The sequence below is a fragment of the Malaclemys terrapin genome, chromosome 9 (genome assembly GCF_027887155.1).
Source record: "Malaclemys terrapin pileata isolate rMalTer1 chromosome 9, rMalTer1.hap1, whole genome shotgun sequence".
Taxonomy (NCBI): domain Eukaryota; kingdom Metazoa; phylum Chordata; order Testudines; family Emydidae; genus Malaclemys; species Malaclemys terrapin.
Window position 1 is genome coordinate 47,424,590 of NC_071513.1, and position 72,089 is coordinate 47,496,678.

The 72,089-nt window shown below is 48.9% G+C and overlaps 1 protein-coding gene across 1 annotated transcript; it reads left to right on the forward strand.

The window, feature by feature from the left end:
* Positions 1-20,106: 20,106 nt before the first annotated feature.
* Positions 20,107-34,959, forward strand: SPRY3 (sprouty RTK signaling antagonist 3). Its single transcript, XM_054040514.1, has 2 exons — positions 20,107-20,191; positions 27,471-34,959. The coding sequence occupies exon 2, from the start codon at positions 27,548-27,550 to the stop codon at positions 28,418-28,420; it is 873 nt and encodes a 290-aa protein (XP_053896489.1). The 5' UTR covers positions 20,107-20,191; positions 27,471-27,547; the 3' UTR covers positions 28,421-34,959.
* Positions 34,960-72,089: the final 37,130 nt, after the last annotated feature.

The following is a 72,089-nucleotide window of genomic DNA, read 5'->3' on the forward strand; positions in this document are numbered from 1 at the left end:
TAAAAATAGCGTCCGGGGGGAATTTGTAAAGCACTCACAATGTCCGGGATTTCCCCCTCCCCCGGCAGAGCGAGCGGCTGGGAGGGCTGCAGGAAAGTCCCGGGCTGGACTCCGGAGCAGCTTCCTCCTCCCACCCCCCCCTCCCTGCATTCTGAGCCGGCCGGCAGCTCCTCCTCCTGCAGCCCGCTCCGGCAACCCTGTGCAGGACCAGGGACCGGGTTTTGTGTTGTGCTGGGGAGCTCAGCCATGTGTCCGGCTGGCACAGAGCCCAACACCCTGTTCTGAGCAGCAGGGTAAGGGGGGGCAGGAGAAGGGACAGGGAGGTTCTGGAGGGGGCAGTCAAGAAACGGGGGGGGGCTTTTGGAGGGGAGTGGAGAAAGTTTTGGGCAGTCAGGGTACAGGTAGGGGGTAGGGTCCTGGGGGGCAGTTGGGGGGGGGGTCTTAGGAGGGGGCAGTTAGGGGACAAGGAACAGGGAGTCTTAGGTAGGGGGTGGGGTTCTGGAGGGCAGTTAGGAGCAGGGGTCCCAGGAGGGGGCAGTCAGGGGACAAGGAGCGGGGGGTAGGGGGCTGGGAGTTCTGGGGGGGAGCTGTCAGGGGGCAGGAGTGGGGAGAGGGATCGGAGCAGTCAGGGGACAGGGAGCAGAGGGGTTTAGATGGGTTGGGAGTTCTGGGGGGGCTGTCAGGGGGCAGGAGTGTGGAGAGGGATCGGAGCAGTCAGGGGACAGGGAGCAGAGGGGTTTAGATGGGTTGGGAGTTCTGGGGGGGGCTGTCAGGGGGTGGGGAGTGGTTGGATGGGGCGTGGGAGTCCCAGGGGTCTGTCTGGGGGTGGGGGTGTGGATAAGGGTTGGGGCAGTCAGGGGACAAGAGGCAAGGAGGCTTAGATAGGGAGTGGAGTCCCGGGGGGCAGTTAGGGGCAGGGGTCCCAGGAGGGGGCAGTCAGGGGACAAGGAACGGGGGGAGGGTTGGGGGTTCTGGGGGGGCGGGAAGTGGGAGGGGCAGGGCTAGGGCGGGGCTCCTCCCGTCCTCTTTTTTGCTTGTTGAAATATGGTAACCCTAGTGTTGGTCCTGCTTTGAGCAGGCAGTTGGACTTTGGCCTGGTCTACACTGGGGGGGGGGGTGAATAACGTAGCTGAAGTCGACATACTTAGATTGACTTACTGTGGTGTCTTTACTGTGACTGCTGCCTCTCCCCCGTTGACTCTACCTGCGACTCTTGCTGAGCTGGAGTGCAGGAGTCGACGGGAGAGTACTTGGGGATCGATTTATTGTGTCTAGACTAGCTGGATCGATCGCTGCCCACCAATCTGGCCGGTAGTGAAGACATACCCTAGATGACCTCCTGAGGTCTCTTCCAACCCTAATATTCTATGATTCTATGATTTAAGATTATGTCATGTGATGAAATCTCCAGGAATACATCTGACTAAAATTGGCAACCCTAGCATGGGGTGAGAGCTGAGCCCTCCCTGGCTTCCACTCTGAGCTAAGGCCTAAAAATGGCAGTGGCACTAGAGGGCTGATGGGCTTTCCCCTGGGGAATGATGGGAATTTGACCTCTTCTCCCACAATTCCTGAAAGGTCTTTCAAAATTTTCCAGGGGGCACTGCTTCAGAAAGCTATACCACAGGAATTTTCAAACTGGGGGTCATGAGGTTATTACATGGAGGGGGTCACAAGCAGTCAGCCTCCACCCCAAACCCTGCTTTTCTTCCAGCATTTATAATGTGGTTAAATATATAAAAAATTTATAAGGGGGGGTTGCACTCAGAGGCTTGCTATGTGAAAGGGGTCACGAGTACAAAAGTTTGAGAACCACTGCTATACCAGGTACCCAGAAGGTGCAATACACTGGTAGTGTGAATGCAGGACAAAAGTAAAACCATGGCCTTGCATGGCTAGCATGGACTCACTGCACGGAACCGCTGGTAACTGCATTTCTCCAGCACAGACTAAGGCACCAAGTTCCCAGAAGGAATCCTAGTGGGTGAGGGATGCAGTGGGGGTGTGGCATTTTGTCCAGGCTCTGTGTTTCAGCTGAGAGAAGAGGGAGATGGGAGGGTTAGCAAAGTTCTTTCCTGGCATAAAATTGCTTAGACAGAAGGTCCAAGACTATGGATAAACCAATAGTATTTAATTTATTTTTTCAAAATAAAAAACGGAAGGAAGTTAATAAATAATGTAAGATGGAGAATGCATTAATGAAAGAGAGCGAGAGGGAGGAAAAGAAAGGAAGGGCCAGAACAGAGAACGAGAAAGAGAGAGAGCACAAGAGGGGAGAGATTCCTGCCTTTATTGATTGTACATGATTACATTAGGCCTATCAAATATTAATACTACATCCCACAAGAGGTCCTGGTGTTTGCTTTTCCAAGTGAGCCTTGCCTTGGCGATGGGAGCAGACTCCAAATGGGCAAAGGCTATGACATCTTGAGCTTCCTGTCCCAGTGTCTCCAGCTGGCAGGAAGCATAGGAAGCACATGACCCTCAAGCAATGTGGCTGAGCAGTCTGCACAGGAAGGAGTATCTGGGATGCAGATCCAGAACAGGGCTGAGTGGCAAAACAACCCTTATGTCTACCAGCACTGCTGCAATGTTAGACCCATCTTCCCACGGAGAAGTCCCAGCCACAACATTTGGAACCAGAACTGGTTCCATACTTTGGATTGAACCGTTTTAGGTACCAGACTTTGGATTGAACCGTTTTAGGTACCAGACTTTGGATTGAACCGTTTTAGATAGACCGTAATGGATCAATGTACTCCACATAACATACAATTATTGTACACACCACACACAGCAGGGGAAGTGGCACTAAAACCATTGCCATCCAGCTCCAAGCACACAAGCTTCCGCTGCTTAGACTAAAGGAATATAATATCAGGAATATACCCCTTATTTTGCCAGTGGGCCAAGTCTCTAAAAGGCAGTATCACTCACTCAAAGCTAGTAAGTTATAATAAAAGTCAGCCACAGTTTGGATTTGGACAGAGACCTGAACACGAACTCTGCTCAGAAAGAACTGAGGACGGTCAGATTTGGGCTTTTAGTCCAGGCTCATGTCTGCCCACAACATCTATTGCCACAAAAGGAGGGAGAGAGGATGGCCTGACACCTTGGGCTGCCCTAAGATAGCTGCATGTTCTAGGATATGTTTAGCGCTAGGCAAGCAGTGGTGGTGGCGAAGCATTGACCATGACGGGGACATGCTGAGATGGGCCAGGAAAACCAACATCAGAATCTTGCCTTAAGTATCATAGTTTCGCGATCACATTATAGTCCATTAAACATCATGGGCCAGATCCTCAGGTAATGCAGCTCTATTAACTTCAGTGAAGCTCCATCACTGAGGATCTGTCTCTATTTCCCGTTTTAGCCCACTGAACTTAAGGTTCCTCCTCCTCATCCACCACTGCTGTTTCACAGATCTTTGAACAGCCCTTCTCCCAAGGAACAGGGATCAGCTGTGTCAATCACTTATGGTGTTACAATGAGCTCTGCAAACTGGGCTTATCCTTGTACATCAATTAAATTCTAAATAATGACAAAAATTCATGTGTCTAGGCATTACAATAGGGAGAGCACTGATCCCTTGAGGTCTGGGGACAAATACTGTGTTGGGAGAGAGTTGCGCTAGCGGACTTAGCACAGACTCAGTCCAAATTCCAGCTCACTGTGGGACAAGTCCCTCCTCTGCTCTGGGGCTCAGTTTCCCCATCTGTAGACAGGGGCCAAGGACACTGGTAGGTCTGTCAAGAGAAATTTGGGGTCCCACTACCTCATGTTTGCCTCCCCTTTCATTTTATTTACACAGATATTTGGGGGTAGGGGCTGAGCTTGGGTCCCCAGTACAATTGTCCCCCCTCTTGTCAGCCTGGATACTGGCCAGTCTCACAGAGCAGTGGTGCTGATGGTGGTAAAGCTCTTTGGGGATGGAAGGAGCTGTGCAGTTTCCATATTCACAATTAAATTGCAGGCCTGATTGCAAATGGAAGGGATGCCACCTCTCAAGTGACTGACTAGATACCTACGTGCCCTTCACCCCTGAGTATCTGAGCACCTCACACTCGCAAATGGATTTGAATGCCACAGCCCTGGGAGGCAAGGAAGCAAAAATGATTAGGGGGCTGGAGCACATGACTTATGAGGAGAGGCTGAGGGAACTGTGATTATTTAGTTTGCAGAAGAGAAGAATGAGGGGGGATTTGATAGCTGCTTTCAACTACCTGAAACGGGGTTCCAAAGAGAATGGATCTAGACTGTTCTCAGTGGTACCAGATGACAGAACAAGGAATAATGGCCTCAAGTCTCACAAGGAGTAACAGTCTCACAAAACTAACTGATTGGGCAACAAAATGGCAAATAAAATTTAATGTGGATAAATGTAAAGTAATGCACATTGGAAAAAATAACCCCAACTATACATACAATATGATGGGGGCTAATTTAGCTACAACAAGTCAGGAAAAAGATCTTGGAGTCATCATAGATGGTTCTCTGAAGACGTCCACGCAGTGTGCAGAGGCGGTCATAAAAGCAAACAGGATGTTAGGAATCATTAAAAAGGGGATAGAGAATAAGACGGAGAATATATTATTGCCCTTATATAAATCGATGGTACGCCCACATCTTGAATACTGCGTACAGATGTGGTCTCCTCATCTCAAAAAAGATATACTGGCACTAGAAAAGGTTCAGAGAAGGGCAACTAAAATGATTAGGGGTTTGGAACGGGTCCCCTATGAGGAGAGATTAAAGAGACTAGGACTTTTCAGCTTGGAAAAGAGGAAACTAAGGGGGGATATGATAGAGGTATATAAAATCATGAGTGATGTGGAGAAAGTAGGTAAGGAAAAGTTATTTACTTATTCCCATAATACAAGAACTAGGGGTCACCAAATGAAATTAATGGACAGCAGGTTTAAAACAAATAAAAGGAAATTCTTCTTCACACAGCGCACAGTCAACTTGTGGAACTCCTTGCCTGAGGAGAAAGCTCGGACTATAACAGCGTTTTAAAGAGAACTGGATAAATTCATGGAGGTTAAGTCCAATAATGGCTATTAGCCAGGATGGGTAAGGAATGGTGTCCCTAGCCTCTGTTTGTCAGAGGGTGCAGATGGATGGCAGGAGAGAGATCACTTGATCATTACCTGTTAGGTTCACTCCCTCTGGGGGACCTGGCATTGGCCACTGTCAGTAGACAGGATACTGGGCTAGATGGACGTTTGGTCTGACCCAGTACGGCTGTTCTTATGTTCAAGTTGCAGTTGGGAAGGTTTAGGTTGGATATTAGGAAAAACTTTTTCACTAGGAGGGTGGTGAAGCACTGGAATTGGTTACCTAGGGAGGTGGTGGAATCTCCTTCCTTAGAGGTTTTTAAGTCAGGCTTGACAAATCCCTGGCTGGGATGATTTAGTTGGGGATTGGTCCTGCTTTGAGCAGGGGGTTGGACTAGATGACCTCCTGAGGTCCCTTCCAACCCTGATATTCTATGATTCTATAATTATCCCCCCATTCCAGATGGGGAACCAAGGCCCAGGGTAGATTGCGTGGCCTGCCCAAGGCCAGCGTGGCTATGGTTGAGCCAGGAATTAAATCCAAATCCCTTATGGCCTAAACCAGTGCCCAGCCTGCCTGTCCCAGAGCAGCACCTCCAACGCCAATAGTCTCAGGGGAGCTTTCCCCCAATCAGCGAGTTATGTGGCAGCACTCAAAGTTTCTCTTGTCTCACTCAGGAAAGCTCCACAAGAGGGGCTCTCTGGATGACTTTGGCAGGTAGTAGCTGAGCTTATTCAGCAAGGGCAGCCATCACCAAGGTGGGCGCTTGAGTTGTGAGTGGCACTGGTCATATTTGAGTTCTGGGACTCCCACCCTTTCATGGTCTTGATGCAGAAGCCTGTGAGAATCAAAGGCTGCTGCGATCAAGCAAATCCAGTCCAGGCCCCTCCTCATCTCCTAGGAGAGGCTGTGTCCATGCAGGAGTGCGCTGTGATGCCACCAGGGATCATACATGAGCCAGATCCACCCATCTGTCTGCCCAAGTCACAAGCGTCTCTAACTTACCCTGCTTTTCCTGCCCTTCCCAGCATTCCCCTCTGCTCTGGACTGGCCTCACTCAGGGGCAGGCGGAATGGTGTCCCTATTACTTCAAAGCTCAATGCAGTCAACAAGGGTCTTTCCAGTGCCTCCTTGGGCCTTGGATGAGGCCCCTGAGACATCCCCCTTGTCTGCCCTACACCCTTAGACCTGGTTGAAATACATCTGGTTTGTTCCTTTAAGTGTTTCTCTTTCACCTTCTCAATGCCTCCAGAGTATGGAGACCTAGGCCTGAGTCTTGCCTCATAGGATACCTCAGTGGGAGTCACTTGTCTCCTACAGGAGAGATTCAGGAGCTTTGTTTCTATTCCCAGCTCTGCCACTGGACAAGTCCCATCCCCTCTCTGTGCCTCAGTTTCCCCCACCTGTTAAATGGGGATGCTGCTGCTGACCTGGCTTTGCAAAGCATGAGGCTGCAAAGGGCTCAGTGTGGTTATTTTCACTCTGTCTCTCTCTTGCTTAAACTGGAATTTTTGAATCAGCTTCTGCATGCCGCAGACTGGAAAACTTTCCTGCCCTGCTAGCAGCCAGTACTAAATTATTCATGACTGACAATGAGGAGCTTCAGCCCAATCTATCTTCCCCCCATAGAATGGGCCATGATAAGTGAAGCAACCAGATTAATAACATTTAAATAAAGAAAATCGCTCCCTCTGCCTCCTTGCTGTGGAGTAACCGAGACGGCCACAGGAGATTCACCTTCTGCCTGGCAGGGCTACTGCTGAATTTGTTAACACACTAAACCTGTGCTTAAGTCAAGCTAAGGGAGGGAGAAAGGTAGTAGATGAGCGAGAGAGGGAGAACATGTGTTCTAGCTCAGCTGCTCTGTCCCACCCCAGAGGAGGCTGCACTTCAGTGGTGTGCGGGTTAGCCTACAGAATGGAGGGTGCTATAGATAAGTCAAGGACACTGTGATGTAAGTATTTGAGGCACATCAGAGGCACCCTTTCTTCTCTTCTGTCCCATTACACCCCCACAGCCTTCCGTCTCCTCATCCTCACAACACCTTCTAAAGGGACCATGCCTCCCATACATTCATGAGTGTGTTCTCCCATCTCTGCTCTTTGGTGGTGGGGATGGGGTGTTATGTGGCCTTCATGTCTAGCAGTGGCAGTAGAGGCCTCTTCTGGGGGAAGCTGTGCGTAATGTCTCCATGGGGCTTTGAACCTGGCTAGCACTAGCAAAAGGCTGAATATTAAAAAGAAATAAAATAACCCCTCATTTGTGCTATTCTGGTCAGGCTGTTCCACATGCCCATTGCCATGGTATCTCAGTGCCTGGGGGAAGTCACACTCCAGATCCATATCTGCACCCCAGCGTTAACTTTGTTCTTGTGTAAATTATGCAACAAATTTAACCAATCCCCAACAGAACCATATCCCTTCTGCACACTCACAACAGCATTCCAGCCAGCCCTCTAACCCCACCTCCTTGGAGCCCCCAGACCTGAGACCTCACTGCATCCTCTCTGCCGAATCACTGCACACGGCACCCAGGAACTGCCAGCACCAAGACCCCACTGCATCCCCTCTGCCAGATCCCTGCACACGGCACCCAGGAACTGCCAGCACTGAGACCCCACTGCATCCCCTCTGCCGGATCACTGCACACTGCACCTAGGAACCGCCAGCACCCAGACCCCTCTGCCGAATCACAGTACAGAAGTACCAGTATATCACCCCTACAGTGTCACAGCACTGGAAGCCCTGGCTCTGGGACATGACTGCATTGTCTATGCTTCTAGAATGACACCACATGGGGGAATCTCCAGCAGTGCATTGTATGTGCTCTGTGTTATCTAGAACTTTGCTGGACCCAAGACCCATGCTATTGCACCATTGCTAATCCATATCCTAATGCACCTTCCACCCCTCTGCCTCCCAGCCCCGCAAACATCAGTGCAGCTAGAGACAGAAATGCATTCTCCTGTTACATTAATAAAAATTTTACAGCACGGTGGCAGGAAATGCATTTTCAGTTCATCTGCTGCAGCTATTAGCTTACCAGGAAATGGCTGTCTGGCAGGCAGCCACGGCCTCTTACTTAAAGGGCAGCACACACCCAGAGGAAGACAGGGAGAACGAGAGCAGGAGAGCTGCACTGGTCTAATGGACACATTGCTGAGACACTGTAAGTACCTGCAGCTGCCACTCAGAAGGGGGGTGGGGACTGGGGAGAGAGAGAGAACATCTGGACACTTGAATGCAGATGTAAACTCACATGTAGCAGAGACACCAGGAAGCCGAGTCAATCTCTGGCTGGAAATGCTCCCGCACTGGTAGTGGATAGCGGGGAAAGGATGGGTTTGGCTTGTTCCATTTACTTATTTTTGGATGAAGCTGGGCTTTGTGAAAGCAACTCACTGAGAGCACTGGTAGAACCAGGGGAAGGAGTTGAATGGGAGGAGATCAGTAAACTTCCTCCACGCAGCTCTATGGATGCTCCTCAGTCCTCACCTGCAGCCCACGTGACTAATCCAGCTGTGGGTGCCCAGTACAGCTCTGTCAATGCATCTCAATCCTCCACCACAGCCCCTGCTATTCCAGTTCTGGCCTCGTATACAACTCTGCCAATGGACCTCCATCTTGACCTAAACCCTCTGGCTCAGATCCAGAGGTATGCCCTACATGCTGGCGCCCAGATACCATGGTGATGGGCAGAGTACAAGAACCTGAATAGAACAGAAGTGATGCTATTGAGAGAATCACAGCAGGCTCTGTTATTAATTCGTGGCCTTAATAAAGTACATTGGGGCCAAAATCTTCTTAACATCACCTTGGCCAGATGTAGAGCTCACCGGAGGTGTGCAGAACTGGCTGGGCTATTCCAGGCCAGTGGCTGGTTAACAAGAAGGGACTGCACTGCTGGAGATTCTCACCTAGCTGTCAGTATCTTTACAAAACTGGCTGAGGCTGGGAAGTCTGTCCGAGCTCACCTGTGACAGAGCTGAGGCCTGAATCCTGGATCCCCATCTAGCACCTTAGCACCAAGTGCATTTTTCCTCCCCTGCTAAGGGGCAGTCAGTAATGAGCCTACAGCACTTCTATAAGAGAGGGGTAACAAAGGTTAGAACCCAGCCCCCAGCTGTTTCATCTCTCCAGGACTAGCAAGAGTTAGGTCTTTTTCTGGGTCAGTAAAATCAGAAGATGCACAAAGACCAGATAGGTTGGTGTGATGGGGTGCACTCACTGCTAGTGGCGCTGCCTCCTGGTGGCTCTGGGGATTAGCACTGGCCAGGCATTGCCCCCTCCTCTGGCAGTGTCTCTCCCAGCGTCCTCTAGCCATCTGCCACTTGGGGGCATCTCTTTGTGACTCAGCCCTGCAGCCAGGTCACCACATATTTCCCCTTCTGGAAGATGGAGTTAACATATAACATTTATCTGAGTCTAGCTCATCTTTGGTGCTTGTCATCAGTTGATCTCAGAGTACTTTACAAAGCTGGCCAGTAGCATCATCCCCATTTCACAGATGGAGAAACTGAGGCACAGCAAGGTGAAGTGACTTGCCCAGGGTCACCCCATAGCAGAGCTAGGAATAGAACCCAGGTTATTTAATCACAGCCCAGAGCACTGTCCCCTACACCGCAGCCTCCCTGCTAACAGCCAGACACCTCTTTGCTTTCCACCCTGTACCTCTCCAGTCTGGATGGGGACAGACAGGCCCAGTGACACGGGGGTAAAAGCAATGGAATGAGTTAAATTTCTGTCCTTTAGAAAAATGAACTCCGCAGGTGGGGACAGGCTCACAGTCTATAAATACCTTCAAGGTAACAGTATTAATGAAGGAAGGGAATTGCACACAGCCCCTGGAGATGGCTAGGCAAAGGGGCAAAGGCTCGTAGGCAGGGAAGGACAAGTTTGTAGGCTAGCTGTAGTCGTAGAAGAAAGTCCTTAGAGGTGACCGGAGCCATGTGCAGAATGCCCCACACTGAGGTGGGCAAAGGTGTTATTCCAAACTTTGTGCTGGCTTCCCCTATAGTCAGGCCAGCCAACCTCGGCTTAGCTCAGATGGGATGCTCCCAGAATGCATCACTCTCCAATGCCAAGGGCTGAACACAGGATGTTTGCTGCCATCCCATTGGTCACTAGGCTGGTGTGTTCCACCCCTTCCCCCACCTTGCGTCTGTCTGGTCTTTGGGGCAGGGACCACCCGCTACCCTGTGTTTGTACAGTGCCAGATCCTCAAAGGGATTTAGGTACCTAACACCAACTGAACTCAATGCTTAAGTTCCTGAGGATCTGGGCCACATGGCTGAGCACATGGGGTCCTGGTCTCAGTTGGCCCTCAGGCACTGCTGTAATAGACATCATTCATAATATTCACGGATTTTTATTCAAGGAATTTTCTAAATGATTATCTGATATCAGCATGCCCTGCTGGGCTTCCCCAGTTCCTCCTGGGGCTGACCCTTGTTTTCCCTGGAGCACAGCATTCATATCCTCCCATTCCTCCAGGGGTGCTGGGTCTCCCTCATCCTCGGCCGCAGCTGGCAGCTTCCTCATTTGCTCCTGGGGTGAGGCACAGGGCCTCCCTTTTAGCAAGATGTGCCATTGCACTCCCACCGTTTTCTGCTGGGTGTCATCTTTCTTGTGGGGCTGTAGTGAGCTCCTGGGAGGTGGGGCCATGTCTCTCTGCTGGGGTGCAGCATTAGGGCTTCCCCAGTTCCCCCATGGGGATCCCCTTTCCTGGGCACAGTGGTGAGCCCCCAAGTCGAGTAGAACAGCTGAGGACAATAGGAAACAGCTATGTTTGGAATGCAAATACAATTCTAAAGCAGGTGTCTCAGCCCAGCCTCCTGAGCCCATATTCCTGGCTCTTTTCACCCTTGTCTTTTGGGCAGGAGGCTAGACTGGCAGTGGCCTTCGGTGTTTGCTTGGCTGGTTGCCACAAGAAGGTGCTGAATCCCTGTGCTGGAAGATTTGGGTACCCACTCCTGTACTTGGCAGGCGACTAGGCAACCTCAGTCGTGCCACATTTCAACCTGTCATCAGGTATGCAGGGCCCAGAGTGCATCCTGGGTGTCCCCTGCACAACCAGCCCAGGTAACAACCCTTCACTTTCCCCCCAGCCAGGCAGCTTCATTGGCTGTGATTGTCCTTCCTGTGGCTCATGATGTCCTGCAAAGGTGGCCATGAGAGGGGGCTGTGGGGAGGGGAAGGAGAAGGAGAAGGAAAGAAAGGATGGTAGAAAAGAGGGCGAAAAGAAGAAAGAAAGACGTGACAAGGGAAAGAAAGGCATGAAAGTAAAAGCTAGGCAGGAGGGAGAAGAACAAGGACGGAAGGTCTGTGATACATAAGGGAGAGGTTTATTAAAGTTTAACAGAAAAGAAACCCCAGTTTGAGAGGAGGGGCCCAGCTATATTTAGTGTTGGGTAGGATGTCAGCTCTGAAAATAGCCTGTTAATGAAATCCTCTCTCCCTCTGTCACATAGAGCGGGCAGGGGAGGGCTGGATCACTCTCACACCTGCAGCTGAGGAGCTCCTGACATTCACAATGACTCGTCCTTTTTCATTTTCCGGTTTCTCCTATTCTTAACTTCTTCTGCCTTACGTTAAGCAGAGGAGTTGCACTGGCCAAAAAAATGAATGTGGGGGCGGTGATGCTAAGCGACTGCCAAATCTCCAGCAACATGTGACCAGATTGGCAATTTAATACCAACTCTCTCTCACACACACTGAAGTTAAAGTCACATTGAGGCTTGAACTTAGAGTGCTGAAAGCAAGGAAATTCAGAAATGCCCCCACGCCAGTCTGAGTGATATTATCAGCCACCCCTGGCTTTAGGGGACTGGCAGAACGTCGGGGAGGTGGATTGCATGTGCATAAGGACTGGAGCTGGAGGCAGAGGAGCAAGTTCCATGTTTCTTAGGGCTGGAGACAGAACAAGGAGCAGGGAGGCAGATTGCATGGGGAGGATATGCCGTGGGAACTGAAGAGGGATCCAGCACTGGGTAGCTAGCTCATGCAGAGAGTTCATGTCCATAGGAGTTAGGGATGGAAGCAGCAGCAGGGAGGCAGGTCATGTAGGAGAACAAAGCTATAGGAGTGGGGGATTAGAGCAGGCAATGGAGAGGCCGTTTGCATGGGAAGTGCATGTCTCCTGGATTCACTGGTGGAATTGGCAGCTGGAGAGAGGGATGCTTGGGAAGTTCAGGCACAATGATTCACAGGGACAGCTAGCTGTGAGCAGCGCACATCCCTGGCAGTCGGGGGGGAACAGTAGTCAGGAGTTAGGCCATGTGTGGGTCAGGGAGGGAGTCAAACAGCAGAGAGGCAGGCCACCTGGGAAGCACGTGTGCACAGAAATCAGCAAGCATGCCTGGAAGGTACAGAGGCGAATTGGGTCATGTGAAAGGGATGCATGCTGGGCACTGGAGACTGTGGCTAGAAAAAGCTCTCCAGTAACACTCCCAGTGGCCCATACCGTGAAACTTTCAGGCCTGCTAGAGCCCATCCACCTAAGACACAGCCTGTTATCTAAGGTTAAAGCACCTGTTGGGAAACCTTGCCATGTCCTCTACACAGAACACATTATCTTCCTTTTGCCTGCATCTTCTGTCCCTCTCCCTCCACCCTTGACTTCTTATCAAGGATAGTTGTGGTCCACTTCCTAGTGGAAACAATCTTCTCTATCAGAAAAGCACTACAAGTGATGTTATTTGGCGCCAGCATTGGCAGTCTGAGTGGAGAGGCCAAGAGCTGACTGGGATATGTAAATGCTATTCCCTTCTCCATGGTAGAGGTGGCCTCGCCAGATCAGGGTTGGGCATATGGGCAGGACAATGTGGGGGAAGCTTGCCTTGTTGCAGCCTACCTGCCCTGTGGATAACCAGAGGCCTTCTGTCTGCAGGGGCGGCCAGTCTGGGACCCTTCCCCAGCACTACATGGGCAAAATAAAAAGAGGGCACCAAGAGAAGGTCATGGCATTGTGGTGGTAATGAGTTTTGTCACAGATGACTAATGGGTAGAGCTGGCTGCTGCAAGCATTGTGGAAGAACTGCCACCCTATGGTGTGCCCACCCTGGAAACGTGGGCTGGAAGATATGGTTCAGAAATCTCCCAGCAGTGACACATTTCTACAGAAGAACCCCTTACGGGCACCATCCATTTTGGCAACATACTATATGCCTAATCCCTTGGTTGCCACAGTCCATTGCATTAGTGCATAGTTAGTTTTGTAAAGGGACCACTCAGTGCAACAGAAATAAGTCTATTCACAGGACTGCAGACTGGGAACTTGATGCTTTATTTAATTGCATCACAACAGTGTAGGTATGAGGGAGAAAACACCACCTGATTAAACAGTACGTAAGAGAGGGGTGGAGCCTGGCTCCATCCCATAATACTCTGGTAACCCAGTTAACCCTCTCATGACCACCTTACTACAGTTAGAGAGAATCAGTGAGAGCCAGTACCAGCAGGTATTCAGGCAGAAAGCATGTTTGGGTCTTGGGTGGTTAAAGTAGGTGACTCAGAGTGTGAAGCTCTGGGTTCCTTATCAAGGTCTCTACAGACTCGCTATGGGACCTTGTGCAGGTCACATCCTCTCTCTGTGTCTCAGCTACTCCATCTGTAAGATGGGGATGCTAATGTTAACTTACTGCATGCTAGCACTGTGAGGCTAAATTTGTTCATGTCTGTAACGTGCCATGAGATCCTCAGAGGAGGGGCTACACAAGTGAAAAGTGTCATAGCACCAACAACATCACAAACAGGAAAAGGAGGCAGGTTAGCAGAGGGACGGTTTGTGTTTGATTCTTCATGTTCTTGCAAAGCCTTGAGCAAGCTGTCAGACACCCACAACAAGGCACGGGGAAAGCACAGCAACTACAGCTACCTACACATCATCATCATTATACACTTAGCTGCTGCTTCTGTGTTTGTGTATTAGTACAGAGGAACTGAAATGCTGTGACAGATGTAGAAGTCTGTTAAAAATCACTGCAAGCAGGGCCTTTCCCCACCTGCCTTACAACCATAGCCCACGTGCTGTGTAGAATAACCCCCCGCCCCCGGGTTTGGCTTTATCAACAAAGCAACAATAAGAAAAATTTCAGCTCAAACCTACTCCCCAGGATTGGGTGCTGCTATGCCTCCTCTCTCTCAGCCCACACCCTGGATCCTCTTTTCCCAAATAGCCCCTCCCACCTCCCTTCTATAAGTAGCAAATTGAGCCACCTGCCTTAATGGGTCAGCAAAACCCACTTAACCAGACATCATCTGCTTCAGTGTGGGATATTCTCTCTCCCCCTACACTGCCTGCTACTCTTCAGTGCTTCCGGGCTGATTCATGGTGGTTAATTATTAGACTGTCTGCACTACAAAGATGGTTAGCCTGGGAGGTGGATGGACAGCATGTCTAGAAAATAATGCTAGACTCTGCCTTAGCCTTCTTATGTTAAAATGGAAACTCATAACTAAGTAGTTTAAGCTCCAAATTTAGCTATTTTGTTTTCTTTAACATTTTCGTGGATTAAAAAAGGGGAAAAAGAGCAATGAAAGTATTTTTGTGGGGAAGGGGAATTAATCCACTCCCTGAAGGATTGGAAATCCAAACACAGGAAGTAGATAAGAATCTGAAAGTGAAACTGATTAGAAACTGAAAGTGAAACTGACTGGTCTAGTTTCATTGTCCCATTGGAGTGCTCAGCAACAGGTGAAGGAAAGTAACTGAGATTTCAGGGTTGATCATGGGGCACTTCCACCTTCCTCTGAAGCAATGGGTACTGGCCACTGTTGGTGACAGGACACTGGACTAGATGGGTCTGACTGGGTCTGGAAGTGCCTATGCTCCTTTCAGTGTTGCTAATCTCAGGAGTTATTAACACACAAACACACACATACATTAGGGGCCAGATCCTCAGATGGTATAAATTGGCATGATGGGGAAAATGATAAAGGATATAAAACATGAATGGCCTAAAGAAGGTAGACAGAAGGGAAATAAGTGCCCTTTCTCATAGCACAAGAAGGAGACATTTAAGGAAATTAAAAGGTGGCAAATTCAAAACCGAATAAAGGAAATCCTTTTTCACATAATGCAAAATTAGGCTGTGGAACTCACTGCCACAGGCAGTCATTGAGGCCAAGAATTCATCAAGATTAAAAAAGGGATTGGACATTTCTAAAGATAACAAGATTATCCCGCTATAATAGTTAAGGCTAACAAGTTGTGGAAGGGATATTAAACCTCATGCTTCAGGGTTTAAACAAACCTCTAACTAGTAGGGAACAGGATGAGACCTAATGTAGGGAGCAGATAATCCCACATGTGCCATCATGGGGCACTTCCACCTTCCTCTGAAGCAATGGGTACTGGCCGCTGTTGGTGACAGGACACTGGACTAGATGGGTCTGACTGGGTCTGGAAGTGCCTATGTTCCTTTGGCACTGAAGCTCTGTGGGTTTGTGGTAGCTCAGGATCTGGCTCTAGATTTCTGTTTTGACAGTGTCTCTGAACTTTCTTGCTTTGTAAATTCATCTCCGACTCCCAGCCTTGCTTCTCAGACAGAGAAGTTCAATAACTCACCAGGAGGCTGCTATTCTCCCTCCTATTCCCACCCCTCCCGCTGGTGTTAATATTTCTGCATTCATCTCCTCACCCTCCCGCATTAGAGCATGAGGAATCATGGATCTCTAGCTGAGCACAAAGTATGCTGTAATAGGGACATTGTGAGCCGAGAGGAAAGCTTGAATGGCCAGAATCCCACAGTGGGAGTGTTGGATTTAGGCTGTGGCTTTCAAAGTCATCTTGGGAAGCTAGATGCCCAAGTCCCATTGAAAGTCAACAGGATTTAGACACTTAGCCCTCTTTGAAAATCCCATTTTAGCTTGATGCACATATGAGGGGGAGGGGGAAGAGTTTTGAAGGATGCCAGTGCAGTGGGGGTAAGTTCCAGAGGAAAAGGGCCCTCACTGGTGCAAGACCCCTGGGCCCGGAGGGATCTAATGTAGCCCCAGGAATGTTGGAGCCAGGCTGGGCAGAACTGACCCTGGTTCAGTGCTTATGCTGGACAGCCTCCACCTGCTGAGCTCCTGGGGAGCCCTGGCCAGAATCTGAAGCTGCTCCCCTCAGAGGTTCTGCCAAGGGAGAACATAGTAGTAGTCCCAGGGGTGAATTTGCTTAGAGGTGCAACCTGGGCCTCCTTGCTCCCATGGAGGTGAATCTGGACATACAGACTAGACCCTGGGTTGAAATAAATTGGTAGAGCTCCACTGGAGTCAGTGGGGTTACACCAGTTTACAGCAGCCAGCTGAGGACCTGGTTTACAAGTTAAACTCCACACCCTTATACAGGCTCCTTGGATTCTCTAACCAGCAGCTCACTTTCACAATCCCTGCTTTCATTATTAATCCTGTGTCCAGCCCTCAAAGTCCATGCAACTTGTGTTCTGCACTCTCCTGGCTCACTCTCTCTCTCAAGACACTAGTGGCAAACGACAAGTACGTGATTATCCACATGTGGTCCAGATGCTGCTCAGGCATCAGCAGTGATAGTGATCAGCCTCAGGGGAGGGTTCAGGAGATGGGGACCATCAAAAGGGGAGCTAGGTAACAGTGACTGGATGGTTCAGGGATTGACAAGGACCTACAGAGCTTTGTGTATCAGTGGTTCAAACCCAACTCAGGTCAAGAGTGGCTGCATGTGGTTACCCTCGGATGGCTACTTGAGGGATGGCCGTGAGCGCTATGGCCTCAGTCCAGTTCCTAAGAGACATGAATCCAGCTCCCAAAAGCCACTAGCATGACTGATGTCCTTAGCAGCCTCTGCAGAGGTACCAGGAGGGGATGTGCAACCAGCCATTAGAGGCACTCCTGTTAAAACAGGGGTGAAGTGGGTTGACAGTGTGCTGTGAAAATAGCAAGCACTGGTCATACTGCACCTCTTGTGTAGGTCAAGATAGGGCTCTTGTCTCCAGAGCTATCAATCCAGGACACATTTCATACAAAATTGGGTTGAGATACCGTCACAGTTGTCCCTGTTTACAGCCTGTCATTGCACAGCTGACATGCTAATGGTAGAGGCCAAGGTGATGAGTGGGAGCATAGAAGACTCCGTCCAGATTTGAAGGGGGGAGGAAACTTTCTCAGCTAGGATGAAATGTGATGGACGGGATGGTCTAGATCCCATTCAGACTTTGATTTAAGTGTTTCTTCTCCTTTCTGAAGGGGTGGGAGTGGCTAGATTGTTGTACATTGCTGGCTTGGCCTATGTGAGAGTGTTGTAGGGTTGCCAACAGTCTAATCAAACAAATCCAAACACTTTTGCCCTGCCCCCTTCCCCAAAGCCCCGCCCCTGCCAGCCCCTTCTCCAAGGCCTCACCCCACTCACTCCATCCCCCCTCCCTCTGTGGCTTGCTCTCCCCCTCCCTCACTCGCTTTCACCAGGCTGAGGCAGGGGGTTGGGATGCGGGAGAGGGTCTGGGCTGGGGCCAAGGAGTTCGGAGTGTGAGAGGGGGCTCTGGGCTGAGCCTAGGGCAGGGGGTTGGAGTGCAAGAGGGGGTTTGGGGTGCTGGCTCCAGGAGGGGGCTCAGGCCTGGGGCAGAGGGTGAAGGAGGTGATGAGAGATGTGGGCTCCAGCCGGGTGGTGCTTACCTCAGGCAGCTCCCAGTTGGCGGTGCAGCGGGGCTAAGGCAGGCTCCCTACCTGCCCTGGCCCCATGCCGCTCCCAGCTGGCACGTCTCTGCGGTCCCTGGAGGGGGCAAGGGGCTCCATGCGCTGCCCCTGCCTGCAGGCATCGCCCCTGTAGCTTCCATTGGCCACAGTTCCCAGCCCCCCAGGGGCCGCAGGGACATGCTGGCTGTTTCCGGGAGCAGCATGGAGCCAGGGCAGGTAGGGAGCCTGCCTTAGCCATGCTGCGCCACTGGACTTTTAGCGGCCTAAAATCTCCCAGTTTGGCTTCAGTGGCCTGTGGGAGATACAGCCCGTTTCTGGGAGACTTCTGGAGAAATCGGGAGGGTTGGCAACCCTAGAGTGGTGGAACAGCAGAAGGAGCTCATTTCCAGGCTGGCCTTAGATGAGCATCTGTGCTTGCGGCTGCAGGTTTTCAGGTTTAATTTAGTACTTATTTGTATTACAGAAGCAGCCCTCCACGATCAGGCCCTCGTTTTGTTGGGCACTGAACGTGCACACAGCATGAGCCCTGAAGAGCCTATACTCTGAATAGACACGGGTGGAAGAAAGGAGAGATCATCCTCCCCATTTGACAGTCAGGGAACTGGCACTGAGAAGGATTAAGTGATTTACCTAAGGTCACACAACAGGTCCGTAGCAGGGATCTGCTCAGGCCTAATTTTTAGGCTCAACCCAGACAGGGTTTCCCAACACAGCTCCCCTCCCCAACCCCGCCCCCGGGGCGGCTCTATGTTTTTTGCTGCCCCAAGCACAGCAGTCAGGTGGCCTTTGGCGGCATGCCTGCGGGCAGTCTGCTGTTCACACAGATTCGGTGGCGTTTCTGTGGGTGATCTGCCGGTCCCGCGGCTTCAGCGTATCTGCTGCCAAATTGTCGCCGAAGCCGCGGGACCGGCGGACCTCCCGCAGGCATGCCGCCAAAGGCTGCCTGACTGCCGCCCTCACGACGATTGGCATGTGTCCCAAAATTAGATGAAGGTTTCTAACCATCAGAGGACTGACATTCTGGAACAGAATCCCAAGGGGAGCAGTGGAACAAAAAATCTAACGGGCTTCAAGACTGAACTTGGTAAGTTTATGGAGGGGATGGTGTGATGGGACTGCCTACAATGGCATGTGGCCCATCAGCCACTGCTAGTAGTAAAAATCCCCAATGGCTAGAGACAGGACAGTAGATGGGGAGGGCTCTGAGTTACTGCAGAGAATTCTTTCCCAGGTGTCTGGCTGGTGGGTCTTGCTCAGGGTCTAACTGATCACCATATTTGGGTCATGAAGGAATTTTTTCCTGGGTCAGATTGGCCCAGACCCTGTGTTTTTTCGCCTTCCTCTGCAGCCTGGGACATGGGTCACCTGCAGGTTTAAAATAGTGTAAACAGTGGATTCTCTGTAATGTGAAGTCTTTAAACCATGATATGAGGAGGGCAGTTACTGAGACAGAGGTTCTGGGTCTATTTTAGGAGTGGGTGGGTTTGGTTCTATGGCCTGCAATGTGCAGGAGGTCAGACTAGATGATCAGGATGGTCCCTTCTGAGCTTAGAGTCTATGAGTTCTAGGTATCAGACTCCCCGTTTCTGGCAGGCTGGGAAGATGGTTGGAGAAAGAGAAGAGCTGAAGGGGGAAAATGGAGAAAAGAGGGTGGTCAGACCATCAGGGTAGCCAGCAGAGCTCAGCCACTCAGGGGTTAAGTGGTGGGGGTAAGCCTGGGCCAGAACCGCTGCCGGGGCAGTTTTGGGGAGGGAGGAGGGGAGGAAGGCAGCGCTCTCCAGACGGAAATATTGAAATGGAGCCTCCTTAATACGGTTAGTTTTTTTCCTCTCTGTCTTTTTTAATTCTGTTGCAGTCATTATCCAGCGAGCGGATACACGGAGCCCTATGGGGAGTTCTAATGGGCCGATTCAATTTCAGCTGGATGACGCCACTTAGCCAAGGCATTAAGAGCTCCAGCTCCGGGAAGGCGAACAACAGAGGGAGCGAACAGGGGGTCGGAGTGAGCGAGCTTGTACCAAGGAGCAGCAAACCCCTCCCCTCTCACCCATTCACAAGACGAGAGCGGCGGAGAGCTGCATTCACAAATCGCCAGCCGGCAGACCCAGCTCCCTCCTGGCCCAGAGCCACCCCCACCACCTACCTGACTAGCCCCCGCAGCACCTCGCCTTGCCCAGCTCATGCTGGCTCCCTGCACCGCCCAGCAGGCTACAGCGAGAGGACGGGCCGGATCTGGGCACGGAACCTGGGCGTCCGGGCTGCTCGCTGTAGAGCGGGATCTCGCTAGCCCTTAGCCGCGCACACATAGACCCCGAACTCGGGGAGAGGCAGCAGGAGCGGGTCTTGCCCTGGCTCTGAGGAGGACCGAGAAGGAGTTTTCATTCAGACTTTCTCCAGCGAGAGGCGGTCCGGGAGCGTGCGGGGCTCTGGCCTCAGCTGGGAAGGTGCCGTTAGCAGCATGTACCTGCACTGGCCTCGAGGTAAGCGCGCCTTGTCAACTGCCATGCGGGATGCCCGCGGAGACCCCTGGCTGTCTCCCTGAGCGGAGCAGGCTGTTGTGCGCCGGGCTGGGGGGCACAGAACCCCAACGCTCGCGAGCGATCTCGGGGCGCTACCTCTCCGGCTCCTCGCCGCCCTGCGGGGATGCGCCGCTGGCGCAGGGGCGCGCACTGGAGAGCTGAGCAGCGCAGAGCCTGCGGAGCCAGTGCGTGCCGGGACGCGGCGTGCACGGGTAGCACCGCCCTGCAGGGGCTGTGGCGACTCGGCGAGAAGCAGAGGGAGAAACCTAGTGTATTCTCGCGGGCTGCGAGCTCCCGGGCTCGCCTCGTACACCCAGCACAGCAGCTCCCGGGCACCACGGCTGGAGGCGTGTGTTAGGCCGGCCGCTACAGTGTCCGAGATGCCGGGAGCAGGTCACCCAGTGCCCGACAGGTCCTGGAACCTCGCCCGGTTCCCAAGCAAGCCCCGCTCTGGGAGCCAGGCTGGGCGGAGGCGCTGGCTGGAGAAGGTGAACTGCCACCAGGGTCCCCGCTCTGGGGGTGGGTGCGGGAGCTGAACCGCAGGGCACCGGCCCACGGAGAAGGCTCGCGGTCCCTCCCCAGGAACATAGGTAGGGAGCCTTTGCAGGAGGCACGGGATAGTGAAGGAGAGAAAGGAGCCCGGCACCGCCAGTCTCACAATCCGGGGTAGAGGCGATCTCCCCGCCCGGCCCCTGGGAAACTTGTTCCTGGCTGCTTGGCATGTTTCCTGCGGCTGAAAGCGTCTGTGAATCATTTGCCTTTACAATCTCGCCCTATGGCCCATTATCGCACAGACTTCACAGGGTTTTGGGTAGCCCGGGGCCATAAAACTGCCAGGCTTCCGGGGCTTGTCAGGCAGCGATCATCAGCGTGGGAGATAGCGGCGTCGGGCTTGGGGGAAGGAAACCTGGGGCAAAGGGTCTCATTAGAGTACCAGCGCGGCAGAATAGCAACTGGCCCCTGCCTGTTAGCCAGGTGGTTGGTGTGAGCTCTTCACTAAGGAGCTAATGATATGAAATACACACAATACTGTAGTCAGGAGGGAAAGCAGACTCAGAACAGAGGCATGAATGGCTGTGCGCACTCAGGTTTTCAATGGGGTTATGGGGGTGTGTGGAAATAGGACTAGACCTGCTTAAGTCAATAGTGAAACTCCCAGGCTGCCATGGGAACTGCACTGGGCACCAGGTTTGGGGAAAGTGGGTATTTCAAGGCCCAGAGGCGATACCAAGCTCCTTTGGTACAGGAAAAATCAGATGTAAGGTGAAAGTGACAGCAGCAGGCAGACTTCAGTGGGCTGTGGGCCTCCTGGACAAAGGAGTGGGAGTGCTGTCCTTCAAAGCCATGGCTTTAACCCCCCCCCTTCTGCCTCCCCTTTTCCTCTGCCAGGGAAAGGCTGAACTAGAAGGCAGGCAATGGGTATCACCTCAGCTGGAGTTGGGGTGGGGGACAGGGTAGTGCCAGACAAGACTCAGGTGTTCTGGACTGCAAAAGGGGTTGGAGAAGAAAACTGGCAATTTAAATTATGACACCAATGAACAAATATTTTTGATGGAAAAAGTGTGATTTTTTTTTTCATGCTCTCAAAAGCTTAAATGCTCTCGTGAAGAATACTATACAAACTCCTGAGAGACCGAGAGAGAGAGGTATGAGGCTAGATAGACAGATCTATCTATCTATCATATATGGGGTGGACAGACTGGGCTAGACATACATGCACACACATATAAAAGAATGGGTATGCGGATAGACAGACAGACAAAGGAGCTTGTACATGGATGGATAGACAGACATACAGAGAGATGGAAGGGTGTGTTTGGGGTAGATAGATACACAGACAAAGATAGCTAGCTAGAGCTCATAAATAGGTGCATGGATTTTGCTCACATTTTCCCATATAATTCACCTTTGGGTTGAGACCCAGACTGGAAAAGTTCAGCTGACAATAACCCCTCCCCACAGCTATGAGGAATTTGTTATGGCAGTGGGTTTGCAACTTCAACCATGGGCCAAATCCCCAGCTGGGCTGAACTCCTGCAGCTGCCTCTGAACCTGCTGGGAGTCGCAAGTCCCCAGCCCTTTGCAGGACATGGCCCCGTAACACTAGCACAGATAGTCTTATAGGACGCAACAGATGCTGGAACTAGGAGGCCTGATGTGGTTTCCATCATATATAGGGTTTAGAGTTTGGTTCAATGGCTCTCAGCACCCCCACTATACAAATTGTTCCAGTACCCTTGGATCCAGAGTAAAGCAAACCCCAGTAGGGTGACCAGACAGCAAACGTGAAAAATTGGGACAGGGGATGGGGGGTAATAGGAGCCTATATAAGAAAAAGACCCAAAAATCAAGACTATCCCTATAAAATTGGGACATCTGGTCACCCTAAGCCCCAGTGGCATCTAAATACACAGTATTGGGGCCACCTCCTTAGCTGGTGTGAATCAGTGCAGCTCCACTGAATTCAGCTGAGCTCTGAAGAGGATCTGGCCTGTGAATCTCTCACCACACTGATCTGTGGTGGCATGGGTATGGCTAGGTAGATACATTAATAGACAGAAGTGCGTGTGTGTGCGTCTAGAGCCCACCCTACCCCACCCCTGGTAAATTTCCCAGCTCCTGTTGCTGCTGCTACTCCCTGCTGAATGGGCTGTTCTCTTGATCTGAAACAGGCTGTAGTAGTTTTTTCTCTCTGCGGCTGCCAGTTCCCTGCCTATTCATCCCTGACTTTTTTCCTTTACCTGCGCCTGCAGTATCTATTTCGGTCCATCCTGATGGCTGGATTGGATTCATCACATCCGGAATGGCAAACAATTTATTGTCATTCAATCCATTTTTATCCTGTTGGGCATCAGGAGCCCTGCTGGGTCCTAGTGCCCATTCTGTCCAGAATCATATCTTCTGAGCCCAGCCTCCACCAAGCCTAGAATCACATCCTCTTGGCCCTGGCACCCACCGGGTTTGGCATTGTAGCTACTGAATGCTAGATTCTAACAGGTCCAGAATCAACTCCACTGAGTCCCAGTGACCAAGCAGGTCTGGAAGTGTACTGTAGTTACTGGGTCCTAGCCCACATTGGGTCTGAAATCCTCTCTGCTGTGGCTCCTGCCCAGGGATCTGGAATCCTCTCCAATGTGTTTGAGTATCCTGAATCCTATCTGCCAGATCCCAGTCCCCAGCAGGTCCTGAAACCTGCTGGATCCTTGATCTCACCGGTTCCTGAATTCTATCATCTGAGTACAAAGTCCTGTCCACAAGATCCTAGTGCCCACCAGGTCCCAGAATCTAGCCATCAGGCCCCAGTGTCCAAGCCCTGCAGGTCCCATTGCCTTCCGAGTCCTTTATCTTAATTCTGCTGGTCCCAGTGCTCTTCAGTTTCCATGTCCTTTCCTTTGGGTTATAGTAACTTCCAAGTTCTGTATCCTAGCACCCAGTCATACTGCCCTCAAAAATGCTGGGTTTTACTGTCATCTCAACCCTCACATCCTACCTTTTGGGTCTTGGTTCCAAACCCTATGCTCTCTGGGTCCTGTTTCTCTCCAGCTAGCTCATGCTACCTGCATGGGATCTAGTGTCCAATGGGACCCAGATCCTACCCTCTGGTGCCTTTCTAGATCCTGAGTGTGATCCACTGGGCCAGGCCCTATACTGACACACAGCCATGGAATTAGCAGCAGTACTGCTAACATGCCCTGGACAAAGTCATAGAATCATAGAAGATTAAGATTGGAAGAGACATCAGAAGGCCATCTAGTCCAACCCCCTGGTCAAAGCAGGACCAGCCCCCCAAGTAAATCATCCCAGCCAGGGCTATGTCAAGCCGGATCTTAAAAACCTCTAAGGATGGAGATTCCACCACCTCCCTAGGTAACCCATTCCAGTGCTTCACCATCCTCTTAGTGAAATAGTTTTTCCTAATATCCAACCTAGACCTCCCCCAGTGCAACTTGAGACCATTGCCCCTTGTCCTGTCATCTGCCACCACTGAGAACAGCCTAACTCCATCCTCTTTGGAACCCTCCTTCAGGTGGTTGAAGGCTGCTATCAAACCCCCCACCCCACTCTTATCTTCTGCAGACTAAATAACCCCAGTTCCCTCAGCATCTCCTCATAAGTCAAGTGCCCCATCTCCTAGAACTGGAAGGGACCTTGAAAGGTCATTGAGTCCAGCCTCCTGCCTTCACTAGCAGGACCAAATACTGATTTTACCCCAGATCCCTAAATGGCCCCCTCAAGGATTGAACTCACAACCCTGGGTTTAGCAGGCCAATGCTCAAACCACTCAGCTACCCACCCCCCAATAATTTTTGTTGTCCTCTGCTGGACTCTCTCCAATTTGTCCACATCCTTTCTGTAGTGGGGGGCCCCAAACTGGACCCAGTACTTTAGACGTGGCCGCACCAGTGCCGAATAGAGGGGAATAATCACTTCCCTCGATCTGTTGGCAATGCTCCTACTAATGCAGCCCAATATGCCGTTAGCCTTCTTGGCAACAAGGGCACACTGTTGACTCATATGCAGCAGAACTACCACTTAGCCAGTCAGTCAGCCTGTAGCAGTGCATGGGATTCTTCCATCCTAAGTTCAGTCCCCTCTCATTCAGCCTGTCCTCCAGGCACTTGTGCTCCCCAAATTCATTCTCCAAGTTCCCTCTGTGTGATCCTACATACTGTATTACCAGTTCAACTGGTTGTTCATAATCTGTGGTCTCAAGGACTGTAGCTGTCCAGCCTACACATTAGTGGTGCAGCATAGAAGTTCTATGAGCCCATGTGCCTTCCCTACCCAGCTTTCTCTAGACATCCAAGCCTACCTTGGGTTCCTTAGGGCCAGCTGTTTGCTCCCATATACTGGGTTGGGTGTCACACAGAAACCCCCTTGAATTAGCCATCCCAATGGTCAGCATCCTTGTGCCTCACTAGCTCAGACTACTATTTACACCTAATGACTCTGTACCCTTCTGAACCCATGCAGTCAATAACGTACACTTCTGGGGAGAAGCTCATTCAGATTGTCCATTACGCAGTGGACATGGTGAGCACATCTCGTTAGAGTCTGGTGCATTTCATGGCCATTCTGTATTCATCCTGACATTTGCTGGATCTTATTGCCCTTCCCCCCACTTCACCCCTCCCTCTTAAACTAGTTTCTTCTGGTCTTATTCCTGGCTGCTCATCTGACTAGGGACCACCTGTCTGAGAAAACCCCACATTTATTGTCAGTGATACCTGGTCTGGCTCATTAGCCAGAACAGCACCCCCTTTCTCCCCTGTGTGCCCCCCCCCACCGCGGTGGGATGGTGGCTAGAGAGAAGGCATTATAAAGATACTGAAACCACTTGTCCAACGCTTATTAAGAAATGTTGAAAATCCACTGTTGGGCAAAGGCAGTCCTGACACATCTTTGAAGTCCCTTTAAGCAGCTGATCCTAATCCCTTCCTCCCATAAAGCAGACTGGAGATTTTAGCAGCACAATACAATACAGTGAAATCAGATTGGTTGCCTTTTCTTTCCTTCCGGAGACTAGGGACAGGACAGATCTCACTTTAACAATCAAAGTAAGTTGCCTTTGCTCTTGTCTGTTCTTTCAAGGGCAGCCTAGCTAATGAAAATCAATTTTCTCTCCACTTTGTGTACTGCATGGGTAGTATTTTACCCATAGTTCCTGGCCTACAGGCAAGTCTCCTCTGCCATCATTAGACTGGTTTGCTGAATATGTCTAAAGCCAGTGAAGAGGGTCAGTATTTAAATAGCTTCCTTCTGCAGAACTGTGGGCTGTGAAAACATCCATGCAGCTTATGGTTGCCTGTAGAACTTGCAAGATGAGGACAGATTGTCCTAAGAAAGCCAGAAAATACTACACAGCAACCCATCTGTCAATGGAAAATACATACTGTTGATAGGTACCACCAATAGGTACAGTAAAAGATCATGACTTTAAATGATTTGCAACCGAGGCTGGGGTTGTTTTCAGTGTACGACACAAAACAATTAACTTTCCCTCCTTAGGTGTTGTTGGGTCACTTCCTGTACCCTAATTTACACACAGCAGCACTATAAGAACTATATAGCTTTGGTTCTCCCCGCCATGAGGCTGTAACTAGAATCCATAGGCACACAAATCCTGTTCATGTTTTTCTTCCTCCTCCCCAAGGACTGCCCATATTCTATGGTCACAGGTGTCTCGCTACAGGCCATACCCAGGTCCAGAAATGCTGTCATCATGAGAGAGCATTAATCCCTGAAGCTGAGTCAGATGGCAAATACCTTCCACCCATGGATCTTCCCCTGAATATTGGTCTCACCTTGAGGCTCCCTTAAACAGCATGGTTGGAGGCCATTCCCATCCCTGCGACCACTTGGCATAAAGCCAGAATGTGTTTCCAGTGCTGCAGTGAGAATCAGGAAAACAAAATCCTGGCAGCCTCTATGCAGGTAGCATATCCTCTGACAAACCCTGATGGCCTGGAGCAGATCTGGTTAGCACGAACATTTTCACTATTGAGGAAACAAAAAATGCTTTTCTCTGAGTGTTCATGAAGGAGGTAAGCATGATCTTTGTGTCATGGGGTATGAATGGAAATGCTCTGGAGACCCCAGCAAAAACCAATGTGAAACTAAGTCTGAATCAAAGATATCAGAGATTGAGATGTTGGCTCATTTTGTTCATCCCCTGGCTAGTGCAGGGATTGATCCATAAAGTATATGTTCAGCATTTTGTGCAAGTGAGGGAAGGGTGGGGTGGGGTGGAAGCCACAGGACAGATCATGATTCTCTTCCCAGCTCTGTCCCAGGCTCTCTGTGTAGCTTGGAGAAGTCACTTCACATCTCTGGGCCTCAGTTGCCACCGCTCTAAAACAAGGACAATACTTCCCTACATTGGAGGTGTGGGACTTAACTCCTCAGTATTTGCGAAGTGCTTTGAGATCTGCAGCTGGGAGGCACTAGCAAAGATCAAAATATTACTCTTTGCTTGAGTGACCCTGTGACAGGGCAATAGACCTCACCATTGAGAAATGTTTCTTATTGCTGACTAAGTCTTCCTGTCCTCATATTCAGTCCAGTCCTCCCAGTTATGCCCAGTGGAATAATTCCTCTCCCTCCCTGGTGTTTATGTTCCTGTGGTAGCTTGTCCGTGGCTCTCCCATCATCCTTTGCTTCCCAGTTTGTTTCAGTGCTGAGGTTACGGTTGTAATTCAGGTGTCTTTTCTCTCTCTCCTGCTCTGTCCCTCTTCCCTAGGATTTTCCGATGTGCCCTGATGCCGCAAGCCCTTGTTGCTCTCATCCAGCGTGGCTGAACTCAACAGTGACGAGACAATGGATCTGCCTGCTGAGGACTTCCAACAAGTCCTCTCCATTGACCAGATCTGCTCCATCCGTGCCAGTAATGACTATGTGGAGAGGCCCGCCATCTCCTTCAAGCAAGCTCGGTCCAACCCATCCCTCTCACAGCAGGCCCACAAGCAAGAGTGGTCTCAGGACTGCCTGGTGTCTTCCACCTTCCAGGACCTGCGCCACAGCCACAGCCACCACCACCAGATGTCGGCCTTGCAGCAGCACCTGAGTCATTCCAGCACTGCCAGCTCTGTGTCTCACAGCACCACCACCTCGGACCAGCGGCTGCTGAGCGGGGTCACGCCCTCAGATTCTGGTCACTCCCTCATCCGGACGCAGCCCAGAGCGGGCGACCTGAAGCCCGAGGAACCACTGAAAGGTTTGGTGGAGAAGGCCACTCTCCACTCTGGACACCTCTTCATCTGTGAGGAGTGTGGGCGTTGTAAGTGCGCCCGCTGCACAGCCACTCGCAGCTTGCCCTCCTGCTGGGTCTGCAACCAGCGCTGCCTCTGCTCCCCAGAGAGTCTCATCGACTATGGGACTTGCCTGTGCTGTGTCAAGGGTCTCTTCTACCACTGCTCCACTGACGATGAGGACACCTGTGCCGATGACCCCTGCTCCTGCGGCTCGGGGTCCTGCTGCGCCCGCTGGGCTGCAATGAGCTTCCTCTCTCTCCTCATGCCCTGCCTCTGCTGCTACTTCCCTACGCTGGGGTGCCTCAAACTTTGCCAGCAGGGCTACAACAGTCTGAAACGTCCTGGCTGCCGCTGCCAGAACCACACCAACACAGTCTGCAGGAAGATCTCCTCCTCCAGTGGCACGCCTTTCCCTAAGACTCTGGATAAGCCAGTATGACCTTCCCAGGGAGCGGAATTGGCTATTCTTCTCCTTCACTCCCTCCGCTGCATACCCCCTTTGGGCACAAAGCAAACAGATGAACAATCCGCCAGCCACCAAGCCCCACAAAGGGAGTGTGAAGCATGTTCTTGAGACAAAGGAATTGTGCTTCTGTGGCCAAGCCAAACGTGACGGGGTTTGCACATTTTGGCAAAGGACTAGGACAGAGGGAATCAGATGCTGACAATGCACTAGTGATCAACGGGGGGCTTTCAACATGGGAACTGGCTCAGGACTCTGTGACCTCAGAATGCCTTAGGAGCTGTTTTTCTGTAATGGGTTTCAAAAGGGTGACGTGTCCAAGCACTAGAATCCTCCGGGGACCAGACCACAGAACCCACATCTCTTTCATCCATTTTCTCTCTGCAGCTTTCCTAAGTGGCACCTCCTACAGGCTTTTCCTCAGTTTTCTTTGCTGTTGTGCTATAGGCCAGTCCCTGCAAAGGGAGATGAGCCACTGCACTGTACCAACCAATGGCAACACCTTACTCCCCTCCCCTTAGCAGATCAAGAGATAAAGCTCTCGATAATTTCAAGGTAAAAAGGAAAATAAGTGAGCCCAAATATCCAGTTTTTAGGGGCTCACTGGTCAGTGGAAATAGGACATGGATAGATTAAGGATCATGCTGGCATGGAAAGGGTGATGTGGACAGAAAGGAGTCCCACTCCCACTTTCGTACATCAGTGGGTCTTCAGCAAGGGGAATTCACTGTAGTAATTGGTATTTCAAAGTAGATTTGGCTAAGAGTATGAAGCAGGTTAAATCCCAGGCTGCGGGGTGGGGGACTGGATACCCTGAGGGAGTGGTAAAGGTCTGCTTGCAGAGACTTACAACTTGTAAGGTGTCACTGTGACTCTAGCCCAGGTTGGTCGTGACTGACTGGTGACACCATCTGTTTAGTGGTGAGTTGGTGGTTTCAGTCCATCCATTGGTGGTAAGCCTCTACCACAAGTGATACTCCTGTTGGCAGGCTCAGTATAGAGGCCAAGAACTGGGTGGGCCATGGAACCTGGCCTTCCTTCTTACCTCTGGATGTCAGAGAGAGGTATATGAGTAGGGCAATGTGTAGGAAGCTTGCCCTTCTGCCCTGACCAGTAGATCAACAGCGTCCTTCAGTCTCTGGGGCTGCCAATCTGGTACCTTTCACCAGCACTGAATTCACTTTAATAAAAGAAAAGGAAAGATGAACCTTAAAAACAATTAAGAACCCCAAATTCTCTCCTTGTGCTGATGCTATAAAAATGATCACTTCCTTGCCTGGGCCTGAAAATGGTGCTTAGCTGAGGCTCCAGCTTTGGGCTGGTGGGGAAAGGGAGATCTGTGTGTTAGAAAGCAGAACGGGATGGGTAATGCATGAAGCCAGCCTTCCCTCCCCAACTAAAGCGCCTCAGCATCCTCACTCATCTCCACATGTTAGACAGAAAGCTACACAAAAGTGGATTGGCTGCACAGCTATGCATCCTATAGGCAAGTCTGATGTTGACACAGGTGTTCTGAGACAGGAGACACCTTCTGCAAACTAGAGATGGGTCTGAACCAAATCTTCAGACTATGGGGAGGTTTGGATCTGGGTGATGGTTCATGGTCAATACCTATAATAAACCAAACCAAACCCCTGTATCTGAACGTTCCTGGTCCTTGAGGAAGTTCAGATCCAGATTGTAATCTGAAATTTCTGGCTCACCCATCTCTGCTGTAAAAACATGGTGCCAAACTCTCAGTTACAACCCCAATGACTTCAGAAACTTGGCCTGTGGAATGAAAGCCAGGTTGACCCTTCAGTGCTGTATCCCACCATCACATCCGTCCTCGGAGGCACGTGTGTGTGGGTGTCTGAAGAGAAGAAGGCATAATAACCTTCCTGTTCCATTGGAGTAAAGGTTCAGGAGGGCTACAGGAGGTGCGAGAGCTGGAGAAATACATGCAACGAATCCCTCAACAGTCCCAAAACTTCCTCCAAGGCACTCCAACGTTTAGGGCACAGACGTTGCACACACCTATCCACTGACGACTCCTCTTCATTTAGAATTACTTTGATATATTTTTGTTTATATAAGTATAATGTTACGATGGCTAGGACTATTATAATAATATTCGTGATATTGCTGTGAATGGTGCCATATGCAAGGTTTGGCTTCCTGGTACATTTACAAACTCCAAAGGAATATCTCCACTCTGTTATGCTAATCCTAGATCTTGGTTTATAGGTAATCTGGGGTATTTTATAGGCTCTCCTAACAGGACTCTGTACTGAGTGGGCTGGTGAATGGGAAGGGTAGGTATAGAAGACAGGAGAAGTCAGGAGTTCTATCCCTAGATGAAAATTTGCTCATTGGTGAGGGTCTTCCCTTTCAGCCAAGTCCAGAACCATATTGTGGGAGTTTGCTTGTCCCATTGGAAGCTGGGAAATGAATTTATACAAGCTGTGGCATTCATATGACACACACACACACACACACACTGTAACTCACTTATAGTGAAATTCAACTTACAGCGAAGTAAGATGTGCAATTCCAAGGATAGCAGAGTGATCTGTGAAAAACACCAGGTCTTCCCTGTGAGAGTTCCACTAGAGGTGTGTGGATCTGTGTGTGTATAGATGATCAGTCCACATCTCTGTTCCATAAATTATATAATGGATTGCAAACATATTTATATATATATATGGTAATAATTGGTCAGATTTATAATTCCAATTTCTGCTGTCAGATAAAGAGTAAGGTACACAGAGACATGTATATTGGAGGGACTTCCATAACGAGACACACCTTACATCTTTACTAGCACCATTCACTTGTCACCAGAGTTAGTCAAACATTTTCTGTCATAAGAATTTTTTTTAATGGAAAATGACTTCTTCCACAAAATGAAAATTTTAATGTAAAAAGCCCCTTTTCATGGAAAAATATTATTTTTTGTTATTTTAATAAGAACACAAAATATTTAGAAAAGGTTTATTTGATGAAAAATCAGTGTAACTTTTCATTGGGGTTAAAAAACAAATATCCCTCCCTCACCTCCCTGATCAGCTTTGCTTTTCATGGTTTCCTTTAAAGGGATGGGCATGTCCATTCAGTCAATGCCTTTCTTCCTTCACGATCCATATTTTCCTCTCACTTGCTCATGGAATTACTTGATAATGGGTGTGACTTCTTGAATGTTTCCACGGAGAGGAATCATGATGTCATGAAAACACAATGGTGAACTCGTCAGAGTGCTGGAGAAGTTGCCTGGTGAGAGGAAGGGCCTGATCTTCCAGTCCCTGTGCAGGCAACATGCCTATGGAGTATGAGTCTATGGGCATTATGCTTCTGTTATTCCACCACAGATACCTCCAATAATTGTCAGAAGATTAGTGGCAGGTCATGGTGATTTCTGTTTACATGTTCTTTCTTCTGTGCCAGTGTGAAAGTTCCCGCTCTAAAGAGCACATTGTGCCATATCATGGGTGTTATGGATCAGGAAATCTGGCTTATTTTGTAATATTTTAGAAATATTTTGTAATTTGTCAATTTTTTAGCAATACATTCTGTAAAATATGGAACACTTGAGTGGAAACCAGAGATTGGACTGAGTCACAAAACATCAGATCCAAGGCTGTTCGGTACCAGGGCCTTGGTTGGGCCATTCTTGGTGTCAGTTGTGAAATTCAGAACCAGGTTCAGGATCTGAGTTGTACCCCTTCAAAGTTCAGATTTGTTTGGATCCAGGGGCTTAGTTGGGACTCACCTCATCTCTATTGAAAACTATCAATTTCCTCTTCCAGGGGAGGGGCAGCAGGAGAATCTACTTATTAGACAAGGACAGAAAACACAAGGCCAGGATTTACCAAAATCTGTCTGAAGGTGAACAACATGGGCTAATTGGTTAATTAATAACAAGTAGCCCATCTTCAAACTGGGTCTCCCTGTGAGTTTCTCAAGATCTCCAGCTTGGTAGAGCTTTTTTCATTTCTGTCAAAACATGCAGTTTACCATCAGATATGGATCTAGTGCCTGCTGGGACCACCACAAAGTGGGAGGGATGGGATCGGCTCTAAATGTGTGCAGCAGGTTGCTCTAGTGTTTTATGTTTGATTTACCTCGGTGTCCAAATGTAAGTTACAGTTGTCCTGTGACAGAGAGTAAGAGCTTTGATTGGGATTCCCAGAGTTTGATTATTAGACAGCTCCATATGTGGAAAGCTATGCTCAGTGCATGTGGTGTTCTGCATCTGATCTCATTCAGAAAATAAAAGCTGGTTGGGGTAGGTTTTCCAGCTGAAATTAGAATAGGCAAAGTGCATTACAGCGTACTTAGATGCGGGAAAAGGGACTTATGTCAAAGGACCCTGTAGGGCTCCAAGCTGCTGAAAGAGGGAGATGCAGGGGTCTGAGCTGCCTCCCTGTCTGGTCCCACTGTTGGAGCAGAGAAAGGAAAGGAATCTGCTATGGCTTCTTGCCGCCCCATCTCGTTCCACTGCTAGAAAGAGACAGAGCTGGTCTGTGAGTTGCAGAACTTGCATGAGACAAAAGGGCCTCAAAAGAGCCAGGCCTTTAATAGCCTCTTGCTTTGCTTTTGCCCCTCTTTATATGAGCTCCAAACACCACTTGGAAGTTTGCATCTTGCAGCTCTCCTCTCTTTTTCACAGGAAGGCGAGGTGCTGCTCACCTCCCACACTCCTGCACTGGCCAGAAGGGGGCACTGCAGAGTGATGTGAAGTGCCCCCTCCTGCCACAGCACTATGAGGGCAGGCTAAGAGACAAAGAACCACATCCTTGTCCGCACCAAGCCCAGCACCTGAAACACCTTTAGTCTCATTCCAGAAGCATGACCCCTTTGAACAGAGTATCTCCAAGGGGCTTCTAGCTGATGGCTAGTCTCAGATTCACTCACTCCCCACCCTTTGCCTTAAGCCCACTGGCCTGACCTCTTTCTATCCCCACTTGTGGCCAAAAGCACAAAAGAGCAGTTTCAGAACAACTGCATTAGTGCAATAAACCCCACTGAATTTGCATGGCTAGACTGGCCTGAAGATAAGCAGATGGTACATTTATAATTTTCCCTACTCTTCAGCACACACTTTGTTACTGATCTCTCTAGCTGCCTCTTGCAACTGTTGCATTTCCAGTCTGATGGAGCCTGCAGAAGCCAGGGGAGCTCCACACCTGGGAAAAGGGAGAGTGGACTTGCTCAATACCCTATTCCAGGTGGTCAAGCAAATCTAGTTCAGGATCTTCTGCATGAAGTATCCACAGTCTATTTCTGCTGGGTGCTCACATGCAGTTGAAATACAGTACTCAGCCTCCATTCCAGGTGGGCAAAGCAATACTATTTAGCATCCACCGCATTATTCTAATCTGCTTAGGGGTCCTTCTTAGTTTGAGACACTAGACACTAGTGCAGAGCTCATTAGCAAATGCTTTCTGTCACTGACAGCCTGTGATCAAACCCAGCCTGCATTTCTGGGCCCACCTGAAATTGATTCTTTGTTCCACCTCTTACAAGCTACTTCAGAAGATGCTCAAAGGGCACATCTAGAAAGACGATGATAGGGAACGGTGCCAAAGATCTTTCATTTTTGTGTGGAATGCGGTCAGGAAAGACTTTGGATAGATGGGAGCCAAGTCGAACTAAGTCTCTTTCAATCAGTCCCTTGCAGGAAACCTTTCACAATGCAGACCACTGAATGTATCAGTGCTGACCAAAAGGGAATCAAGTTTTGCATGTAATGCAACTGGGTTTGGAGAAAGAAGGCCAGGCCCCACTGCTACTGAAGTCAGCAGCGAGACATGCGCCAACTTCAATGGGAGTAGGATGGAACCTGTCAACAGGAAACTCAGGGATTTGTGGTGAATGCAGCTTATGTTGCTCGCCTAGCATCAGGGCATAGTTCTTATGCGCACTGAAGACCTAGGCTGTGCTAACCCCGACCTCAATAGAGATGAGCATTGTTATTTGTGGATGCGGCCCATTCAGTTCCCCCACACTGCTGCTCCAATCCCCTTTCTCGTCTCTCTCCAACTCCCAGCCTTTGTTCGAAGGCTCCTTCACACATTCTGCTGCCTCCTTATACCCCAGCTGTCTGTAGCATAAACTCCTTCGAAGACTCATTCCCTCTTGACTTCAAAGGAAAGCCCAGTACCAAGGACTGAAGCATCTAACTCTCTGTTTATCTGGTACAAAAGGTATCCTGTACAGTGTATAATGAGAGCCCCTCCCGCAATTGTCATGTTGAGATTCTTTTGCCTTTCTAGACAGTATAATACCTGGCCATAACCCTGTTTTTTGACAATACTCTTGTACCAGTTATGAAAAAATAAAGTATTTATTTGAAAAGTTTATTTTAAAGATAAAAAAAACTACCTATTTATTTTAAAGCACCCTCTTCTGTTTGGTTTTCTTCTCTTGCAAGCTAATAACTGTTACTGAACCACTGCTGAAATAAAAGAAGTAATTCTATGTTTGGCTTTCCAGGCCACTGAAAGCAACTATTCAATAAAATATATATATTAATTTTGAAACCTCTCTTGTTCTTGTCTCAGGGGGAGGGGTGGGGAGAGGCAGGTCATGGGCATGACTCAGTCTGCTGCTGCCTTGGCAGAGGGCAAGCTGGCACATTAGTGGTAGGTCTACATGGCACACTAAGCCCGGGTCTGTGGGACCCAGGCTTGTGGACTCGAGTTTCCAAGCCCACACTTGAGTGTCCACATTGCAATGGAAACCCAAGCTTCACACCTGTATGCAGACCCAAGCCTGAACTTCTGCCACGGTGGCTGTGCACTATCATATACTGCACTGACTGTTGGAGTTCATGCTGGCATTATCAGGGAGCTGTGAGGTGGGTACTGCTCATGCTGGCACTGATAGGGCATCAGTGTTTGGGGGTTTTAAGCTATTTTATAACCTCAAAGGGTATATAACAGTTTAAAAGAAACACTGACAATCACATGCCTAAAGGCTGCAACTTATCTGAGTCCCTATGGGCTGCGTAAATGCTCCAGGCAGGTTTTTGTTTCTGCAACCTCATGGCACAGTGGATACCACAGTGACTAGATACTATGGTGATTGGATGCAGACATGCCAAACCCATAAAAAAAAAAAGCAGAAATTGGGCTTGTTTTTGGCTTAATTAGCTTGTGAGTTGCTTGTTGGGTAGTTCTTGGCTTGTAGCTTGTTGCTTGTTTGGCTTGTAGCTTGTTGCTTCTTTTTTTTGATCAGCTCCCGGCAAGCAGGGGCAAGGATGGGAGAGAGTCAGGGGTGCACAGAGGGCCCACCGCAGTCCCAGACTGCATGCTGGGGGGATCTAGACACATAGAATGTTGGGGTTCTTAGGGATTGGCTTGTTTTGGCCTTGTTTTGAAATGGGATTAGCTTGATTTTTGGCTTATTGTGAAAGTTGGGGTGCTTGTTTACCGTGTGAAAGTTGGCAACTGTGAGTGGATGACTAGACAGATAGAAAGAGTAGACTAGAGATTCACAGTTCATAGTATTTATGGCTAGAAGGGACCATTAGATCATGTAGTCTGACCTCCTTTGGTACATTTCACCCAGATGCCCTTGTATTGCAACCCATACGTGTGTTTGGCTAAAGCATCTTCTGGAAAGGCATCCAGTTTTGAGGTGAAGATATCAAAAAATGGACAATCCACCACTTCAATTGTAGTTTATTCCAGTGGTTAGTCACCCTCGTGTTAAAGCTCTGTGTCTAATCTCTAATTTAAATTTGTCTGGCTTCATCTTCCAGCCATACATTCTTGTTCTGGTAGGTTAAAAAGCTATTAGTCCCCAATATCTTTTCCTTGTGAAGGTACTTATACACTGTAATGAAGTCACCTATCACATTTATTTTTGCTCTTTGAGTCTTTCACTGTAAAGCATTTTCCTCAGCCCTCAAATAATTTTTGTGGCTCTTTTCTGCACTTGCTCCAATTTTTCAACATCCTTTTTAAAACATGGACACCAGACCTGGATGCAATATTACAGCATCACCAATACTGTATAAAGAGGTAAAATCACCCCCACTTATTCCTATTCATTAACCTGCTTATACATCCAAGAATCACATTAATTCTTTTTGCCACAGCATCCTGCTGGGGTCTCATGTTAACTTGCTGTGACCCCTTTTTAGAGTCACTGCTTTCCAAAACACGGTCCTCTAGTCTCTAGGTATGGCCTGCCTTCCTTGTTCCCAGATGGCTAACTTTGCTATTGGCTGTATTAAAATACATTTTGTTCAAACAGGCTCAGCTTACCAAACAATCCAGACTGCGTTGTATGTCTGCCCTGGCCTCACCATTATTTACCACTCTGCCAGTCTTTGTGTCATCTCCAAATTTTATGCACAGTGATTTTGTAGATAAATGTTAAAGGATAGCTAGCTAAGTAGAGTATATTAGATGAGATAAATACTAATCTATCTATCTATCTACCTAGCTAGCTCATCTCATCTCATTCAGAAATTTGAAGTCCTCTGAGTTATCCACAAAGCCCCAGAATTGTGTTCTCATCCTGCTTTGGCAGGGACGAGGACAAGCACCCTCTATGGGCAAGAAGGGAATTGTGTCTCCATGGCTCTTTCAGTTCGTAACTACCAGATGGTGACAATACATATGGTCATTCTGAGCACTGGACACTAGCTCACAGGTAATGGGAGGCCATCACAATTCAGAGTGTTGCTAGTCTTGAGAGTTCAAAAATCACACATCAGACTCCCCCAGAATCATGAGATTGTCTTAAAACTCATGACATTTTAAAAGAATAATTAATGTTGGATACTTATATTTGCTTTCTCCTTTTTGAATCTTTATGAGTCATATTTTCAAGCTTTTCTCTCCAACCACGATGACCAGAAACTTACTATTTTTCAAATGAAAGCTGAGATTCTCATGTAATCACCTGGCTCCAGGAGCTGGGGCTTTAAGGAAAACACCAAAGATCACAAGCCTCATGATAAAGGAAAGAGACTCGGCCAACACTGAATTCATTTCATGTGGTCCAGCCAACAGTACCTTCAGTGACTACCAAACTGGGCTCAATTCCGATCAGTAGCCAGAGGCAGTGTGGGCTGGTAAACCGGGGAATGCCCTGGGTCCTATTCTCAGTTCAGCCACTGACGAGTCACTTTAATAGATTCAAAGAGTTTCAGGCCAGAAGGTACAAATAGAAAATTTAACTGTACAGTGATTTTCACTCTCTCTGATATTGTCACATGGATTTGACTCTATGACCTTAAGCAACAGAAGTAGGTGCCTTATCCTCCTCCACCACCAGCCCATCTAAAAATCTGAGCTGAACCAGGCTTTGAACCCAGGCACACTAAGCAAGTCTTATTCTCGTAAACTAAGACTCGACACTTAACATTTTGGTGGTGCAAAATCACTGTTTGCTTAGTGTGCCTGGGTTCAAAGCCTGGTTCAGCTCAGATTTTTGGTTCCCCACCCTTGATCTTGTTTACTTAGGTTGTAATTTCTTCAGGAAAGTCATTGTCAAATACCATATGTACATACAGCACCTAGCTATGGGCCCCTGATCTCAGCTGGGGTCCCTAGGGACTACTGTAATATGCATACATTAAGACTCCTTATCCAATTGTTCTGAATGGCTGCACACGGGGCCAGTGCTACCATTTAGACCAACTAGGCGGTTGCTTAGGGCGCCAAGATTTGGGTGTGCCAAAAAGCGGCGCCCCCAATTTTTTTTTTTTACAGCGGCCACTGCACTGGGAGGGAGAGGGAGTCTGAGCCGCCGGCAGCCCGCCCAAGGGTTCCCCTGGGTCAGCGTGCCGCCGGCAGATCCCCGGGCCAGGGGGTGGGGAGCTGCCGCGGGGGGTGTGTGCCTCAGGGCGGGAGGGGGAGCTGCAGCAGAGGGGGGGGTGCCTCAGGGTGGAGGGGGGGTGGGGAGCTGCCGCAAGGCTGGGGGGGTGTGTGTGTGCAAGGTGGAAGTTTTGCTTAGGGCGCGAAACTTCCTTGCACCGGCCCTGGCCGCACATAGAAGTTCTCTGCCGGTGTTTGGGGAAATCAGTCTGGGCCTTTCCTTTGTATGTATGTACTCCAGTCCAGTTAACTTTCCAGATGCATCTGTCACTGCTGGGAATTAGGAAAGTGTCTGAGGATGACAAAGTGTTTTCTGTGTGTGTTCAAAGTGCTGCTGTTGTTCCAGATTAAAGCCACAGCCCTAGGCTCACACGGGCTGCTTCAAGGCAATCTACTTCCTGCCATTCGCTTCCCTCCTGGGCTGGTGCTGTGATGAAGGACTTTGCATGTGGCAGCAAGCTCTTTGGCTCTTGATGTTCAAATTATTAGTTGAAAAAATGATTCTAAAAAATTAAGGAATGTCACTGGGGGGGTTCTATTTATGTCTCTCTCACTGAAACCAGAACAAATTTGCCCCTTTTAAAAGCTAAATGATTTTTCCAGCTACCAGTGCTGCAAACTCCACCAAGAATCTGAAAACACAGCCACGCTCCTTTTTGCCTCTGATGTAGTCACTGACAGTGATAGATATCCCACCACCAGCACTTAGCTGGCAGCTCTGTTAATGGTATCGCAGGCAGACTCACAACCTGTCTCCCTCCTGTAGCTGTTTTAACTTGGCAATGCCGCCAATGGGAGTCAGAATTTGCTTTCATCCGTAGTAAATCAGCTCTGACTCAAAGACACCCACGGAGTGGATCATCTGGGTAAGAAGGTGCCAGATTGCTTATGTGAGCATAAAGGTACTTTAACCATTAGGACACTGGCTAATCATGAGAAGTTTTAGCTGGAGATATGCTCCAACCCCAGCTCTGAACACAGGGGGCTTTGGGAAAGCTCAGATCATCTATAATTAGAGCATGCTGTACCAGAGATGAGGAAGAGTCTGTGGCTGGAAGCCAGAGGCCTGAATTGTCTCTTCTAGGCACATTCGGTGACACCTGCTTCTCACCCTGGCCAGGAATAGTCTCATCTACCCAGATGACTTGTCTTTCTGCCTCGTCTCTCCCTGTTGGCAGTCCTGCCCCTGCTGCATGCTGGGGAGCAAGCTGCCACAGCCAGAGAGTGTAGAGTAGGCATTGAGCCTGGAAGACCCTTTGGGCTGAGATGCTGTCTGGCAGGGAAGGTCAGGATCTGCATTTTGGCACTGGTGGAGAGGTGGGGGAGCACTCCATTGGCTTCAGTGGGGAGCAGAAAAGGAAGAGGAAGAAGGTGTGAGCTCCTTGCAGTGGGGAGAGAGATGGGAGCTGAATTTTTTCCATCCTGTCCTTCATCTGAGAGCGCCAAGAAGAAATATACTTGTCCTCACTCCTCTGAGGAGCTGACCCTGCTGTCCTTGCTCTGAAGCCTTTGAGAACATTGCCTGAACAAGGAAAATCTTGTGGCTGATTTGGGCCTCAGAGATCTAGGTTCTGCCACTGGCTAACCACGGGCCCTTAGCAAGTCCCTGTGCCTTGGTACCCTTCCCCTACAGAATGCGGATAATATACTTAATTATCCATGGGGCTCTTTGTCCTCCTCTAACGTGTATATTGTGGTAGTGCCCAAAGGCTCCAACTGGGAGTGAGGTCCCTTTGCGCTGGGTACTGCACCCAGGGGCCAGACCACGTAGCAAGATTGATGAGACTGACTACTCCCAAACTGAAGGAGCAGCTGTTTTAGCTTGAGCAGTAGAAGCTCATGCATTTAGCTCCAGAGATCCAGCGTTCAGCTCCAACAGCTGACCCAGCCAAGGCATCCTGACACTGATTGCTCTGATACTATTACAGCAGGACTCTGAGGCTTCATCAGTGTTTGCAAAGAGCTTTGAGATCATCAGATTTAAGGAGCTTTTCTTATAATCTTGCTAGTATTGTAATTGTCCCCACCAATGACCTGCTGCACTGGCTGGAGCAAACTAAGTTTGGGTAGGGCCTGAAGCCTGAGGAAAGAGAAAATGTGAAAGAGAAAGGTAATGGATTTGTTACGTTTGCACACAGGGAACAGACCACACCACTCGGCAGAGGTGCCTTCTGTGCATCAGGTTCAGGGTGACCAAATGAATTGACACCAGGAAATTCTCACTGGAGATAACTATACAAACTAATTGAAAATAAATTAAGGAACATGACACCTTGCTTGCAGATCAGATATCTATAGCTTACCTTTCCCAAAATAACTGCCTAGTGCATGTCATATGCAAAGGCAAAACCAGAGATATATACATAAAATAGGCCACTCCAGCAGGGAACGGAAAGTCCCTTTATTCCTAACTGGAGACACCACAAGGGTTAATTAGAAATGGCCCCAACCCTGCACTCTACTTGCATGACCAGCTCCCATTGACATCAGTGGAAATCATGCATATGGATCAAGGGTGTTGGATGGCCCAATATATTGTGCTTTTGACCTAAAAAAAGTTCTCAGGTATTCCTGTGTAGCAAGGATAATGCTCTCTCTCTCTCTCTCTTGCTTGCAAATCCTAGCTCTGCCAGCCTTGTGGCTATTGACTAGACACCTCTACAAGAGGAGAGTTGTGTTGCTCTCACCCCAATAGGGTTTAGGTTAACACAAGTGATGAGTATGTTTCTTAACAAGTCTGCCCTCTAAGCTTGAAAGCCCCCTAATCACTTTTGTATGATTCGCTGCTCTTTTGGTTCCTGTGGTCTCAGTGTCTCATTCAAAGGGGAGATTTAAAGAGCTAGGTTTCTTTTCTTTTCTTTTCTTTTTTACAGTTTGCACATTCAAAGCTGATCCTTCAAACTGGATGCCACTCATAGGAAGTACCACCACCTGTGTGAGCTCTCAGATCACCACTTAGCCATATCACACCTAAATGACAGTCTGAATGCAAGAAATAGACATTCTCTTAGGGGGCCCATATATGCAAATTGGCCCTATACTATGTGGTTATATAAACCAACATTTTCAATCACAGGAGCCTAAATTCATTAATATTATCGTAGCCTAGAGGACCTAACCAAGATCAGGGCCCCATTGAGCTATTCACTGGACAGAGTAAGAGACAACACAGAGAATGTATGAACATAAATAGCTTGTCCAGCATCATGTAACAAACTAGTGAAAAAGCAAGGAACTGAACCCAGCTCTTTTGGAGGCCAGCATAACCTTGTAGCTATCAGACTACCCCCAGCTTCTCTGAGTTTTACTACTGATACATGGCCTGATTTTCAAAGTTGCTGTATACACACAACTCCCACTAACTTCAGGAGGAGCTGCAAGTGCTCAGATCTCTGAAAATCAGGATGTTTTTATTTTGAGGTCTAAATATGGATTTAGATGCTTAACTCTGCACTAGATCCCATGGTCATAGGGCTAAATACTTTGCGTTGTTCTGGCTGATGTGCATGGCATTATGCTGATTTACCCTTGCTGAAGATCTGGTTCTGTCTGTTTTGCAACAATCATTCCAAGCTGCAACACTGGAAGCTGGGTCTGAACTTCTTTAAAGTTCAGTGGGGGTTGGATCCAGGGTTTGGCTTCAGCCTATTACAGAAATAGGGGTGAGCTGCGAAGCTCAGATCTAGATCCTCTCAAAGTTTAGTCTGGGCTTTTTGTTGCTGCTTTTTGTTTGTAGTTTTGTGTCTTTTGCTCTTTACCTTTGAGATAGACTCCATACCTGATTCTCTTCTCCTTTGCACTGGTTTACATTTTGTTACTCCTGATTTACACCCATGTAAGGGCCAATTCATTGAATATTGGAAGGAACATAGGGACGGCCATACTGGATCAGCCAGTTGGTCCATCCAATCCAGTAGCCTCTCTCTGACAGTAGCCAGCACTAGGTACTTCATGGGACGATACAAGAAACCCAGCTATGTTGGCAGTTGTAGAATAACCTGCCCAGAGGGAAAGTTCCCTCCCTCCATCACTTAGAGGTTGGCCTTTCCTTGGAGCACATTTAGGTTTAATATTTTTGTTTAACTGTAGAGTTTAGACCCAAGCATTGGGTTTTCTTCCCCATCTCCCCAAACTGCGGTTAATTATGGTTAAATCTCTTTTTTGATGCAATGATGCCTGGTACCCATTATTTTTTTAAGTGGATAGCATCCCACATAGGAATCTTCAGAGCACCCCCAGAGCTGTCTTAGAAAACTGAACAAGAGGAAATGACTGGAAGAATGGTATGGACAGGGTGAGCTCCCACAGTTGTCATCTCATAGTGATCCCACATCAAATGATCTCATTCTACAAATCAAAAGATGATGTTTTTTTCAACGTGCCAGTGTCACAAACCCAGCTTGTCATCTGGAAATCTTCTTAGCAGGCTTGATTCTGAAATATGCTGAGTGCTACCCACTCCCCTAGCTTCAGTAGGGATCAGAGTGCTCAGCCCTTTGCACAAATGATTAGAATAAGTTCCCTGCATGGTGGAAGGGACCTCAGGAGGTCATCTAGTCCAACCCCCTGCTCAAAGCAGGACCAATCCCCAGACAGATTTTTGCCCCAGATCTCTAAATGGCCCCCTCAAGTATTGAATTTACAACCCTGAGTTTAGCAAGCCAATGCTCAAACCACTGAGGTATCCCTCTCCCATCTTTTATTTACATGTAGTTTACATTCCCCAAGGGGAATTTAGCTGATGAATAGATGCCAGTTGGCTCTCCCATAGCTTTATTGGTTCTTTCAGGCTAACAGAACTAAGAACTTGTTTGTGTCAGCAAAGTAAATAGCTAGGATTTAAAGACACCCAGTTCACAACCATTATTCTGTTTTCTGTGTACTGCACCTTTTAAATAGGAGGAGTCTGCCTGTCTATCTGCTGTTAGGCAGGGCTGTCGGATTAATGAACAACAGGGTCATGGAAATGTATAGCTGGCAGAGACTTCAGGAGGTCATCTACTCTATCTCCCCATTTCATCCGTGATGAAGAACCTCACAGGATGAGATCTTCTGGTGACATTGGGTGAGAGCTCCAAAGCCATGTAGGGGGTTCAAAAGAGATCATGGCCAAGAGTCTCAGAAGTGACCACTAATTTGAGGTGTCTCAATTTCAGGGTGTGGATTGCTGAACACTGCCTGAAAATCAAACCTCTTCAAGGTGGCACCCAAAACCTGAGGCACTCAATGACTAGTCACTTTAGAAAACTTTGGTTTATGACCCTAATCCACTGGTATTAGTGCACATATTACAGTAGCTCCTAGAGGTCCCACCCAAGATTGAAGCTGTGCTAGTTGCTGTACAAACACATAGCGAAACAGGTCCTCACCCAGACAGCTCAAAATCTCAAGAGACAAAGGCTACGAAGAGATACAGAGGCACAGAGAGGTGAATTGATTTACCCCATGTCACACAGCAAGTCAGTGCAGAGCCAAGAAGAGAGAGACCCAAGGTTTTCTGACTCTTAGCCCATTGTCCTATCTGATAGACCACACTCTGTCTTTGGCAAGCTCAACCTTTCTATTTAGTCTTTCTTTGTTTTTTTCTCCTTAAACTAAATTGCAAGCAATCTAGACTGAATGGACATGTGTTTGCTTTCAGAGTAGCAGCCATGTTAGTCTGTATCCGCAAAAAGAACAGGAGTACTTGTGGCACCTTAGAGACTAACAAATTTATTAGAGCATAAGCTTTCGTGGACTACAGCCCACTTCTTCGGATGCATACAGAGTGGAATAAATATTGAGGAGATATATATACACACATACAGAGAGCATAAACAGGTGGGAGTTGTCTTACCAATTGGCCTCTCAGAGTTGGTAAGACAACTCCCACCTGTTTATGCTCTCTGTATGTGTGTATATATATCTCCTCAATATTTATTCCACTCTGTATGCATCCGAAGAAGTGGGCTGTAGTCCACGAAAGTTTATGCTCTAATAAATTTGTTAGTCTCTAAGGTGCCACAAGTACTCCTGTTCTTTATGTGTTTGCTTGTTGCAAATGGAAAAAAAAAATAACACTCAGAAAGCAGGTACAGGATGTGGATTAAAAAGTCACTATGTTTACACACATTAGAATGGTTTATAATCTGCACCAAAACTGGGTGGCCTCACCAGCCCATTTGCAAACACTGAATAGCTAAGAGTCATAGTGAGATCTCATAGTACTGTGACTTCCTTACAAACCACACCACAGTGCATCCACAGAGCACAATTGCAAACAAATAGAGCTTGATTATAGTTGTTGGCATGAAGTGCACTTGGTGATGCACCATCTTTGCTCTATAATTGTGTGCGTTCATTGAGGGCTCAATCCTGCAAGATGCTGAGCACCTGTTGAGAGATGCCAGGGCCCTAAACTCCCGCTGAAGGCATTTATGGTGTTCAGTTTCAGGCAGGAATGGAAGCTTGTTCACAAATTGACAAAGCTTAGCCATTCCCACTGGGCCTGTCAGGCATTAGAGAGGTTACTACTTTAATGGCCTTACTTAGAATATGAACAGGACAGATACTGCAAATTCCAGTCTTAAATAGAGATGTGCTAGTGATTTCTTTGGTTGTTTATTTTTCAGTGGCTCTTTCACCAACTTTAAATAGCCCAGAGAAGTCAAGACTCAGAGAGAATCTTTCAGGGGCCGACTGAGTTAGATTTAATGAAAAGAAAAAGAAGAAAAAAAGAAAAAAAAGAAAACCCAGTTGGTTTAGCAATGAAAACATGGGCAACATTCTGAGCTGCCCTTTGAACTTTATGATGTAGGTTGCAAGGTCACAGAAACTTGGTCACACAGTATTGATCAGGAATCTTTTTGGCTGGCATATGGCACCAGAGTGCAAAGAAAGAGCAGCTGAAAAAGAATTAAGTGGGGGCAAGAGTGGAACGTACTGATTGAACACCTGACCCCTGGAAGTCAAAGATCACAGTGCAAAAGGCTGGGTATGGAATTGTCTGTACAATGTCAATACATAAATAAATAAACATAAAAACAATGCAGGGAAAATAAATGGCTTGGCTGAGTCTCAAACCACCAGGGAATGGTTTACTGAAACCTCGGGGATGGATGGATATACAAATGTGTGCAAGTGTATGTGCGTACATGTAAAGGTGGGTGTGAACGGATATATACATATATATGTGGGTCTGTGTCTATATGTGTTTTTTTCTTTCATCATTTGAACCTCCATCCACCAGAGATAGATTTCCCAAAAAAAGAAAGAAAGAAAGAAAGATGTATTTTTTTAGCATCCAATACATTTGGGTTGTGACAGGCCTTTACTGAATGGGTGGCTGGAATATCAAACTAACTGCCAGATTCAGCAACAAGAGCGTAAATTCATTTAAGAGCTGGCAGAAGCCAAAGCAAGACTCATGTTAAAATTCTTAACAGATTTACCTCATAGAGCATTTTTTGTGTGTGTGTGCAAACTGCACTCTGAATCACTTTATCCAGTTAAATAACCCATCAGGCAGTGTATAGCATGACTCATGAAAACAAGGTGCTTAGAAAAGCGAGAGAGCAAGATTCTGCCCTTAATTCTACCGATGTGGCTCTCTTGTGTAAGCCAGAGCAAATTTTGGCCTTTGGTGGTGAGTAAATCAATGTTTTCAGTGCTAAGCCTGATGAAGATGTTGTAGGTCTAAGTAAACTTCTAGCTGTGTTAGCATGCGGCTTTAAGTGCCATTCTGAGGCTCTTCTGGCCTTGGATTGTCCTAGATGGGCAGACTTCTTTTCTTGTTACTCTACTGTGTATTTCAGGGTTCTATCTATTGTACTACTTTCTATTTGGAGGTTGTCAGGTGTACCAAAGAAAGCTTTATCGCTGTTCACCCTCAAGCTTCGTGTCTAAGAGAAAGAAAAGACTTGGGATGCCAATGGGACTATTGTGACATCACTTCCTGTCTCTTGTCTTCCACACCATGACACATTTCCTGTTTTGGATATAGTCAACTCTGCTGACACACTGGAGAGTCCAGCTGGACCTTTTCTCTCTCGTTTACCTTGTGACATTCTGGAGATGGTTCAATGTGCCACTAAGAGAGACTCACTTGTTATGCCCCGAGCAATGGGTGCCTGTGGTTAATATACTAAGAAGAATATACATCCGAAGAAGTGGGCTGTAGTCCACGAAAGCTTATGCTCTAATAAATTTGTTAGTCTCTAAGGTGCCACAAGTACTCCTGTTCTTTTTGCGGATACAGACTAACACGGCTGCTACTCTGAAACCTATACTAAGAGAATCAATATAAATGGAAAGGACTAGCAGCTTTGCTGAGCACATTGGCTCTGGCTGGACATCTAACCTAGAATGAACCAATGTCCCCTTCCCAACTATGTACTAGATCTTGCATAAAACCTGGGATGGAATTTTTAAGTGCTGGGATTTACTAGGTTGTTCAAAAGGCATGGTCAGGCAGGTCCACACATGAGTTCTTTTCAGCCAACTGCATAGCCCATATCAAGGGCATAGGAGTCTCCCTTCTGGAGTGAAGAATCAATAAAAGACCAAATCAGGAAAGAAGCATGAGGGTTGGGAAATACTCACTGGATCGCCAATATTGCAGCTGTGGTAGGAACTCTTTGTGATCACCAGATTGCTATCCCCTTCAGTACTGAGGACAAAAAGACATGGACACACAGACAATGGGGCTAAAATTAAGAAGCCCTGTTGTTAGTAGATGGCTATGGTATATCAATGATATCCTGCTGTCATCTTGGGACATCTCCAGCAATAAGGATGAGAGCCACCCTTTGTACTAAGGCCTTCCATGAGGCTTTGCTGTCTCTGCTGTGCTGTTGTAACTCACATGGCAGGCTGTGAGTCTTTGAGCATCTTTAGTGCCTGGCCCACATAAAGGGTTTACGTGTCTCATCGGGCTCCTAAGTACAGGCTTAATCCTATAGCTCAAGTAGCAGCAGGCCATGCTGTCGGTGCTGAAAGCCCAGGGTTCAAATTCCACTATCAATCTGAAGGGGGTTGTGAAACAGTCCATGTGCAATGCCACACAGCCTTTAGCTTTCTTGCTATCATAGCCCCTTATGACGAACAGCTTCCCCATATATCCTTCATACTCAGTCCAAATATTTTATCTGTACTTTACCACAAGTCTGCCAGGACAAGAAACACTCCCTTATTGCTCTAGGTATCTCCTCTGCTTGGGCTTCACTGATAGGCAATGCTCTGTGTGGCATACAGGGGATTTCCTTTCATTTCTGAGCACAGGAAGAGAAGTGGATATAATGGATGTAACTGAAATACTGTATCTCTGAGCTTCTATCAGAGGATCTCAAAGCACTTTGCTGACATTGGGCTCGATTCGCCTCTCACTTAGACTTTTTACCCTGGAGTAACTCCACAGAGTTGGATGCAACCATTCCTGATTTATGAGGGATAGCATCCAAGGAGGGAAAGGAAAGGGAGCCAGAAGGGAGACATTCAAAAGAGCCTGATGATTTGGGAGCACAAATTCCATTGATTTTCCCTGGGACTTGTGCTCCTAAATCACTTAGGAGCTGTTGACAATCTGCCCAGAGATGATCACTCACAGAAGTTCTCCATTGCTATTTTGACTTTGCTGTGTGTCTCACTAGGGATAGCTGGTAACTCCAGGTACTGTGTCCAGTGCATACTTGAAGTTCTGTCTATCGATCACCTTCAGAACTAATACCCTCGGCATCCTACTACAACCAGAGGCAAGTGTTTTACTTTCTCCCCTTAGACAGAGCAGGTCAGAGGAAGTCTTGGGGCACTAGGGTTAATGGTTCTTAGACTGTTTTGCTGACCTTCTAAAATGAGTTTTTCCAGTTGTTGGACCAGATCCTCAGCTGCAGTAAATCAGCATTAGAACACTGACCTTAGAGGAGCTGTGCTGATATACCTCAGCTGCAGAGCTGGCCCTGTTGTGTTATCTTATTGCTGTTGAATCCTATTTCATTGCAGTCTGAAAGTAATTTTATATAGCACTCAGCCAAGCCCTCTCTTTGGATTGTCGAGCTTTGAGGGTAATTCAGGACATCCTTAAAGGGGTGGGTTTCAAAGGGTGAGGTAAAGATTAACAGGACTTGAACCCAGCCCTGTAGGGCTCCTTGGCAACCAACAGCCTCACTCTGCCATCCAGCAGCTGCAAGCTAACTGCTCCCTGTGACCCACAAGTCACAGAGGTTGCACGCTGTGGGATATTCTACAGACAAGTTGTCTTAGTGATTCCTGATTGGCTCCTTTATCCTATATAAACCCATCAGGTATAGAAGAAGTGTCTAGTAGCCATGTGGATCCTTAGCTAGATGCTGTGATTGCCCTGTTCTCTGCCTCTGAACTCCTGGCATTAACCTTGGCCCTGATTTGGCTCCTGACCCCAAACAACCCCCAGAACCTCAGCATGTACCTTGATACCTAGTATTACCCTAAGCTTGATTCCTTCTCTGAACCTCGCCTTGACTTCTGACTCTGGCTTTGACCCTTTGCTTGACTCTGACACCAGCTCCAACCCCTGGTGTTGGTTCCTGGCTCCCAAGCTCCTGTCACTAGTTCTGTCTACCTTTGCCCAGGATCCTTTTAGGGATCTCAAGATAAGCATCCAAGAATGGAAGTTTCCCCAAATCTCTTCTTTTCCCAGTTCATCATGCTTAGAACCTTTCAAAAGTCACTTTACCAATGGGTAGGACAGAATCCAAATAGAATAGCAATATGCTTGACTTACCAAAACGGGATCAGCTATTAAGTTCATTTATGCCCCCAGAAGTTAGATGTTTCTTTGAACTCCACACACCTCTTGGGTCTGCCAAATGGTCTGGATGGAAAGTAAAGGTTTTGGTACCTTCAATACACTCATCTGTCTTGTACCTAGAAAAGTACAGATAGAATATTGTCAGGATCACATTGTAAATTTCATAGGATATACTTAGATCCTTATGCATGATAGGAAAAAGTGGCTTAGTTTTGTACTGGCCACACACTGTGTACACATGCTTATTTCTGTTTTCAGTTCTGCTGAATGAATTTGTGCTAGTAAAAGATGATGGACCTACAGCCCTGGAGAGTGCTCTGTTGTCTGCAGAACAGACATAGCATGCATAGCAGCAGGAAATTTCCCTCCACACTGTTCCATTGGTGGACTTCAGCGCTGAGTGAATAATTCAATAATGAATAACTTATTCAGCCTGTGGAACCCCTACCTGCCCACACTGTGCTACCGTAGGTGTTGTACAAACAGAACAAAGAGACAGTCCCTGCCTCAATGAGCATGCAGTCTAAGGCCTGGGCTACACTGGGGGAAGGGAGGGTTCAAACTAAGATATGCAACTTCAGCTACGCTATTCGCGTAGCTGAAGTCGAAGTATCTAAGTTCAACTTACCTGGCTGTTCTCATGGCGGCGAGTCGACCGCCGCGACTCCCCCGTCAACTCCGCTTACTCCTCCTGCCGAGGTGGAGTATAGGCGTCAATTCGGGGATCGATTTATCGCATCTAGATGAGACGCGATAAATCGATCCCTGATACATCGAACACTACCCGCTGATCTGGCGGGTACTATAGGCGTACCCTAAGACAAGACCCAACAGATGATACAGACAGATGGGAGAGTATAAGAAAACAATGTAGTGGTCAACATAACACTGCAGCAGACAATTTGTTCACTAGTCCCAATTTCTTCACAAATCCTGGGTTTAAACAAATTTTAGCCCTTGCATTGGTACCTGCAAGTAGTTGCAAGTCACTATTTGCGCTGAGCGACTGGTCACCTAAGTCTCATGGTATTGTGTCCGCTGCCTCACTGGCTCACAAAGAACTGTTAAGATGAATGTTTGAATGAAATCATGCTCCACAGCAAATTCATGTATAAGGGGTTGTGAACACTAAAGGAATCCTCATGTATTAATCATAACTATATTTATGACTTCCCCCCACTCGCATTTACCCATTTTCTGCCTCAATGCTGCCCTGGATGACTACATCTAGGAATGAAAGTGGAATTCAGTCTCAGTGGGCCTTCAGTCCTCAAAGTCTTTGCTACCAGTGTGGTGTTATTGCTGACAGTAGAAGTTGGGTGTGTTCATAGTGCAGATACCCATGTCCACTAGGAATTGGACAGAAGCCGCCAACAAGTGGAAGAGATTGGTTTGGCTTGAGGCCAGTTGCTGGCTATTGTTTTCATGTAATAATATTGTTAAAAACACACCCATTTAATCCTGGGCATGATAAACATCTCTAACATAAACTCATTTCACATATGCTATTGAATAGCCATCCTATGGCAACAAATTCTGGTCACTGCTGATTTAGACCAGATTCAGAATGAGACCCAGTGGTGTGAGGTTTCATACCCCACTGTCAGCTCCTTGAGCCAAACCAGTCCTCCAGTATGATGTACTAGGCTAACTATATGAAGAACTTCCATATCACTGAGATTGTGCATCCGGGTTCTTGTTGGGGAAAAGCCTGTGGGTATGAATCCTAAGACGAGCAGGCAAGAGAGCTCTGAGCTTGCTGGATGGCTGCCTGGAACACAAAACTATTATTGGAAACAGGAGGCTTTTATGGTAAATAATTGTAATGTTATTGGGCATTTTCCATAAATAGTCTGCCACACTCTCACACTCAGGCAGCTGATGTTAAGGGGAGACATATATGCAAACACAAACAAGAAGGTGAACTGCTTTTGTTCAGATAAGATGTAAAATGGAGGCTTTGCCTGACCAACTGTGGTGATGAAAGATCTTCTGACTCTTTCCCCCAGAGCAGGGTGTTCACACTGAATTCCTCTTGTCCTTCAAGCTTTGACATCGCTCAGGCTACATTACTGCATCCTTCTAAAGGGCACACAGAATGGAACATTTATTTTCTATGTACAGGTGAAAGGGCCTAATTATAACAACTTTCTTTTGCATGCAATTGTGTAGTACAGTGTAACCTGAATGGGGAATTGTTCACTGATGTCACAGGAGCCATTGGTGGACTTCATTGAAAGATTAGGTTCTAAAAGTGAATCAGTCTGCAGCATTAGTTTAGTGACTCACACAGCTATGTATGAAATGGGTTTGTATGCACATGAATGTCACAGGGTGTCTCTACACAATGGTAGAGTAAGGATCCAATTCTGTTTCCTGCTAGTGCAGGATCAGCCACTAATGTACATTGACTAATACATGCATGCTAGTTGACTAGGATGATGTACCCCCCACCCTAGTTTTAAATGTTCCAAGAAACAGGGTAGCCACCATTCCCCTTGAGAGATCATTATCTCCCTGTTGGGAAGTTTTTCTTGATATTCAGCCTAAATGAACTCTTTTTTATATGTCACCCCATTTCTCCTAGTTCTCCTACTTTAATAAGGCTAAATAATCCTTCATTCCCCTTCAAGTGTGTGATTGATCTTGGAGTGTTGAGCCTTGCACACTAATTTATTATTGTATGCCTACACATGCCAACATCTGACAGCTATAACTAGCCAAGCATGTGCACAAGTAGGAAAAAGGAATGCACCTTTGAACACCATTGAAATCCAGGAGCGCTCTGTGAAAGAATGCAACGTAAATATTTTGCTAAAAAAATGGATATGGACTGTCTCCTCTAAATAGGCTGGTGGAAGGGGTTGGCAGCAGCATGGGCTAGTAGTAAGAGCAGAAGATTGGGAATCAAGACTCCTGGATACCATTCCAGGCTCTGCCACTGAATTCCTTTGTGGCCGCAGACAAGTTACTTAACCTCTCTGTGCCTTAGCTTTCCCAGATGTAAAAGGGGCATAATAATATTTACCTAAGTCATAGTGCCTGATCCACTACAGCTTGGAAAGTACTATGAGAGCCTCAGAGAAGAGATATTATAGAAATGTGAACTAACACCTTATTCCTACAAATATCTGCTCTAGTATAGACCCTAGTGCCAATATTGAGCCTCATGGAAGTCAATGAGGTCCAGGCATGTCAGACTGCAGAACTGGGGACTATATTATTACGTGTGTGAAGTGGGTCAGCTTTCCATATATACTCTGGAAATAGATAGACGATGCCACATATGCTTTGCATCTTCCTCTGGACTAGAATGGGATAACAGTGTGAGAAATCTTGTTATTGAGGGTGGGGGGAATCTCATTAGATGTGCTGTTAGATGCATCCTCAAGTGCATTTTCTTTTCCTCCCAGCCTGTGTTTTCTTTCTTGGAAGTAAATATAAGGAAGATTTCTAAAAGCGCCCAAGCTATTTAGGAACCCAACTCCCACTGCCCTTCAGTGGGTCTTGTGCTTCTAAATCCATTAGATGCTTTGGAAACTCTCCCATTGTATCTTATGTTAAGGACCTTGGGGCTGCTCCAAGTCTTAGTGAAGTGAATGGAAAGCATCCCATTGAGTTCAATAGGGGGAAGGTTGGATCACTCTAGGCTAGGTAAACTGTACAAATCCAAAAACCCAAATAAATCCTCCTTGCTCTCAAACCTTCCACTGATCCAGAGGTTGGATCTGGGATTCATTGGAACGTTGCAATGGGGAGAACACTTTGAAATCTTCCCTTCAGATAGGGCTAACTCCTGATAAAATAGTGAGGGCTTTTTTGCCCCTTTTTAAGAGTTGTTTTTATTAACTGGTAATTCCCATGCTGTCAAAACTTTCACTTAATCGTACATCTACCTCCCCATCCATCCATCCTGCTCCCGTTGCCCTGGAAACTGAGGCCATGACACCTTGGCCAGAGTGACAGGGCTGAAACAAAGACCTCTTTCATGATATCAATTGGATTGAATTGTTCTAGGTCCCCCTCCCCCAGCTCTCAGAGGACACAATGTGAGGGGAGAGAGTGCCGGGGGTGGCCTGGCATAGCAGGGGGACTCCGAATACTGTCCAACCTTCAAGGGTCCTGACTTTCTCTCCTCCCCCGCCTTGTTTCTTTAGCTTTCTTTGGGTCAGAGCAGGACAAGGTTCACTGACTCGTCTTAGTTATGAAGCTAAGGTGGATTAAGGAGGGGGGTAAGGGCCCATTCTTGTTGCTATTGCTTGGCAGAGGCCAGGTCAACTGTCCTCAAAACCCCTCACACACTCTGTTGGATCCACAAGTGTCATTCAGGATGAAGGAAGCTGTCCATCAAAACCAGAGGGATTATGGGAATACCTGAGAAGGACTTGCAGAGCAGGAGATGGGAATCTCTTCAAAGATGGGGGCGAAAGGAGTGCAAAGCAGTCTACTGAGCCTGCAGAATTAAACCCCGTTCCTTGATTATATATGCAATCTGTACTGCCTCTGTGTGACCAACCTGTGGAACTCATTGCTGAAGGATACAAATGAGGGAAATAGAAAGATATCCCAGAAAGGGATTAGAGATTTATTCGAAGAAAATACTACCCAGGATAAAACTATAGGGGCTATCTAGCTACCCACTTCAGGGCATACCTGGGCCACCAGACAAGATTTCTCCTCTGATTCTGATGAGATACTAATGCACATTATGGGACATTTTTTTATTTACATCTTCTGAAACCACTGTTAGAGACAGATCCCAAATGTACTGAGATCTGACAACTCCTATGTTTCTGTGAATAACACCATTGTTGGGAGATGAGCAACGGACATGGTATAAAAAAGTACGGATATAAAACCCTCCCGACATGTGTCATACGGTGATTCAAATATATAATGCAGACATGCACAGCATCTGTGAGGCATATGGACAAATGGTGCAATTTCACGTTACAAAAATACGAGGCATGACAAGAGATCAAATACATGTTTACTTAATACACTCTGGATGTGATGTGTGTATGATGCATATTTCATCTTTTAAATATAGGTAATATTGTATTATACAATTGTTGGGATTCTCCCTAATATGTCAGATCTACTTTACATACACACAAAGAGCTAAGTGTGTAGAAAATACATGTTCCTCCTGGATTGCTATAGTTAGGGGAACAGTGATGGGATGGAAATGAAAAACCAAGGCCCATCTCCATGGGGAATAGAAATGGTGATGCCCACCCAGTGCAGTTCAGTGGACAGGGAAATGGACAGGAAGTCAGGAAAGCTGAGTTTTAATCTTGGCTCTGATACTGACCTACTGTGTAACTTTGACTAAGTTGTTATGCTTGTGTTTAGATTGTAAGCACTTCGAAGCATTGACTGCCTGTCACCTTGTGTTTGTACAGCATTAAGCACATTGGGGCCTCTAGGTGCTATTGTAATATAAATAATTATGCACAAAAACAGGTTAAAAGAACATTATTAAGGTTGCAAAGTTGAGCACTCAAAATATGGCAAATACTAGAGTTAAGTTTGCCATTGAAACTTTAATTCGGTCTCCTTGTGCATATGAATTGTGTGACCCTGTCTTTTATTACATGATCACATACTATTTTTTCCGCAGTGAAAGTCCTTTTCTCCTCCTTGAAGCCCCAACTAGAACATGCCCTATGTGGATAGAATCTTTGGGGAATTTAGCTGATAAAATCTAAGAAGTCTCTATCGAGCATGTGAGAACTGTGATTTTTCAAAAAGCTCATAACTTGGCCAAACTTAGGTGGATTTTCATGGACAAGGCAAAAAGCACATCCCTGACACAGAGGTTGCCCCCTCCAAATTTCAAGTCCTTGCTTCCAACCATGGGGGTGCCAGAGCTTTTTAATGAAAAGATCGCCAGAATTTCTTAGTATTGGCAAAACAATGGCTTTTCCCCTAGCCTCATTCTTAGAAATGGCTGAACTATTTGCCTGAAATTTTCCCAAAAACTCAGACTGAGGCAGACACCTGGCTGCCAGCTCCTCTAATAATAGTGATAGTCAATTCCAACTCCTGCTCTTCTCCTGCTGATCACAGCCCATCACGGCTCCTCTTTGACATTGTTGCAGGCTCCAGTGAGGGGCATTGGGATGGATGGATGTAGGGACTCAGAAGTAAATTAGCATGCAATGTTGCAAATGAGAAAAGAGGCACATTAGCTCAGCTGTGCATGTAAGCCAGCATCCACTTCTTCCTGCACCAATCATCTGCTTTGTTTGTAATTATATTTTGTACTTCTGTCTAGTATAATTAATTTTAGTTAAAATTCTGGGTAAGGAATACGCAAGCACTAAACATAAACCCAAACTCAGCCCCCTGTCCATAGAAATCCTTGCTTAGTCAGCTGGACATATCACTTCTGGAGAATGGATTTGTAAGGACTCTTCTGCTAGCTATCCTGGGCTACTCCCAGCTGGTCCCAAAACCCTCAGTGAGTGCTGCCGCTAGCCACATACACAGATCTATTCTTGGAGGAGAAAATGATACAAGAGCAAAATTCAACTGAAGCGTGTCACCTTAAGGGCCCTCTTCTGGGAGAGTAGTCTTTATCTAATTCAGACTCACACTATGCATCACTTCTTTAAAGAAACAGTAACACTAATGTAACCTGTCTCAGGCCAAAGAACACTGCATTCCTTTGGGATACCATCCAGCCCTCTGGTTGCCCTTATAGATTTCAAAGAGTTTTATCAAGGAGGTCAAGTTCATTACCCCCATTTTACAGATAGTGAAACGGAGGCACAGAGCAATGATGTGACTTGCCCAAGATCACCCAGCAGCAGAGTTGGGACAGACCTCAAGTCTCCTGACTCCTAGCCCAGGGCTCTATTTACCAGGCCACACAGCTCATCATAGGACTAGAAGCCTTCTTCATCCACCCTACAGAACAGAAACAGAAGAAAGAAGGAGCAGACAGGAAAGAAAATTGAAAGCAAGAGTCACTGCATTTGAACTCCTTGACACACAAGTGATGTGCTTGAGTTACTCCTGTTACTAGCTACAGAAAAGTGTTACTGCTGCTTAGAGCTGCTCAGGGATTTTTTGACAATATATTTTTTTTCCCACTGGAAAACGCTGAATTGTCAAAACTGAAACTATTTGCAGGAAGGGCCCAGTTTTGATTCATTTCTCTTTTCAAATAAAAAAAACTGAAATTGTCAAAATGTCCTCTTTCAATGGTGTCAAAACAAAAAATTCCCTATTTTTTAGATTGAAATTACTTTTTGTTTGAAGTGTAAGATGATTATAGTGAAAAAAACCTTAAAATTAAAAAAAAAAAAAGGTTAAAATCAAAGTGAAACATTTGGAAAATGGTGAAACAAAACATTTTGATTGACCTGAACCATATTTTTTTGCAGATTGTCAGTTTCCGAAAATTTGAGTTTTCAAATTTTTGTCCAGATTTGGGATAGGAAAATTTTTTGAAATCTCATAAATGGGATGGGAAAACTGTTTCCTGCCCAGCTCTACTTCTGCACTGTCTCACCAAACCTCCTTCCCCCAGGACACCTACCCACCACCAATAAAGGAAAGTGGAGCTCCCACCATCTTACTACATGAGTTTCACTCTCGGAACATGAAGAAGCTTCCACATCTGCAATGAGCGTGTCAGTGCTCAGGGTGTGTGTAAATGCTAGAGATGGGACCAAACTAAACTCCCAGAGCCAGAAACCTCCAACGACTTTGGACAAGTTTAGATCCTGATCTAGCTGGAACTTCGCTGTTTGGTCCCACATCTCCCCACTGACCCTATGCCACCAACAAATAATTTCTTGATGCCTCCTTACCTCTCTGCTAATCTCCTCCATATACCTCCCCTCCTCCAGCTGAATCCTACCTCACCAACCTACACTTCCCAGTTCCCTTCCCTAAGCTGCTGATCCTTTGCCTAATTCATCTTTTCCTTGCAGGTGACCTGTAGCCCCCCTCAATGCACTCATTTCTGCTGCTGAACCCCATCCCACAAACACACATTTCCTTGCTGCCGACCCCTCCCCCCCACTTCTTTTGTCCTGTGGCTGATCGAGTTCTAAGTCAATAGCACTGCTAGAAAAATAAATACTTGTGCACACACCACAGGCGAGAGCCTTCCTCTAGGGCAGCTGTTTCTGGGAACTCCGTAGCATGATAGAGGAAGGAGCCATTATGGCTGCAGCCAGGGAGTGGGTTCTTTGTTTCCACACTTCAGCTCCTTCCTGCAATGCTAAACTCTGCTTTCCTGAGTGTGATTCCAAGCGCCCATCAACTCCCTGCAACATCCCCACCCTCTCCCCGGCCGACTTCGGGACCTAAAAATAACTCCTGTGTGGCTGATCCAGAAAAGCTCGGGGAGAGAAGTGACACACACACTCGCTCACACGCACACACGTACACAGGCACACAGCTGGGAAAGGCCGGAGCTGACTCATCATTTGAGGGCAGCAGGGGATTCTGCTGGCACTGGTATCCCACCTCATCTCTGCATCCAGAGGTACTCCCATGTTGGAGAGGGCCGTGAAGGCACCTCTGCCCAGGGATAGCAAACCCCTGGTCCCGGGGTGAGGACAGGCATTGTCTCTGTCTGCCCTATGGAAATTCTAACTGCCTGTAACACCTAACGCTTGGGCCTGTTTTCTGAGGCTTGAAACTCTTTAGAGAATTTATTCATAGACAGGGGTGTGAGTCTGATGTTTTAGACCATGAAAAAACAGCATCCCACAACACAAAGCTACACTTACCCACCCATCCCCATGACACACCATACCCATCTATTGTACACCCCATCACACTGTATACCACATTCAGCTACACCTATTCACTTTTACCCACTACACATCATACCCATCTACTATACACATTCACACCATACACCATGCACGGCTACACCAACCCATCTATCCCCATGACACACCATATCAGGGGTGAAAATAATATTAAACACTTACCGGTGCAGGGGCCCGGCTTTGGGCCCCTGGAAGGGGCGGGCCTTGGGTGGAAGGGGCGGGGCTGGGTGGCAGCCTACCCCAGCCAGCCCATCCACGGTGCCTGTCCTGCGCTGCCCAGGGTCTCCAGTGGCGATTTAAAGGGCCTGGGGCTCTGGCTGCTGCTGAGGTAGTGATGGCAGCGGCTGGGAGCCCTGGGCGCTTTTAAATCGCCAGCCCCAGGGCAGCTGCCTGTTTTGCACCCCCATTGGCACTGGATCCCTACTGGCAGGGCTGCCGACGTGGGGGCAAAAGGGGCAGTGACGTTAAAGCGCTGCCATCTGCTGCATACTGGCCAGTACCGGCTTCTTACCAGTACGCCGTACCAGCCTACTTTCACCCCTGCACCATACCATCTACTGTACACCATCACACCGTACACCACACACAGATACACTCATTCACCTGTACCCACTACACACCATACCCATCTACTGTACACATTCACACCATACATCACGCACAGCTACACCAACCCCCCCCATCTCTCCCCATGACACACCATACCCATCTACTGTACACCATCACACCATACACCAAGCACGGTTACATCTACCCACCTGTACTCACTATATACAATACCCATTGACTGTACACCAATATACCATCACACCACACACAGCTACACCTACACTCCTGTACCCATGACACACCATACCCATGAACTAAACACCATGACACCACACATAGTTACACTTACCCACCTTTATCCACTACACACCATACCCATCTACTATATACCATCATGATAACAGTTTTCAAGTACATAAAAGGTTGTTACAAGAAGGATGGAGAAGAATTGTTCTTCTTAACCTCTGAGGATAGGACAAGAAGCAATGGGCTTAAATTGCAGCAAGGGAGGTTTAGGTTGGACTTTAGGAAAAACTTCCTAACTATCAGGGTGGTTAAGCACTGGAATAAATTGCCTAGGAAGGTTGTGGAATCTCCGTCACTGGAGCTTTTTAAGAGCAGGTTAGACAAACACCTGTCAGGGATCGTCTAGATAATACTTAGCCCTACCATGAGTACAAGGGACTGGACTAGATGACTTCTGGAGGTTCCTTCCAGTCCTATGATTCTGTCACACCATACAACACTTACGGTTACACTTACCCACCCATACTGACTACATACCCCCACCATCATGCGACACACATGCCACTCTACCTAGCCACCCTCCTCCACTGCACACCATTCATAGCCACTCCACTTACCCACCTATACCCCCTACACAACACATGCCACTGCACTGACCCACCGAGCTTCACTACACACCATACACCACACATATAATTCAACCTATTCCCACTACACGCTACCTATACCCATTCAATCACTGCACCTGTACCCACTATACACTACACATATGCGCTACACACCACCACACCACACACACACTGCTTCCCCTACCTTGCTATCCCCACTCCATTCCACAACTTCTCACTCCACCTATCCAGCTATCCCCACACACTGCACACCATCACACCACACTTACCACTATACTTACCGACCAGTACTCACCAAACAACAGCATATGACGCCCCCTTCGCTCTACCTTCCTCCACACTGTCCCAGCTTCACCTAGTCACCCATTCACCACTGCCCACACAAAACCACTACAACTACCCACCCAGGAGGCCTCCCACCTTGAGCCCAGCACACACTACCCCACTGAAGCCAACCTATCTACCAGACAAATGACAGCTCCCTAGCTAAGCTCTAAATTAGTTATTAATATATAATATTATATTAATGACTGTATAAAACTCAGCCTCAGCTTTGGGACTATGCCTCCCCTGATGAGTGCAGTGATCAGTGGCCTACATAGATTGAGGACAATGGTCCAATCACATCAAGCACAGAGCCTTCAGCATAGCAGCATGAACCTCCATCACCAGAGCTAAAGGAATAGCTTCATTAGCTGGCAGCAGCAGCAGGCTGTTACGCTCCTGGCACTAGTAGGGAGTGAGACGTGCTTTGCTATGAACTTTGAAGGATTTTACAGACTTGCTAACTATGGGCTAGATTGACTCTCTAGGCTCAGCCTTGCCTGTGTGGGTGTGCAGCTGTGCACCCAGGGGCAGCATTGGGAAGGAATTAGCAGTCATAGCTCCTTCCCAGCTCCCAATGGGAAGTAAGCTACTGCAGCCCTGAAAAGGGTGCTGCTTACTTCCTCCTTTGAGCCAGACTGCCCAGCTGGCTAGTGTGATGAGGGCACAGCCATGGCTACTCCTTTCCTCTGCTCTCTCTCACCCCATTTTGTTGTAGTCATGGGGAACCTGGAGCTGAGATCTGGGTAGCCTTAACTCTGCTGCACAGGGTGCAGGCTGTAGGGTGGGGAGGTGAAGAGGTCTGACTCATGCCCCCCATGCAAGTGGACTAATGACAGTCTAGACTTAAACCATTTCACTTCACCTACCACTGAAATGCAGCCATCACTTGGATGAAAGGTAACAGAGCACAGGATAATGCTAAACAACAGTTATGAATAGAAAATGAAGTCTACAGTATCCACCCAGAATTGCAATTGGAACTTGACCAGGACATCAGAGGATAGCACTATCATAGAATAGCAGGGTTGGAAGGGACCTCAGGAGGCCATCCAGTCCAACCCCCTGCTCAGAGCAGGACCAATCCTCAGACAGATTTTTGCCCCAGATCCCTAACTGGCCCCCTCAAGGATTGAACTCAACCCTGGGTTTAGCAGGCCAATGCTCTAACCACTGAGCTATCCTCCCCCCCCCATATGTGGATGAAATGTGGAGCAGTGGATAAGGCATTGGACTGGGACCCCAGGGTCCTGTGGGGAAAAATAGTATGTGCTTATGTAAAGACTGTATCAAAGCATGCACCTGGGGAAGGCAGGGAGGTGAATTAAGGATGCACAGGCCACCTGAATTCTAGCCTTTCCTAACTTCTGAGTGCTTGATTTTGCAACCTTCATAATGTTCTTTTAATACAGTTTTTGTGTGTGTAATTTCCTAGGTTTGCAAAAAAGCAAACTGAAGAATTCCAAAGTTCATTCATGTGATGCCTTACTGACATCCACATGGGTCATCAGTAGGGTTGGAACCTTCGGATCCACAGCGTAGATCTCTACTGCTTGACCTAAAAGAGTAACTGATAGCAATAGTAGGTTGTCATCCTCTATATAGACCAGCATTAGAGGGGGAGGGAACAGACACCTTGTCAGTGGTTTTCCCTGATATGTTGACAGCAGAGGAATGGTGAGACTCAGGAATATTGGGTTCCATTCCAAGTTGCAGAGGGAAGTGTCTTCTAGTGGTAACAGACACTTCTGCCTGTTGTCCTGAGGCTTCACCCTTCTGCCCTGTCCTCGCCAACCTGTCCCTGTCCCAGTCCTGTCTCTTCCCTACCATGCCCCTGGCTCCTTGTCCAAGTCTTCTCCAGCAGTTTTTTGTCCTAGACCCAGTCCTTTTCTCCTCATCTAGCTAGTCCCAGTCCTCGCCCCTCTGGCTCTGTATCCTAGTCCCAGTCTCCTTGCCCAGCCAGTCCTAGTCTCACACTCTGGGCTCTACAATTGAGTCCCAATCTTCTGTCCACCGTGGATCCCAGTCTCCCTGCCTAGGCTCCCAGTTCCACTGTCCAGGCTCCTTGCCCCAGGATCCTTGCTCAGTCTCATGATCTTTAAGCCAATATTGTGATTTTATGGGCCTGGTTCATGATTTTTGTACATTTGGGGTTGGCAATGCCCTGTGGCACCAATTCAGATACTCTTAAGACAGGAAAAATTCTGGTCCCTGCCCCCTCCCCCCAGCAGGTTCCCTGTTTTGTTCCCCCTTGTCTTCCCCCTACATCCCCACCCGCAGTAACCCTGGGTCTCTCTCAGCTTGGGAGTCTCCTCTATCTCTTAGCCACGCAGTGCATGAGCCAGTGCTGTCAGGATTTGAATTCTCAGAGGACTTCCCTGCACACAGGAACAGGTTCCCCATGTGCCAGGTTGAAACAGCATTTGGCTCGGCAGCCCCTCTGTCTGGATGGAGGGACATCCAGGCCAAATTTGAGTGGCGTTCCAACCTTGTGCACCTGGCTGCACTGCCATTCACTGAAATTTGGCCTGGCCACCCCTCCACCTGGGTCAAGTTTGCGTGGCTTTTCCACCATGCAGCTGGAGTGATGCTCTGGGCCGCTTTGGCAGCAGTCGTACTGATTTAATATTGGACCGCTGCTTAAAAGCCCCTGGGTTCCACAGCCTATGGAACTTTGAGTGAGTGCAACCACCCCCCAGTCCAGATCATTGGCTTCACTGGCATTGCTGTGAATCAGTGCAGAGCTGTTGTAAAGATGCACAGAGAAGCCATTTGTAGCACAACAATAATTTGTATTGGTCCTACAAACTCCATACTACATATTCTTGAGCACCATCTACTGGCAGATTGTCTATTACTGCTCTATTTACACAGAGAGCGTGCCTGCACACTCTCATCACATCTCTTTTATGAACCCACTGTAAGCAGCCAGGGCCCACTGGTTCGGTACCGACTCCGAGAAAAGCGCACCACCTACTGAAACAGCTACACCATTTTGTGGAGCACTTTTCCCCCCTACAGGTCTCCTATAATGGCCTGACCACAGCCTGACCCTGGACTTGGGGAAAGCCCAGTGCTGTGAGTGACTGATGAGCTGTCCCTCTGCTAGTCCCCTGGCCATCAGCTTCCACTCTCATACTCAGACATCAGCTGCAAACTAGTGCCTCATACTGTTGCTGCTGCCACCTTCTCTTCCCTGCAGCTTTCTTTCTTTCTTCTGCTCTGTCTGATGGGGACCCAAACGCTGTCCAGGAAATGGGGTACTTAGTGGTGTTAATGTCTCTGGATTGTCCACAGCCAGCTCGATGGGAATGGATTGTTGGAGGGGGAGGGAGAAGCTGCCTGTGTGTCAGGAAATCTGCTTCCTCTGTGTATCGATCACCTGTCAGGCTGGTAGAGTGATGAGCTTCTCCAGGCTACTCAAAGGCCTTAATTCCAGGGATCACACGCTGGCTTGGGGAGGGGCTAGGGAGCCTCCTGGGTAATAAGAACCCTGCTGGCTCTATCCAAGCTGGAAGTGCAAGGGAAAAGTTCCCCCCCAATCCCTGAGCTGTTGTATTCTTCCCTCCTGCTCTCAGAAATTTACTGTGTCATTAAGACCATACACCCTGTACATGCCCCTGAGTGGAACCTAGTGGCTCTATCCTGCATCTCAGCTGGGTAATGGGGCATGGAGGGAGCATGGCAGCTTGTAGGAGAGTAGAAGCAATCACACCCAACCTTTCTATCCCTTTGGAATCTCATGAGGATGAACCCCAAAACACAGTCGATTTTAAACCTTTGCCTTTATAGCATTTGTAAGCGAAACCTAAAACTCCCCTGCCAGCGCCCGGGCGCTGTGAGGGCTTTCAGCTTTTTAGGATTTGTCACATGGGGCAGAACAACAGTGTCCTGTTATGGCCCTGTGTCAGTGTGGGCTGGCAGTACATCCTTGTGGTGTGATGCTGCCTTAGTGCATGCTGATGCAGCACAACAGTTGAAAGCACAGCTGCATCACCTGCCCACATTGTAACCCCATCAGAAATAAGACTGACTCTTTCAATAGTCTTTGATCTTGGTGTGTGGGATGTGGGACATACCCATGGAAATCAGGCAGTTCAGGCTGGGTGGCAGGGAGAGGTCTGGCCCATGGCCTACTCAATACAGCGCTGACTACAATTCCCAGCCATGAATAGGGGCTGCCACATCCCCAGCTAACCTGATGAAGTCCATGTGCACTGTGACAGGGTCGGTAGCTCACCGCTGTGGCGCCTCCTCCTGGCCGCTTCGGGGAATTAGTTTTGCGCCAGTAGAGCGCCCTCTTTGGGTGGCGTCCCGCCTGTCGTATCGCCTTTGTGGGGTGCACGGACTTGCGTTGCTCCCGACGTTGGCGTCCTCTTCTGGAGCACTGCACTCCGACAGTGTCCCTTTGTCCAATCACACCCCCTTTCGGGGGGGGGGGGTGTTAAACAACAGCCCCACACCCTCAAGTCCGATCCTCACAGTCCAGGACCTGGTGTGGTTCTGACTGGCCACTCCCTGCGGCTGTGCGTGGGGCAGCACAGCAAACAAAGGGGGGAACGGGGGGGGGAAACTCAGGCCCACCCACTACTCTGAGTCCCGGTCCAGAGGCCCTCGGGTGACAGTCTCCCTGTCTTCCTTCTCTTTCCTCCTCTGACTATCCCTCTGGACCGCTTCCCCAACAGCCCTTCGCTACGCTAGGCCTCCTCCTCCCAGGCCTGCCGCCTAGCAGCCTATGGAGTAGGGCCTTCTCCCACTCTCTCAGGCTGGCCTGCACTGCACTGTCCGTGGTGCTGGCCTCCCAGCTCTGGAGACAGACCTTCCCCTCTGAAGGCCTGGGACAGACTGACTGCTCCTGCTCTGGGCAGTCTTTTATATGGCTGAGGCGGGCCCTGATTGGCTGGCTCCAATCTGCCTTCTGATTGGCTCTCTGTAAGCCCTTCCCTGATTGGCTAGGCGTCTGCGCAGGCGTGTAGGCCGGCTGCAGCCCACCCTCTCTGGGCGTGGGGCAATCGCCCCACCACACACCCTCCCCCTTAAGAACCTTCCTGGGGGGGCGGGTATCCTAATCGGCCCAAGGGTCAAGAGCTCGGAACTTAGCCTTCGTCCCACAGTGGCTCGGCTTCCCGGCTCAAAGTCTAGGAACTTAGCCCTTGTCACTGGGCCCTATGGCCTACTGGCCCCAAGGTCCTGGAAATTAGTCTTTGCCACCGGGCAACCCGGCTTATCCACCGTCTCAGCGGGGGGTCCCACCGAAACACGCTGAGGCTTACCGGGTCCGACGTACCAGTCCGCCGATTCCCTTAAACTGCCTCCTGTCCGTTCAGCTGCTGGAGTGTCCCACGGGTCTCCTGATTCTCCACGGGTCTCGTGGTCCACTGCCTCTGCTGGTCCCTCCCACAGTGAGGCTCCCTCTCGACCTGGAGAAGTCACAGTCCTCGGCGGTTCCAGGAGTGTGGGCTGGTCCTCCCCCGGGGTTTCCCGCAAGGGTTCTTCTCCCTCGACCGTCTGCCTAGGCTGGGGTATGCTCCCTCTTCTCGCACTCTCTGTGCATTTGGGACACACCCCGTACGAGTGTGACGGATCCTCTGCCATCAGGGCTAACTGTCTAGGGCCTCTGCAGTTGGATTGGGGCTTGGCTGCCCCCTCACCGACCACCCCCTGTGCTAAGGATCCCCCTCCTTGATCCGTTTCTTCGCCCTCCTCCCCTAGCCTGGAGAAGAAATCGGCGTTAGTATGGGCCTTAGTGGAGGCACCTGGAAGTCATAAGGCTGGAGGGCGAGGTACCACCGCATAATTCTAGCATTCGTGTCTTTCATGCTGTGGATCCATCGCAAAGGGGCGTGATCTGTGATTAACTTAAAACTATTCCCTAGCAGATAGTAACGGAGGGCGTCGATAGCCCACCGTACCGCCAGGGCCTCTTTCTCTATTGTTGAGAAGTGTCTTTCTCGGGGGAACAGCTTCCGACTTAAATACAGTACTGGGTGTTCCTCCCTGTCTACTTCCTGGGAGAGTACTGCGCCTAGGCCGACTTCCGAAGCATCTGTTTGTAGTATAAACTCCTTCGTGAAGTCGGGGTGTCGTAGTACTGGTTCTTGAGTGAGCCGTTCCTTGAGTGTGTTAAAGGCTCGCTCGCATTGCGTAGTCCACTGTACCTGTCGGGGTTGGGAGTTCTTCGTTAGATCTGACAAGGGGGCGGCTATAGACGCGAAGTCTGGCACAAAGCGACGATAGTACCCAGCTAGTCCTAAAAACTGATGTACTCGTTTCTTCGTCGTGGGGGTGGGTATGTCCCTGAGGGCTTGTACTTTGCTAATCAGGGGTGTTAGTTTCCCCCCTCCTACCGTGTATCCCAGGTAGGTCACTTCTTCTTGGCCTAAGTGACATTTCGCCGGGTTAGCTGTTAGGCCGGCCGCCCTGAGGGCTTGTAACACCACTGCCAGGTGGTGTAAATGGCTCTCCCAGTCGAGGCTGTAAACCACGATATCATCTATGTACGCCGCTGCGTAGTGGTCGTGAGGTTGGAGGACCTTGTTCATCAGGCGTTGAAACGTGGCTGCCGCTCCGTGTAACCCGAACGGCATGGTTACGAACTGGAAGAGGCCGAAAGGCGTAGGGAAGGCCGTCTTCGCTCGGGAGGTTGGCGTCAGTGGGATCTGCCAATATCCTATAGTCAAATCTAAGGTTGACAGATACTTGGCTCCCCCGAGGCGCTCTAACAGTTCATCCACTCTCGGCATTGGATAGGCATCAAAACGGGAGATAGCGTTGACCTTCCGGAAATCGATGCAAAACCGAGTCGTCCCGTCTGGTTTTGGAACTAGGACGATAGGGCTCTGCCACTCGCTCGTCGACTCCTCTACCACTCCCATCTCTAACATTGTCTCTACCTCCCGTCGAACTGTATCCCACATTTTCTTGGGCAATGGCCGGTGGTTATCCCTCTTCTCAGGGTCGGTGGCGATATGATGACTCATTAAAGTCGTCCGGCCCAGGCGGGTCGATAAAACGTCCGGAAACTTTTCTACCACCCATTGTAGTTGCCCCCTTTGTCTGGGGCTGAGGCCTGGCCCCAGCGTGGCCGGTCCAGGGTCGGGAAGGTCCCCTGCTAGGGGTCCAAGTTCCGAATCTGGGGTGGACGGGCCAATGAACATAGCTTCCCGGGTTTTCCAGGCCTTCAGAAGATTAATATGATAAATACGCGTCTCTTTGTGTCGACCAGGTAGTCTGACCTCGTAATCGACTGGCCCCACTCGTCGGATCACTTCATAGGGACCCTGCCATTTGGCTAGGAGCTTCGACTCGGCAGAGGGCAGTAAAAGCAGCACCTGATCGCCTGGGGTGAATTTCCTCCCTCTAGTCCCTCGATTATAGAGGCGCTCCTGGCATGCCTGGGCCCGTTCCAGGTTTTCATGGGCGAAGGCCCCTAACGTTTGGAGTCGCTCCCCGAGTTGTAGCACGTATTGTGTGGTCCCAAGGACCCGTGTTTCCTGCGTTTCCCACTCCTCTTTCAGGAGGTCCAGTATTCCCCTGAGCTGCCTGCCATATAGGAGCTCGAAAGGCGAGAACCCCGTCGAGGCCTGTGGTACCTCTCTTATTGCAAACAGCAGGGCCGGCAACAAGGTGTCCCAATGCGAGGGGTCCTCCTCCACAAACTTCCGCAACATGGCTTTTAGCGTGCCATTGAACCGCTCTACCAAGCCGTCGGTCTGCGGGTGGTACACCGATGTCCGGAGGGTCCGGACATGGAGGCGGCGACATAGCTCGGCTATTAACTTGGAGGACACATTGGTGCCTTGGTCCGTCAATATTTCCCCGGGTATCCCAACCCGGGCGAAAATCTTCACCAATTCACCTGCAATGGTCGGTGCCGTCGCTGTCTTTAGGGGAACGGCTTCGGGATAGCGTGTTGCGTAGTCCACGACTACTAATATAAAGCGGTTCCCTGTCTTACTTCACTCAAGGGGGCCGACGAGGTCCATCCCGATCCATTCGAAGGGTACCCCCACGACTGGCATCGGTACCAGGGGTGCAGGGGCTACCCCTTTCGGTCCGGCTCGCTGGCATTCTGGGCACGAGGCACAAAAGTCTGCCACTTCCCGGTGGATGCCTGGCCAGAAAAACCGGCGGGCCACCCTCTGTAGGGTCTTCTCGCGTCCCAGGTGTCCAGCCCAAGGGTTTGCGTGGGCTATGTGGAGGAGGCCGGCTCGCAGTCTCTGGGGGACCAACAGCTGGCGGAACGTCTCCTGGGTCTGGGGTTCCTGCGCTATTCGGTACAGGCAATCCTGCCATACCTCAAAGCGGGGGCCCTGCGGAGTCCGTAGCGTCCCGTCTCCCTCAATAGCAGGGTTGGTAGCTTGTTCCCAGGCTCGGCTTAGAGTTGGGTCTTCCCGTTGCTCCCGTAAGAAGTCCCCGTCACGCTCTAACTCTACCTGGGCGTCCTCCACCGAATGGGGCCTGTCTCCAGGACAATTCACAGGGGTCTCTGTCATCGAGGAGGTCCCCTCACCGGGGTCACCCCTTGTCCTGCGCCCGAGCAGCCCCGTTCCCGGTGTTATAACCCTGTCTGGTCGGGGCTTGGGCGGTTGATATCTCAGGAGGACCTCTCCAAAGCCGGGCCAATCTCGTCCCAACACCACCGGGTAGGCCAGCCTAGGGGCCACTCCTACCCGGAGACCCTCCTCTCGGCAGCCTACTCCCATCTTGACCCAGGTTGTGGGATACTGGCGGATGTCTCCATGCACACACTGTAGGTAGATCGGGGGCCCCGAAAGGTTGAGATTCGGGACCAGCCCCTCTCGTATGAGGGTCTGACTACACCCCGAATCTACGAGGGCGTTGGTGGGGTTCCCTTCAACCCGGACCGGGACTATCAACTTTCTTACCCCTCTCTTCCGTGCCTGTTGTCCGGCCATCCAGGCCTGCCCATAGCTGCAGTCCATAAAAGGGCAATCTCGCCGGAAATGTCCTTCTTGACCGCAGCCCCAGCACCTCTCTCGGGTCTCGGCCAGGCTTGGGCCTCCTCCGGGGGGGCCTGTTCGCTCTGGGGGCTGTCGCTCCCTCCGAGTCATCATCGGTAATAACTTGGGTCGGGGTTCAGGGTTGGGAGGCCTCGGGTGCCCATGGCTGTTGCCTGCCAGTGGTTCAGAGGCTCCCGCCCCACGAGAGTTCCCCTTCTCTGCGCCGCTCTTGCGACCAAGGCTCCTGGCCGCTCTGGGTGGTGCCTCCCTCCCCCTCGGCTGATAAGTAATCCTCCATTAAGGCCACTGCTGTGGAGAGGGTGGCCGGTCGATGCCATTGCACCCAGGCCCTCCCTCCCGGGGGTAGGATCTGGGTGAACTGCTCTAAGGCTACCAGCTCCGCCACCTGGGGTCCCGTCAGGCCCTCTGGGTTCAACCACCTCCAGCAGTGGTCCCGGATGCGTTGGGCCACGGCGCGGGGTCGGGCCCCCGGAGGATATTGTTCCTTACGGAGACGTTGTCGGTAGGTCTCTGGGCTAATGCCGGTATGGTCTAGGATGGCCGCCTTCACTCGGGCGTACTTGAGCGCTTCCCGGGGGTCGAGGCTCCGATATGCAGCCTGAGCCTGCCCCGTCAAATAAGGGGCTAGTAACGTGGCCCAATGTTCTGAGGGCCACCGGGCAGCAGTCACCACCCATTCAAATGTCACCAGAAATGCTTCTGGGTCGTCCTCAGGCCCCATCTTGGTGAGGCGTACCGGTAGTGTCCCTGGGGTATCCCCCAGTCCGGTCCCCAAGGGGGTGGCAGGGGTGCCTCCTGCCGGGCGTAATAGCGCAGCCATCTGTTGCACCAAATGTTCCTGCTGCACCCGCTGCTGGGTGGCCAACTCCCGGAGGAGCTGCTGCTGATTCTCTTGGTGCTGGGTCATCATCAGCTGCTGCTGAGTGGTCATTTGCTGCAGCATCTGCACCTGCTGCTGGTGCTGCTGGGCCGACTGCTCCTGCTGCTTCTCTAGCATCCATTTTAATAGCTTCTCAGCCTCCATGTTGGGGTTCAGCGGGTTACTCCCGATTCAACCCCCACACTCTGGACCCCTTTGGTGGGTCTGGGTCTGCACCCACAATCTGGGCAGACCGTCTGTCAGCGCAAGGCACTGCTCTGGGCAATAGTCCGCAGTCTTGGCGCTGGCCCCTCGTACCAGGGGCGGACCGCTATGCCCGCATTCTCCACCACGTGTGACAGGGTCGGTAGCTCACTGCTGTGGCGCCTCCTCCTGGCCGCTTCGGGGAATTAGTTTTGCGCCAGTAGAGCGCCCTCTTTGGGTGGCGTCCCGCCTGTCGTATCGCCTTTGTGGGGTGCACGGACTTGCGTTGCTCCCGACGTCGGCGTCCTCTTCCGGAGTACTGCCTTCCGACAGTGTCCCTTTGTCCAATCACACCCCCTTTCGGGGGGTGTGTGTTAAACAACAGCCCCACACCCTCGAGTCCGATCCTCACAGTCCAGGACCTGGTGTGGTTCTGACCGGCCGCTCCCTGCGGCTGTGCGTGGGGCAGCACAGCAAACAAAGAGGGGAACGGGGGGGGGGGGACTCAGGCCCGCCCACTACTCTGAGTCCCGGTCCAGAGGCCCTCGGGTGACAGTCTCCCTGTCTTCCTTCTCTTTCCTCCTCTGACTATCCCTCTGGACCGCTTCCCCAACAGCCCTTCGCTATGCTAGGCCTCCTCCTCCCAGGCCTGCCGCCTAGCAGGTTATGGAGTAGGGCCTTCTCCCACTCTCTCAGGCTGGCCTGCACTGCGCTGTCCATGGTGCTGGCCTCCCAGCTCTGGAGACAGACCTTCCCCTCTGAAGGCCTGGGACAGACTGACTGCTCCTGCTCTGGGCAGTCTTTTATATGGCTGAGGCGGGCCCTGATTGGCTGGCTCCAATCTGCCTTCTGATTGGCTCTCTGTAAGCCCTTCCCTGATTGGCTAGGTGTCTGTGCAGGCGTGTAGGCCGGCTGCAGCCCACCCTCTCTGGGCGTGGGGCAATCGCCCCACCACATGCACCCAGACTAGCCTAGACAGAAACCATCAGTCACACTTCTAGCCCACCAGGGAATCTTTGGTGGGGTCTCCAGAGGTTATTACTGGATCTAGTGAAGAGGTAGAAGACCTCCTGAAAAGACATTTCCTTTCTGGGTCTTCTCTCTTCTTTATCTCACAAAGAAATGCAAAAGAGCTCATATTTTGGGTGCAGATCTCCCTTATTTAATGCCTCCTGCTTCTCTCATCACTGTCTGAAATCAGCAACATTAGTACCCACACTGAGAAATAGAGTTGGGCCTACCATTTGCAGTAAACAATATGTTAGCTGAATTTAGCTCTATTTTCTGTTCATGAATTGTCTGTGAATAGATGCCAATTAACACAAATTTGTCTGCTGTTTGAAATTCTTTAACTGATGTTTGCTATGCATGTAATTCAGTGTATGGGTCACTCACAAACAGCTCACTGTGAGTATTGCCATGTCTACTGGCTAGTTGAGCTGTGTTGCTGGGACCAATGGGTCACATGGTGTTTCCATGCCCTGACTGAGTGAAAGTGACTTAAGAATTGTGGTTCCCAACTTCCATGATACAGATGGTTTTCACAGGATTTCTACCTGTAAACTCCTTCCCTAGAGAACATGATAGGGAATGAATATACTCAAGGGGAATTTCTTTAAAAACTTCAAACAAGTGTTGGGAATTGTAGTTTGACTGACTCGAGCCCCCATTCTCTTGTATGGGCTGGCCTCCCCAGCTAGACTACATCTACCATGATGAGCCTTGGCCAGAGAGTTCCACAGTGCATCAAGGTGGCTCTGCAACAGGGAAGATGTGGTGCTTAATGGGAGGTGACTGTAATCCAGGCAGAGAGCCTCCTCCATAGGGGAGAACGAGGACAGGAGGCAGCCAAACTTCAACTCCCAAAAGGCACTGAAGATAGCATTTTCAAATAAAGTTTGATTTTTGGCTAAAGTTTTAGGTTTTGATTTTGATTTTGCTGACATTTTCTGTAGACCTCCTCCCACCCCACTGCTCCATTTTCTGACCAGCTCTATCATTGGCTCTGTAGAGTTGGTGAAATAATGATTCTGTGAAAAAATACAAATATCAGAGTTGCTTCCATTTTTCAGGGCTTGAAATGAGCCAATTTTCTGTATTTCATAACATTTTCCACAATATTTTTTACCAAAATGTTTATGGGAACCGAAAGGGGCTGTGAGGCTACATTAAATAATGATTGGTAAGTGCTTTGAGATCCTTGGATATATTTTAGCACAACCAGAAGTGATGGGCTTGATGGAGAAATCCCTGGGGAAACTCTCTGGCCTGTGTTATGTAGGAGGTCAGACTAGATGATCAAATGGTCCCCTCCTGGCCTTGAATTCCATGAACCTCTGAAAAGAAGCCACTAGAAAAGGGAAATGTGTTAGTATCCCTGTCTAGCCTCAAGGCTCAGCCCTGGGTCAATGCCTCCATTACAGATGCCTTTAATCTTGGCTTCATTTTCAAGAAACTGTGTCAGCATCTTACAAAACC

Bases quoted from the DNA above. Each gene is read 5' to 3' on its own strand.
- SPRY3 (XM_054040514.1), top strand. From the start codon at position 27,548: ATGGATCTGCCTGCTGAGGACTTCCAACAAGTCCTCTCCATTGACCAG.